General features: G+C 38.9%; 11 protein-coding genes across 13 annotated transcripts; 3 read left to right on the top strand and 8 right to left on the bottom strand.

Annotated features, from left to right (window-relative positions):
• Nucleotides 1-2,467: 2,467 nt before the first annotated feature.
• Nucleotides 2,468-4,474, bottom strand: LOC145889476 (uncharacterized). The gene has a single exon (XM_082980435.1). It carries the CDS (start codon nt 4,309-4,311, stop codon nt 2,797-2,799), a length of 1,515 nt encoding a protein of 504 aa, XP_082836561.1. The 5' UTR covers nt 4,312-4,474; the 3' UTR covers nt 2,468-2,796.
• Nucleotides 4,475-7,294: 2,820 nt separating this feature from the next.
• Nucleotides 7,295-11,105, top strand: LOC145888757 (GPI ethanolamine phosphate transferase 1-like). The gene is made up of 10 exons (XM_082979591.1): nt 7,295-7,579; nt 7,643-7,764; nt 7,934-8,032; nt 8,097-8,325; nt 8,409-8,539; nt 8,605-8,725; nt 8,795-10,167; nt 10,235-10,425; nt 10,486-10,617; nt 10,676-11,105. Exons 1-10 carry the CDS (start codon nt 7,353-7,355, stop codon nt 10,817-10,819), a joined length of 2,769 nt encoding a protein of 922 aa, XP_082835717.1. The 5' UTR covers nt 7,295-7,352; the 3' UTR covers nt 10,820-11,105.
• A 1,359-nt stretch (nt 11,106-12,464) lies between these two features.
• LOC145889363 (GPI ethanolamine phosphate transferase 1-like) lies at nt 12,465-16,887 on the top strand. Its single transcript, XM_082980307.1, has 10 exons — nt 12,465-12,707; nt 12,912-13,033; nt 13,237-13,335; nt 13,590-13,809; nt 14,054-14,184; nt 14,343-14,466; nt 14,644-16,016; nt 16,202-16,389; nt 16,442-16,573; nt 16,696-16,887. The coding sequence occupies exons 1-10, from the start codon at nt 12,481-12,483 to the stop codon at nt 16,837-16,839; spliced, it is 2,760 nt and encodes a 919-aa protein (XP_082836433.1). The 5' UTR covers nt 12,465-12,480; the 3' UTR covers nt 16,840-16,887.
• Nucleotides 16,888-17,683: 796 nt separating this feature from the next.
• Nucleotides 17,684-20,191, bottom strand: LOC145888378 (tryptophan--tRNA ligase, cytoplasmic-like). Its single transcript, XM_082979115.1, has 10 exons — nt 20,039-20,191; nt 19,765-19,882; nt 19,584-19,703; nt 19,341-19,523; nt 19,179-19,279; nt 18,996-19,108; nt 18,671-18,844; nt 18,437-18,577; nt 18,264-18,362; nt 17,684-18,181 (listed from the first exon to the last, which is right to left on the bottom strand). The coding sequence occupies exons 1-10, from the start codon at nt 20,142-20,144 to the stop codon at nt 18,011-18,013; spliced, it is 1,326 nt and encodes a 441-aa protein (XP_082835241.1). The 5' UTR covers nt 20,145-20,191; the 3' UTR covers nt 17,684-18,010.
• A 531-nt stretch (nt 20,192-20,722) lies between these two features.
• LOC145889330 (breast cancer metastasis-suppressor 1-like protein) lies at nt 20,723-23,234 on the bottom strand. Its single transcript, XM_082980269.1, has 8 exons — nt 22,899-23,234; nt 22,609-22,727; nt 22,435-22,555; nt 22,233-22,319; nt 21,902-22,136; nt 21,448-21,552; nt 21,268-21,379; nt 20,723-21,038 (listed from the first exon to the last, which is right to left on the bottom strand). The coding sequence occupies exons 1-8, from the start codon at nt 23,214-23,216 to the stop codon at nt 20,921-20,923; spliced, it is 1,215 nt and encodes a 404-aa protein (XP_082836395.1). The 5' UTR covers nt 23,217-23,234; the 3' UTR covers nt 20,723-20,920.
• Nucleotides 23,235-23,579: 345 nt separating this feature from the next.
• On the bottom strand, nt 23,580-27,214 carry LOC145889190 (ferroptosis suppressor protein 1-like). Of its 2 annotated transcripts, none has more exons than XM_082980090.1 (8): nt 27,021-27,214; nt 26,309-26,424; nt 26,052-26,162; nt 25,573-25,665; nt 25,337-25,445; nt 24,903-25,055; nt 24,173-24,373; nt 23,580-23,909 (listed from the first exon to the last, which is right to left on the bottom strand). In XM_082980090.1, exons 1-8 carry the CDS (start codon nt 27,196-27,198, stop codon nt 23,749-23,751), a joined length of 1,122 nt encoding a protein of 373 aa, XP_082836216.1. In that variant the 5' UTR covers nt 27,199-27,214; the 3' UTR covers nt 23,580-23,748. The 2 variants fall into 2 exon arrangements, with proteins under 2 accessions (XP_082836216.1, XP_082836218.1); XM_082980092.1 differs by having other exon boundaries at nt 23,580-23,906.
• Nucleotides 27,215-28,305: 1,091 nt separating this feature from the next.
• On the bottom strand, nt 28,306-31,835 carry LOC145889997 (ferroptosis suppressor protein 1-like). The gene is made up of 8 exons (XM_082981044.1): nt 31,652-31,835; nt 31,424-31,542; nt 30,701-30,826; nt 30,234-30,326; nt 29,721-29,829; nt 29,269-29,421; nt 28,822-29,025; nt 28,306-28,463 (listed from the first exon to the last, which is right to left on the bottom strand). Exons 1-8 carry the CDS (start codon nt 31,833-31,835, stop codon nt 28,306-28,308), a joined length of 1,146 nt encoding a protein of 381 aa, XP_082837170.1.
• Nucleotides 31,836-32,711: 876 nt separating this feature from the next.
• On the bottom strand, nt 32,712-36,227 carry LOC145889189 (ferroptosis suppressor protein 1-like). The gene is made up of 8 exons (XM_082980089.1): nt 35,990-36,227; nt 35,799-35,917; nt 35,128-35,253; nt 34,523-34,615; nt 34,352-34,460; nt 33,775-33,927; nt 33,350-33,553; nt 32,712-33,033 (listed from the first exon to the last, which is right to left on the bottom strand). The coding sequence occupies exons 1-8, from the start codon at nt 36,171-36,173 to the stop codon at nt 32,876-32,878; spliced, it is 1,146 nt and encodes a 381-aa protein (XP_082836215.1). The 5' UTR covers nt 36,174-36,227; the 3' UTR covers nt 32,712-32,875.
• Nucleotides 36,228-40,031: 3,804 nt separating this feature from the next.
• On the top strand, nt 40,032-49,745 carry LOC145888705 (uncharacterized). 2 transcript variants are annotated; one of them, XM_082979526.1, is made up of 18 exons: nt 40,032-40,150; nt 40,301-40,360; nt 40,532-40,593; nt 40,764-40,822; nt 41,029-41,174; nt 41,378-43,287; nt 43,350-43,422; nt 43,491-43,559; nt 43,922-44,061; nt 44,360-44,510; nt 45,173-45,329; nt 45,684-45,794; nt 46,578-46,743; nt 47,051-47,193; nt 47,410-47,528; nt 48,060-48,211; nt 48,322-48,423; nt 48,773-49,745. In XM_082979526.1, exons 1-18 carry the CDS (start codon nt 40,115-40,117, stop codon nt 48,876-48,878), a joined length of 3,762 nt encoding a protein of 1,253 aa, XP_082835652.1. In that variant the 5' UTR covers nt 40,032-40,114; the 3' UTR covers nt 48,879-49,745. The 2 variants fall into 2 exon arrangements, with proteins under 2 accessions (XP_082835652.1, XP_082835653.1); XM_082979527.1 differs by having other exon boundaries at nt 41,029-41,183.
• A 667-nt stretch (nt 49,746-50,412) lies between these two features.
• On the bottom strand, nt 50,413-57,403 carry LOC145888807 (protein PAT1 homolog 1-like). The gene is made up of 21 exons (XM_082979664.1): nt 57,270-57,403; nt 57,084-57,168; nt 56,916-56,993; nt 56,600-56,834; nt 56,234-56,330; nt 55,996-56,106; nt 55,589-55,683; nt 55,153-55,339; nt 54,583-54,783; nt 54,142-54,344; nt 53,761-53,892; nt 53,311-53,455; nt 53,055-53,172; nt 52,859-52,956; nt 52,734-52,796; nt 52,590-52,663; nt 52,348-52,513; nt 52,209-52,283; nt 51,927-52,046; nt 51,607-51,686; nt 50,413-51,397 (listed from the first exon to the last, which is right to left on the bottom strand). Exons 1-21 carry the CDS (start codon nt 57,306-57,308, stop codon nt 51,178-51,180), a joined length of 2,622 nt encoding a protein of 873 aa, XP_082835790.1. The 5' UTR covers nt 57,309-57,403; the 3' UTR covers nt 50,413-51,177.
• A 423-nt stretch (nt 57,404-57,826) lies between these two features.
• On the bottom strand, nt 57,827-59,144 carry LOC145888532 (serine/threonine-protein phosphatase 6 catalytic subunit). The gene has a single exon (XM_082979302.1). The coding sequence runs from the start codon at nt 59,103-59,105 to the stop codon at nt 58,188-58,190; it is 918 nt and encodes a 305-aa protein (XP_082835428.1). The 5' UTR covers nt 59,106-59,144; the 3' UTR covers nt 57,827-58,187.
• Between the last annotated feature and the right edge of the window lie 1,263 nt (nt 59,145-60,407).

Raw genomic sequence — 60,407 nt, 5'->3', positions numbered from 1 at the left:
AGTTCGCTCGATCGGCGGAGAACCTTCCTAATCCCACTGATGTTTGGCCCAAAGCGTGATTTGTTTGCTTGGCAAGCCGCTAATCCAGGTATAAGTTTACATAACGGCTGTAATATTTGTGCTCTACGATGTTCGTGCGTCTGCGGAGTCTGAGGTTTCGTTTGCCCGACCAAGACAGGATCTTACTGTGCCATTAGCTTCACCCTATAGTCAGGGCGTTGAAGGACGGCCTAACCGCTTATCTCCTCAGGGCATGACCACAAAAATTTCTACCGGTCTGCGCTGCTGCTGATACCTAAAAGGGTAAAAAGCCGGCAGTCTCACCGGAATTGGTGGCAAAACCGGCATGTAGAGAAACTTGTTTCAAAAGTTAGCCGTCATAGGAGTTTCGCATAATTCTAGGTTGACGACGCGGTTGCCTTTTGGATCGTAGAATTTGGTTGAGAACTACCAGATAAGGTTAACAGCCCACAGATTATAGCGTTGGGCGGTTGGGCCATTGTTTATTTGACAAATGTTTTATTAGTAAACTGGTGATTATGGAGTAAGTTAATTTGGGACATTTTGCGTTTGTAACGCAAGGGGATGGAAATTATTATTTATTAGTTAGCAGCATTGTCGTGACGCGTGTGCGCTGGTATTGGATTGTGGTGATAGTCCCTTTTATTCTGCAGCTTTAGAAATGTCACGCAAGTTTAATTGCAGATAGAATGAAATGTCAGACGGGGGTTTTCTTGATCCGTTCGCAACGTTTTCCGGATACATGGCAGTGCACAGAAAATGCCTGCTACTTCTTCTGCTTCTTTCAACTCTAACAAGCGTGAACCGCGCCTTTTACGTCAATGGGAACGGCGTAGACGTCATGCAAGGTCCACATGCCAATTCCAAAGAGTCGACGTCATTGCTGTCGGCAGCCGACAAGGAAACTGCCACGCCTAAGGAAAGACACTCGCCAGATATTTCCCTGCACCATCTGTCGGCAATGTTGGGCCGGGCGAACCGCAAGGACCGTGAAAGAGGGGGCGCTAAATCCTGGACAAGACGCAGGAGGCATTGGCATTGGCGACGGCCTGGTCGCCGTAGAATGTTTGCGGACTTTCCATGACACACGATTTGTATTTTGCAATTCTACACAGTTACAAGTGCATTTTGAGTAGCGAATGTCCCGTGTTTTGCAAGATACTGAAAAGTATGGCATCCCGATAAGTTTTTGTAAGAAGGCTATAAAAAAGCTCAAATTATTTTCAAATCGCATCATTAAACTGTGCTGACGTTTGATCTCAACAGTACATTGAAATAGTTGTGTTCTAGTTGGTTTATTACCTTAGGTGTCATTGCAAAGATATTATTTGGATATATTTCAGTAGTTTTGCCATTTCTCTTGTCCTTTCGTGTTCAGCATATATCGAACTGTTTCGTTTACAATGACGCAGCATAAAATGACTGACAAACCTCCACTGTCTTCTATGTAGGTAGGAAAGGTATCTTTTACGTTTACAACGTCGTTTTACATATGTAAACATATGTTCCCCATTCATCACGAATCTGTGTTTAATCGAAGTCCTGGCGTCGCATGATACGATCGTATACCCACAGGCGAAATGTAAAAACGGATGTGCTTCGCATTGCAATTTCGAATCGTATTTAGTATGTGAAAAGGAAAACAAGTGTGGTTATGTTTACGTGGCTCTGAACTATCTCTATTTTACACACGGGGTTTGCATTGCTCTGTTTACTCGATGTAAGGCTCTTCTTATGATCGATCGTCCAACACTATCAGAGCGGTCATCGAAAACAACTCCATACCAATCGCCGTAAACAACGATCAAACGCCAATCCGTCGCGTTTCGCAGCACCAGCCTGTTTTGCGCGTGTTGCCCAGGTTGCCAAGCAACGGCAACAAGCATCATTGAAATTATGAGATCCCAAAATCGATAAACTGCTCATATCGCCGCAGACTGTGGCCCGCCAGGGACTGGCAATGTGTGCACGCGCGTCGCAATGCCCGCAAAGGCACTTCGGGAAGGTCAAGGACCATCTCGGCCACGGCCAAGTGCGCTTCGATTCACTGAGACGCTGCTTCGACGGCACTTGGACGTAATATTTCTCTGTATCTTATTTGCGCAAGACTTTGCCTCGCATCGCATGAACCTCGTCGACGAAGTTCGTTACATGGAAATCGTAGTTTATGCGATACAGTTTTGCTTCTCTGTTTTCCGACAAGCGCAAGCGTTTGTTTGAAACAAAGTCACCTTGAACACGACACGACCAAAATCGTGGAAAACATTAACAATGGATTTTTTGTCTTCACTTTCAGTCTCAACTTAATAAAGAGCGATATTAGGAATTTCCCTACCAGTGCAAACAATATTAAATATTATATTAAACGCAGTCAGTGTATTGGGTTGAACCGAATCAAAATAAAAGTCAAGGTAGTTGGGCATGTTTGGTTTTCTTGCTGAGTTTCTATCGCCACACAGGATGTGGATTTGGCAAAAAAAGGCACGGCATTCACTAGAAATAAAACGATTCTTGCACGTTTGGCCAATAGAACAAATTTTATTGACTATTTGCACGCAAAATCATGCCAACGATATGGAACCCTGACAATATAAACATACTATAATTTGAACTTTCAAAGTGGACGCTTTGAAACGGAAATTCGCTAAGGATGCTTGTAGGCGTGCCGTTCATCAACTGATAACTGTGACAATGAAAAGTCGAAAATTGTGGATGACATCAAATTTAAAGAGCCAAATACAAACAAACCATGCTATCGTGACACCGTGACATGCCTTATTTTAAATGATTAAGGGACTCTGATAGTGGTGGAAGATATTTATTGTAGGCTCTTCGTCTAGGGGAGACGTTGTGGCCAGTTCCGAAATTCGGTTTTCCACCTAAATCATTTCCGATGCTTCCGAAAACGCATTCGCTCTTGGTCACCGTCTCTGTTCCCCCGCTTGCGAGATACTGCGACGAAGATCGTACATCGTTCTTCAGCTGTGAATCTTGCTGCATCAAATCGAAGTTCTCCACTTGCTGCTGATGCCGCCGACGCGAGCGCTTCTTGTGTCTTTTCGGTGACGTAAAAATGTCGACGCTCACGTCATCGCCGCTCGTTTGTTGGTCATGCCCAGATGCGTGGTTGTGCTGCGGGAAGGCGGCGGCCTTAACTTTCTCCAGATTAGCGTTCCGCAAACCGGCCAAAAGACGCGAGTTGACCTCGGGGCGGGTGGCGCCGGAAAAGGTGGGGTCGTAAGCTTCGGTCGCATCCCCAGATACAGTGCTCATGATGTCGGACGCCGCGTGGTCAGGAGGTTTTTCAAAAACGTCTGTTTGGTTGCGACCTTGGCGTCGCCTCGGTTTCCTTGGTCGTGTGACATCATGTTCGGTATCGTGTGTCTTCAAATTGGATTTCGTGAGTTCGAGTCCATCGCCTATCGGCTGCAGCTTTGATTGCCTTCCCGGTTGTTCTGCTTCTTGGTGGTGTTTGATGTTCTCTTGTGTCGTTTTGGTGCTAAGCTTGCTCTCGCGTCCGTCCAAGATACCGTCGAAGGCGAGGGACCGTTGTCGGACTCTGGCTTTGGGTGAACAACCGTCACGCAGCGTGAGCTTCTCTATCGGTGAAACAACAGCGGGACTGTTTCGGCCACGCCTGCTAATTCTACGCCTCGGTGACGCATTCGAGACAGTCGGCGTTTGTTCTGTGTCCAAGAATATATCCTTTGACGCTCCCGTATCCTCAAGCTTTGATTGTCGGTTACACAACGCCCTTCTGCTATTTCGCCGCCTTGTTCTCCGTTCAAACCCCAGTTCGTCCGAAATATCAGAGAAAATCGACGTGTCATCTCCTAACTTAGGTCTGTTACTGACTTTGACATTTTCCCGTGCTTTTGCCTTACTTTGTCCTACGACTTCTCGCGGGTCCTCGTCCGCAGCTGACTGGCTTTTGGTAAATGTCGGACATCGTTCCAGCTCGTCGAATCGCTTCCTGCGGGACCCGCGTTGCTTTTCCATTCGTCGACTTTGGTTAGTCAGTTCCATTTCCTTCACAGCTTCCGACGAATGGCTGTCAAACAAACCGTTTGCGGGCGCCCTATCGACAGCTGATATTCCTGGAAGCGGCTTTAAAGTGGAGTTTTGGCAAACAACGGGATCGCGCAGCGCAGTCAACAGCTCTTGCGTCGAGCGCTCCAGATCGACGTCGCCAGTAGCCAGCCTTGTCCGGCGCCGCTTTTGTGCTTTCACTCTTAGGTTAGGCGAAAGCAAGCCGGGAGATTTTGCCGATCCGAAAACGTTCTCCGACATTCTATTGTCTCGTTTTCTATCCCCGATGAATTATTCATTCACACTTGACAATCATTTTTCCCGTGCTCGCTCTCGCCCGCCCAAAGCAAATTGACGTTTGGATAAAATGTTAAGTTGTTCAATTAAAAATTCATGGCACGTTTTCCCTACGGAGAAGGTTGATACCTCTCTGCACAAAGAAACTCACATATTGTACAAGGCATAACATAATTTAATTCCTATTTTACATACAGGTTCTATCTGAGCAGATGTTATAACTGACACCCAAGTCCGGTACCAAATGCAATCTATTTTGTTTATGCAAGGATGCTCCAGCCTTTGCGTGCGACTACGTTATTGTGCATTCACTGCATTTTCAAAACACTTGAGCTAAACCATGCAAAAGCACTATATCTAACCTTACTTTTTACAATGTGCAGTCGGTATATTGAAGCACTTTTATACTGCACATGGTCAAGTGCATAATTCATGAACCTGCGTTACATCCGCACCTAACACATATCCCTTTCAACTTTATCGACGATCTCCCAGTAAAGCTCTTACTGCTGCCTGTGCACTGCGCGCTTTGCCCGTGTGGATCAATTACACCCGGGTTGTCACACCCCACTTCAGCAGAGCGTGATTGAAGTGCATCCAGAAGGCCGTGCGCGCGTTCAGTCGTTCGGGCTTCATAGTCATCGGAAAGTAGCAAAGCGCGATTAGACAAAAAGGCAAAACGCTGCCAGTGCTTAGGGCCGCAAATAAAAAGGATCAATTTGCGACGCCGTGGGAGCCAAGGCGACACAGGGCTGCCGTCCGCTCCGTAGTACGCGTTCAAGGGCCCTTGGCGTTTCTCTGTCCCGCTCGAAAACGCGATCCAGCATCGATGCCACAGAACGGCCGCTTCGCTATTGCCAGCAGCAATAGCACAGTGAAACATTGCTCTTCAAACAACCCACATTAAGTTCCATTGAGCAAAGAGGCCCGCGACCCTACGCCAGTAACAACAATCGCCATATTTTGTACTCGGAAAATGTTTTTCCGTCATAAGCGCGTCACAAGCCACGGATTCGTCCTCGAACAAGAGAACCCATCCAAGTGCTCTTTGTGAGGATGGTTGTGCTATCTCGTGTTTGTTTGTCAGCATTCGAAAGTGGTTGCTGATATCGACGCGAGCGCAATTTTGTTTGCTCGATACACGTCGACCGAGCAGAGATTTGACGTCGTATCTTTGATTAATAACATGCCCTGTTTAACCAGGCGATGATTTATCTTTGGCGTGCGTCTAATTACGACCCAGTGCTTTACGGTAACCAAAACGCAGCAGAAAATAACATAAAGAAAAAAAGTTGCAAAATTTCCTACCTATATTCCTTATAGCAGTTTTTTTAACCTGGTTTTATTCCAGTACAATTTTTTACTAAAACGCCATCACCTAAAATGCCTTCAGATCAACAAAAGGATCCAAAAATAGCTCACCTGTCACAAAAAATATACCGGTGTAAAAGAGAAAACTGGACATAGAGCAGCTCGTGTTGTCATAACTAACCGGCAAATCAATTTTCTACATCTAGATTGACGGTTTAAATGGGCGGACATAAGTGACGGGTCGATATTTTCTAAAACCATTTCGGCATTTTGTTTTCAAACAAATCGGCCAAAATTTTGCTAATGCCTATGATACAAAATTGTCTGTTGTAAGTGGGAGTTCGCCTTTTTATGTCTGTGTGTTTTTTTCACAATATATTTTGGTTTAATGAAAACTTTATTCGGTATCTTTTATATCAATATCTTTTAATATATTTTCTAAACTGGATGGAAATGGTAGTTCAAATGCGGCGATAGAATGTAGTTATTGCATAACTTCCAACAACTTTGTTTCATCCAACTTTTCGGCATCTACAGCAAAATCAAGTTTATTATGTATATTATTTATGCGCAGTTTTAACTTCGTGCATTGCGTACCAGCAAAGACATACGAATATTTGTGTCGTTATTATGCGTGTAGTGTTTATACTTGGAAGTCTCTGAACAAATTTTACGCTCATAGAAAAAGTGACACGGGGTTTACAGCCACTCCCAAGCGCCATGATCACGCGTGTACAAGTCTTTAAATACTCCGGTGAGTCCACGTGTAAAACTGAGTGGTTTAAATAACATTTAGGACCAGGGCATATGGGGTTATCAAATCAACTTCAAAAAAACCTAGTTGTAGCACAAGGAACGAATGCGTTACACGCTAATAGTTTATGTTGGAAGTGACAACGTGTGGTTAACAGGCTCCCGGTGATGACGCTAGGCAACGATTTCCTTTAAAGAGTTGGCGAGAGACAACCGCAGTTACATACGGCGACGTAGCCATATGACAAAACAATCCAACAAAAGTATGCCATAACATAACACGTGTTCCTACAACAGCAACGTGAAAAATTACACATGGCCCTGCAGCGTGAAGTCACCTACAGTCCTTTATTTTAAGGCAGAGTTTTTTGTCGAGCCTTTCATTTTTATGTCCTTTATTGAGATATGAAATTAAAGAATTTGTCGTATATTTTGAAATCGTGTTGACCATAGTTGTTTGATGTAAATTTTTTTATATAACTTAATCGTGCATGTAAAAATAGTCACGTAAGTTGGGAAATATACAAAATAGTAATTATACGTAAATGTGAGATTAACCGCAACACAGAAAACAACAAAGTAAGGAGGTGTGGGTGTAATTGGTCGTTTGGGTAGAGGCTCACGATAAGAATTAAAACAAGCACGGCAACGAGGTTTTTCACAAAATTATGTCGTAATTCGTTGTATATACCAGAATCTATGCTCGAAAACTACTGATAAGAACACCAGCATATCCTTTATATGTCCTTCAATTTAGCTTAACAAGCCTGAAGCAATGAAACTTACATGTATGTAAGTTGATTTCTATAGTCCAACCGGCATTTAGTCATGTGTGAACTGGATCGTTACGGTTGAGTAACTCGTATGCAAACATCTCCAACAAACCGACGTTTATCAAATTTCATTGCGAAGTTTTGACCAGTTTGTAAAATAAATGTAACATGGAATTTTGGTCGTTTATTGTGTTAAGCATCGTAGTTCACGTCGTGCTATTTTCATCCATATTCGACATTTACTTCAAGTCGCCATTGGTACACGGAATGAAAGAGTATCCGCCACCTGTAAAGCCCCCTTCTTCTCGGTTAGTGTTGATTGTAGGTGACGGACTTCGAGCTGACAAGTTTTACGAATTGGATGAAAATGGCAATTCAAGAGCACCGTTTTTAAGGTAGATTTTGCATAACTTGCTGTTGCAGGCTAGACCCATATCAATTGTTGTAATATTATGCAGAAATATCATTGAGAATGAGGGGACTTGGGGAGTGTCACACACTCATATGCCAACTGAATCGAGGCCTGGGCATGTTGCACTAATTGCTGGATTTTATGAGGATGTAAGCGCAATTTTAAAAGGTATGACAAATTTTGTTGGGTATGCTAGAAATAATGAACAGTGTCTACTAGTACTATTGGTTTGGAATGTATCAATCTTGTTCAGGTAGTGTAGTATTAGTAAATATGTAGAAAATAAATTTTTTTCTAAAATGCGTACATTTATCACACAATGCATTATGTGGTTCAGGCTGGAAAAAGAACCCTGTCGAGTTTGACAGTGTTTTCAACAAGAGCCGTTCAACATGGTCCTGGGGAAGCCCAGATATCCTTCCAATGTTTGCAGAAGGTTTTTGTTGTGTTTGAACACTTTTCACAATTTTGATTGCATTTTCCTGTTGATGCTTTTACAGGGGCAGGTCCTCATGTTCACATTCACTGCTTTTCAAATAGAATTGTAAATTTTGCTGGCAATGACTCATCACTTCTTGATACTTGGGTGTTTAATGAGGTGGAAAAGTTCTTTTTACAAGCAAAGGACAATGAAACAATGAAGGGAATGTTGATGCAGGACCAAATTGTGTTTTTTCTTCATTTACTAGGCATTGACACAAATGGTCATAGCCATAAACCTTACTCAAAGTATGTTTATACACGTTTTTATTTGTGAGTTTATTTGGCCTTATTTGTAGCATCTAGTCATATATTTTTAAATATCTGAATAGAGAATACCTGGCAAACATTAATCTGGTTGACAAAGGAATTGAAAAGACTGTGGGTATACTTGATAATTTTTATGCAAACGATGGAAGAACGAGTTATGTGTTCACGGCAGATCATGGCATGACAGATTGGGGTAACAAAGTAGGAATGGTATTTAAACATCTAGTCTTAAGGTGAACTTGTTAATCTTCTTTAAAGGTTCTCACGGAGCGGGCCTTCCTTCGGAAACATTAACACCGTTAGTTGTATGGGGGTCTGGTGCATCCAGACATGTGAAATACAATGGCAACTTAGATCAGTCATCACTTGAGTTGACCAGGTAGCCCAACATTTACATATGCATGTCATTTCCAATTGCTATGATACAAATATAGATATTGGAATGCAGGTCTTGGCACTTGGATCCAGCATACCAGGTTGATGTTAACCAAGCAGACCTTACGCCACTTATGTCATCATTGCTTGCTCTCCCAGTACCTGTCAATTCAGTTGGTGTGTTGCCGACACATTACTTATCAGGAGACACTGAAACTAAATGCAAGCTGCTGTTTTCAAATGCACAGCAAGTCGCAGAACAGTTTTTAGTAAAGCTTAAGTTGACAAGACAAAAATCACTGTACTTCTCACCCTTTCCTGATCTTAGTGAAAGCGACGTTGCCGACATCACTCGCAAAATTTCTGACTGTATTTTTGCGAAGACATACCAAGAAGCATTGGACTTATCCCACAAACTTATTAGACTGTCACTGCAGGGTCTGCAGTATTACCACACCTATCACAGGACACTGCTTTCCGCCTGCATTGTTCTCAGTTACTTCGGGTGGATGGTGATTGCCCTGTGCATGATCCTGCAACAGATAAGTTTCATCAAAAGCCAGTTGCTTAAACGATCGCCAACTGTCAGGAAACATCATTTAACCTTGACGTTTTGTTTATTCGTGATGGTTGGAACTTGCTTCTGCATTCATCTGTACACGTCACAAGTGCCGTTGCCAAGTTACATCTATTGTATGTTGCCTTTTCCAATTTGGTATTATATCACAACCAAAAAAGGTGTCTTTAGTGTGACTTTGACGATTCTTCAAGGAAACCCTGATGTAACAAAGGGGATTGTCGTATATGCGCTGGTAGGCTTACTTGGTACGTGGAGTTTGGTAGCCAGCTTTTTTTATCGGTACGTTCTCAGTGTCGAGCTACTAATTTTTGCCATGCTCTTTTTAAACTTGGAAACCTCATCAAAAAAATATTGGGCTTCTTTTATGTGTGTAGTTTTGTCTGTTTTTCCTATGTTACCTGTTGTGGGCCGAAGTCGAGGTGGTGTGCCCGTATTCTTGGCCGGAGCTATCTGTTCCGTTTTATGCATTTTCGCAAATTGGATTTTGAGAAGTAAACGCCTTACGTTACTCTCACCCCTGCCGATTGCATGCGGCATTCTTTCTCCATTGGCGCATCAAATGTCACACATGCACGGTCAAGTTTCCATTTTCATCCACATCTTCAGCTGGACAATGTTATTGTCCAGTTGGTTCTTACCTCTTTTTCAATCAACGAAAGTGTACCACCGCATGTTGAGCATCTACACTCTGCACTGTGCCGCTTATATTCTTATCAGTTTATCCTATGATGCGCTTTTTTGCGTTGCCCTTTGTCTTTTGCTGGCCACCTGGACGTCGGTTGAATTTGAAATCTCAGAAAAGCAATCCGGCAGATCAACAGTCGCTTTTGACGAGCTAGATTTTTCGCAACATCTGTTTAAATTAGGTGAAATGCTTTCTTGGTGTCTTCACCTGACCGTCGTGTTAACAGTGTTTTTGTTTGAATGTCGTAGGTGAGAGTGGCCATCACAAAGAACTTTCGTTCCACACGATACGACGCTGTTACATGCTCTTGTTTTTTACCGTCCTGTCGTTTTTCGGCGTTGGAAATATTGCCAGCATCAACAGCTTTGACAACCGTGTGGTCCTGCCTTTTATTACTGTGTTTAACCACACAGTAATGGGAGGTTTGCTAATGTACAAGGTAGGAACGTACTCAGGCCTTCCTATGCACTGATAACATGCACATTATTTCTTGCTGCAGGTTTTGTTACCCTACTTTCTTGTGGTCTGCACGTTTTGCAGCGTTGCTGTGGCAACGAAAACGCACTTTACTCAATTGTGTTGTTTCGTATTGATAATCAGCGACTTCATGAGTGTTCATTTCTTCTTTTTGGTAAGTCACCTGTAAGTATTACCACAAGCGTTCATCTTTAATTCTGATACTGTTGTAGGTCCAAGACGAAGGTTCGTGGCTTGACATAGGAACTAGCATCAGCCATTTCATTATCAGCATGACTATGATCATATCTGTGCTTTTCTTTTTTGCAGCGGCCAAGTTTTTGACTGGCTTCAAGTTCCCAAAATTGTCCCTTTGATTCGCTACGTGTTTTTCATTGTTGAACGTATCTGTGAAAAACAAGTTGTTATATTGCGTATATTATGGGTGGCCAGCACGTCGTTCGAGGTCGACCACAATCGTTTTTGTCATTGCTGGTCGAACGCGTCAGACATTGTATTGTTTTCACGAAATAGGTAAACAAACGAAATGGTTAAGTTTTTAACAAAGTTTGTTAATATCGTTGAGTTGATACATTGTTAAAAACATGTAAGATTGTTTATAAATATAATGACGCAACTTCGTCCATGTGTCTTTGTCCTTGTACGCGGTTTCTTAAATGTAAAGCAAATATTTTTGGCGCAAAATAAAAGAAAAATATTCTGTTACTGCAGGCATGAGAACTTTTATACTCTATTATAGTATAGGCGACATAATTGTGTTGTAAATGAATGAAATTCGACCCTTTCCTCTGAGCATTTCCGTCACCAGTCGGTATGTGTTAATTAGAAGTTTTCTTGTAATGCTTTGCGTACGTCGGTGTATTTAAGTAGTGCGTTTCTGTTGGTGTTAACGGCGTGAACAAATTAAAGGTGGCTTTTAATACTGTGCGACACATGACCCATTCGTGGACATGTTGCAGATAAACTTTAGTGTCCGTTTGCTGGTATTTTCCACGCCGTGGTAAAGAAGCACACCAAAGCCAGAGGTAGCTGCCAGACGTACTAGTTGCTGTTAATTTCAGAGGTTTTTCTTTGCCTGTACGTACTTTTTGTTTTTAGGTGCATACCATGGTAGGCTACACGCATATACCGAAAAGGAAATACAAAAATTTCGTTTTGAATGTAGTACCATGGTAGGCTATACGAGTGGGACACATGGGTTTGTCGTAATTGTTATTCCACATCAGTGGTTCTCAATAAGGGGTCCGTAGAGCGTTCGTCGCAACCTTTAAGTATAGGCTACACACACCATGTGATTGAAAAACTTATATTTTTGAAAAATGTTTATGCATTAGCCTAAAAACGTGCAGAACTGCGGAAGCACGTTTCAGCCTTATGATATCGCAGGAAAACACGCATTACACGTAAATATAGGTAGAAGCAAAATTTTTTGACAAACCAAATAGGGTCCACCAAGAAAAAAGGTTGGGAACCTCTTCTCTGCATCATCGTCGGCGATTATTTTCGCAGAATTAACGCACTCACGCGCGACGTTTGAAACGGTTTTTGGCCGGCAGTCGTTGGGCTGCGCAAACAATTGGCTTTCAGGACGCATCGCTTCCTTTATTCTTGCGATTGTTTAGTGATTCAGTTTTAGTGTCGCTACAATTGCAATTCAGCTAAACTTTCCCCACCAACAGTCATGTCAACGACAAATAATTCTGTAAAACACTTGTTCACGTGAAATAGTAAACCACTGCCCGAAGGCATTCTAACTTTCTGATCCTTATTGACAGTTTGATAATGTTGGAATTTGCAAATGTAAATGGCATTTCAAAATGTGTAATTAGTCAGTTTGAACCTAGTTTCGGTTTAGTCATACGAAAACATTCAATGCAAACTTTGTATGTTTAGACATGCAGGGCACAGAGTTTTCGAAAGAAGTTTATGCTGCTTAAATATTGATTGGATATTTGATGTAGAATGGAAAAAACACATTTTTCCTTATCATTTTGCAGCAGAACTTTTAAAGGTGGAGATGAAACTATGGACCTTTGTGTGTTTAAGTTTTATAGTGCATTCTTTGCAGTTTGCATGCATATTTGACATATATTTTAAAACACCATTGGTCCATGGAATTAAAGACCATCACCCAAATGTGAATGCCCCTGCCAGTCGACTTGTGTTATTTTCGGCTGACGGTTTACGAGCAGATAAACTGTTGGAGTTAGATGAAAATGGTAGAACAAGAGCTCCATTTTTACGGTAACATTTCGTAAATTAAGCAGTTATGCTGTTCTCTAATATTTAAGTTACTGGTATGTTGTAAAAATAAAGAAAAAAATAGTTTTTAAGCTCTTAGCCTGTTGTATACCTAAGTTATGTAGTCAATAAGTATCGATATTTTTGATTCACGTTTTTAGCTCATTGCATAAGTGCAAAAATACTAATTCCTATCTGTGTCAACAGCAAAATCATTGAAAAGGAAGGTACTTGGGGCATTTCACACAGCAGAGCACCAACAGAAACACGACCATGTCATGTTACCATAATGGCTGGATTCCATGAAGATCCTAGTGGACTTTTTAATGGCATGTTTTGATTTTTAAAAATGAAGCATTTGTATTAATCAAACATTTCTTATCTTATGTTTTAAGATACAATAAACAGTAATCAAAATAAAATACACATTTCAATGATAAATGAACCAAAGGTATTAAATTGATTAATGTTGTTAATAAGAATTGATCAGAAAACCAACCCCTTGTATATTCAATGCAAAAATTGTCCTAAGGTTTTAGCAAGAATCCTGTTAAGTTCGACAGCATATTCAACAAAAGCAAATCAACATGGGCTTGGGGAAGTGATGATGTCATTCCAATGTTAGCTGAAGGTAACATATTACTGTAAAAATACATAGAAGTTGGTTCAAGTCATAATTATTTCAAATATTACAAGCAACATTGTGATGGCCCGAGGTAAGCAAGGCTATCACTTGTTGTTTTGAACGTGGATACCATAAATACTATAATTCCTTTTTTTTCTATTTCGATGTAATGAAAATGTGTATGGTTTAACCGACAAAAATTTTTTTTCTTTTTTTTGTGAGAAAAAATGGTTTTACTTGCCTTTTTGTGTTGTTTTTAGTGGCAGGTCCCCATGTGAAGTATTCGTGCTTTCCTGAGGGTTATGGCTACCACGATCTGTCCATGCGAGATGAATGGGTCTTTGAAAATGTGGAGAAATTTTTTCAAGGAGCGAAACAAGATCAAAATCTCAAGGACAAATTGATGGAAAAGAAAATTGTTTTTTTCTTACATTTGTTGGGAATTGATGAAAATGGCCACCGTCACAACCCATTATCGAAGTGGGTTGTAAAAAAATATTATTTTTTAACAACACATGTACAAACTGTTGTGTTTTTTAATTTAAAAATGGATATTTTTTTGGAAAAATATACAATGGAAAAATTCCTAGGTTTGGGGAATTTGAAATTTATGCTTAAAAACCATTAAAATTTATATTAAGTATAAAAATAAAAAAATTTGAATAAAAAATTGTTGTTCATTTTTTTCTTTTCTGTAAATCCTTGTTTTTCACTTTATGTAAAGGGAATATCTTTCCAACATAAAATCTGTGGATGCTGGAGTGAAAAGGATGGTTGATCTCATAGAAGAATTTTATGACAATGACGGACGTACAAGTTATGTTTTTACTTCTGATCATGGACATCTTGATGTTGGTAAAAACTTATGAGCATAAATTCTCACATAAAACGATAATTTTCAAAATGGCAATTTCATTAGAAAGCTCAATAAAAAGAGTATTATGGCTTTCCTAAAATATATTGTGGTTAATTGTGTTTTGTAACGACAGAAATTTAGATAATCTTTTTTACAGGTGGTCATGGTGGCAACCACTACTCAGAAACAGAATCCCCTTTAATTGTTTGGGGATCAGGAGCAACACAACATGTAAAATACAACGATCAACATCTTGGCTCATTTGAGTATCAAAGAACCAAGTATGATATTTTTTAATGTAACCTGTTTTGTTGGTAAAAGCATCATCATTTAGGGAGATAGTTTCTTTTGTTAAAATAAAATCGTTATGTTATTTTTGTTGCTGTTGTGTTAACAAAACATTCTATTTGTAATATCGATAAAAGATATATTAAACTGGGATAATTATCTTCTAACAGATCTTGGAAACTAGAACCCTCGTACAGGGTTGATGCAAAACAGTCTGACCTACCAGTTCTTATGGCATCTTTGCTTGGTTTGCCAGTTCCGGTTAATTCCAATGGTATTTTACCTTTGCATTACTTGGGTGTTGACATGGCAACAAAATGCAAGCTGTTGCTGTCCAATGCACAGCAAATGGCGGAAAAATTTGTTGTCAAACAAAGACAAATGAGTGAAAATGCATGGTTCTTGTGGCCATTTTGGAGCCTTGGTGAAAACAGTATAACTAAACATGTTTCAGATATTTTAGATTCCATAACAAAAAAGAATTACGAAGATGCAATAAAGTTGTCACATAAGTTAATTGAGCTCTCAAAAAGTGGTTTTAATTACTATCACACATACCACAAAGTTGTTCTGTCTCGGTCAGTTGCTTTGACATACATAGGCTGGATTATATTGGCTTTCATGATTGCTATACAAGAAACAAACAGTGTAAAGAGCCAAATTTTAAAACTTTCAAAGTCAAAAAACATTCACAACCCCTCTCTAATGTTTCTTTTCTATGTGATTTTTGCATTGTGGTTTGTTTTAAATTTACTATTATGCAAAGTCTCTCTTATAAGCTATTTGTATAACTTATTACCTTTACCCATTTTTTATTCTCTCACTTTATATTCAAGTGCCTTTCGAGCTGTCTGGGTTCTTGTAGGACGCAACTACAATTTATTGAAAGAGGTGATGTTGTACACATTGGTTGGAATTGTTGGCGCATGCTCAATAGTGCATGGATTTCTTCACCGATACTTATTAAGTTTCCAGTTGCTGCTCATTGCAGCATATTTTGTCAAACTTAATATATCAAACATTAAATTTTATGCTACAGATTTATGCCTTATTTTAGCCATATTTCCCATTTTACCCTTTCAACAATCTGAGCTAAACTTATACATTGTAGTTTTTACTGTTATTTTGTGCTCTGTAGTGTGTTATGTCACAAACAGAAAGTTGAAGACTAAAACATGGTCTTTTCTACCAATTTTAATTGTAGTTGGTGGCATGATGCCATGGTTTATGATTCACAGAATGTGGGTTCATGGTTTGTTCAGAACAGTTCTGCGCTTTGTTAATTGGTTGATTTTACTTAGCGGGTGGACTGTTCCATTGTTTCAAAGCACTAAAGTTGCACCGCGCATGTTGTGTCTTTATATTTGTCACTGTGCTGCATATCTGTTGTTGTGTTCCACTTGCGAGGCTCTGTTTTGTGTGTTGCTTATTGCCCTTATTGTTTTGTGGGGTTGCATTGAATTCAAGTTGTCCAATATTTCAAGTGGAAGAAAGAAAGCCACTATAGAAGATTTAGATTTTGCTGAAACACACTTCGAGCTGGGTAAGTTTTTAAATTAAAAAATCATTAGGGTGTATGAAAAAATAGTTGTGATATTTGTGGTGTATTATAATAAAATATAATTTATAAATTTGCAATAAAACTATGGTTCTTTCCATAATTTGTGTTTAATTAAATTTGTTGGGGTATGCACCAAAATGATTTCAGAAAATGTAAATATTTAACAGGAAGAACAACTGTTTACAATGAAATCTCATTTGACAATGTTAGAAGATGTTACATGTTGCTTGTTTTTGTTATCCTGGCACTTTTTGGAATGGGAAATGTTGATGTAATAAATACATTTGACAGCAAGCTTTTGATCCCTTTCACTTCTTATGGTCCAATTTTGAAGGAGTTTTTTCGTGCATACAAGGTTGGTATTATTAAGAAATAAAGTGATTATACTAATGTTGATTTTGTTATAGTTAATCTTTCCATCCTTCCTGGTAATGTGTGGTTTCACAGCTATTATGAAAGCAACTGGGGCCAAATTTTTGCAAGTGTTCTGCATTGTGACCATGATTAATGATGTTATGAATCTGACAAGTTTTTACAAGGTAAGAATGTGTTTTTTATCTGTTAAGCCCATTTTTTTAAACCTATTTCATTAATCATAAAAACTGGACAAGGGGGAATTGGATGGACTATTTAGTTTGAAATGATGTGCGATTTATTGTAGATTTTAGAGGCTGATGGATCATGGCTTGATATTGGAACAAGTATCAGAAACTACGCTATTAGTGCCTTTTTGAGTTTTGGATGTGTTTTCTTCTATTTGGCATCGAAACACCTTACAACATACAAGTTCCACAATTCATTGTGAACATGGTTAAATAGCGCACTTTATGCTTGACCGTATTTGTTTTTCATTGTGCAGAAAGTTTCCAAATATAGTTTTGAAAAGAAAGCATTTTGGTTGTCAACAAATTTTACCAGCCAGTGGCAATGGTAAAAACAGTACAGTCAGCTGAGACCATGCAGAGGTTGGCTTTGGCCCAGAGATGTTCAAACACCAGACAATTTTACTCTTTAAGTCAGCTGTAATACGACGTGATATGTGATTGTGAATTCTTACATCTATCGGGGTTACGTCTTTTTTCAAAAACGTCACAAAGTTTGATTAGTTTTAGGCCATAAGGTAACATAAACCAAAAATTGATTATTCACAAACGATGTCATTTTACGACGAAACATCGTATGTCTGCATTTTCCTCATACTCGTACTTGAAGGGATGAAACGTGTTTTTTCTTACGTTTTTGCAGCTCAAAAACTTAGCCTTTAGGAAATTGGTTTGTCCACGAAAAATGTGTTCGGCCTTGAAGCAAACATTTGGCGGTTTTAAAATTTTCTGCAGCAATTTACTTCATGCAGCTTATCTTAATACCCCATCTCACAATTAAACACTAAAAATTGAGTTTTAGAGGTTAATTGGCTTAATGCATCCTGTGACAGTTTCTCTTGTTTGCCAAAAATCATTACTGAGTCTTAAGACTCCAAAGGGGGATAACTGTTGGTCAACAGTAAAAAAAATTGATTCCAAATGCTATTGAATAAAACGTTTGGTTTTCAAGTTTTTGGGCACGAGCCATAACAGTTGCAGAATTTGATTGAACTTGCATTGCACATTGAAATCACCTTGACAAACACCACACAAAATTTAGCTGGCAATCTCTTTCAAGTGCAAATCAGTTGATACACACAGCAATGAAATTGTGCCATTCAAGACATTTTTCCTGGATGTTTTCCACTTGATGAACCATATGTCACAAGTATTTAGTTTACCATGTATGGATGTACCCAAAGTTCAACCAACTCGGCTCGCATATAATAAATTCACAGTTTTCTGCAATGCAACAGGCCGCGGATGAATAGTAACTGAAATAAAGACAAACGATTTTCCCAACCTCTGTAAGTTAATCAACCACCCACCCCTCCATTTAATATATATCTAAAAACAGAAAAAATAGGTTGATTTCGTTTAAAACCCTCGAGGTTATGAAGCATTGTTCTGTGTCTCTTCCACTGTCATGTTTTCAACCGACTTGGCCAGTTTGCTTGATTTAGACTTGGTCTTTTTACTGGTTGGCTTTGTGGGTGCTGGGTAGTTGTCACAACATTTGTATCTGTCTGTTCTTGTAAAATAGTCCAATTTACACTGGTCAATCTGCAATCCCAAGAAATTTTATTAACATATTTTGTCCAAACAATGACTGAGAGTTCTCTTTTTTACTTCTAAGATATATTACCTTTTCTTTTTCCTTTTGGTGTTTAGCAACCAAGGTTTGAAGAACCTCGATAAGTCGTTTCTTTAAATCCCCTGTTAGCATCTGTCCAGATGAGTACTCCTACATTAAATTTTGGTCATTAGTGGAAACCACACCAGCTTAATAGTTTTTATTGATACAAAATAGTTAAAAACCTGTCGTATCCTTTTCAGTTCCTCGTCATCTTCTAGAAAAAACTGCAAATACTGGAATGAAACATCGACGCTACAATCCCCTCCATGCTTTCTGTGTTCTTCGATCGTTTCCCGGCCCCCAGAGAAAGCGTACTTGTTTATCTTCACAAAGACAGTTATTGTTCGTAAGGGTCTAACTGTCACAATATACACACACAATTTATTGCTTTAACCATTCACAAACGTTTTTTCAACCTTTTTCTTGATTTGGGCGGCAGTGTCTGTGAGGTATATGGATGAGTTGGGATCACTGGCACTCATCTTGGTTTGAGCTCCTTGCAAAGCAGGAAAGAAGACTGAATGCAACAAGGCAGGTTTTTTGTAGTTGAGTCGTGGAGCAACATCTCTTGTCATTCTGAAGTACGGATCCTGTGTTTGTTGAAATATGACATGTCAAAGAATGAAATGAACCTGATTAACAATTGTAATAGAAGGAATATTTGAAAAGCATAATTCATTATTTTAATAGGAATTTTTTATCACATAATTCACTCTTTTAGTACTCTTCATATCAATTTACCTGGTCAATAGCACATGGAATCAAACAGGGTATATCGGTTCTCCCATTAAATATGTGTGGAAAGCTGGAAGAAAATGATGGCGCTGCTTGGATTGCAGGAAAACTGATTTTACCTTCAACATTTACAAACAGTTGTGTAAATATCACCAATGTTTAGTATTCCTGTGCCACTTTTTTTCTTACCAATATAATCACTGTCTCCAAACCCAAAAATTCCCTTGACCTGGTTAAATGTTACACACTTCTCCACGCGCTTCATGTTCCAGTAAAACGCCTTACTCGACCTACAATTATCAACCATTTTATAAAAGTTGACACAAGTCTATTCCGTTGCTAAGGCCTTACCCAATGTAATTGAGATCGGAAAAGATGAAAGTTTTTTCTGGGTCAAAACCACATGCAATAATATCTTTCATGTTAAGCCAGGACAAATTTTCGCACTGTTCCAAAGTCAGATCCTTCCATAAAAACTTTTCGTCATCGGTAAGTTGAATTACCAAGGGTACATCAAACGTTTCCTGCAAGTACCTTTAAAAATACAGTTCTTTTTAACCACAAGCTGAAATGACGCCATACAATAACCCATACTTTGTCATAATGAATGGTATCAAATGGCCAAGATGCATCGCTTCTGATGATGGTCCTCTGCCGGTGTACAAATAAAAAGGCTTGTTTTCCTCGTACAAAGTCAAAATTTGGTGAAGTTCTCTAAAAGCCCATACATAATGAAAAATAAGGTAACATGTTTATGCTTAATACGGTCGAAAACCTGTGTGAAAAGAAAATTCCTCTCTTCAAAAATGGATGAACCTTTTTCCCACGGGCTGTGACAATCCTTTCAAAACGCTTTAACAATTCTTCATCTACTTTTGATGACCCAAATCTTTCTGTAAAGAATCCAGTCAAGTTTCAGCACTATCATACCATTTTCTTATATAACAACACCAGGCTTATTCATATGGTTATTAGTGGTATGTGCAATGCCACTTGTAGCGTATTAGTTGTATGCATTTTTTACACAGTAACACATGAAAAAAACTTACTGATGAGCTTGTCATAGTCCACACCCTTTTCACTGGTTCCTTGAACCTCCCAGGGATTTACGACATCTTCCTGCTTCTCATGATTTAACTCTGCACCCTGGCTCATGTTTTTGATTTAAGTTATCAAAAGAGAAAAACCTTAAACTGAACCTTTTACTTTAACCAAGGAAAGAAGAAGTAAAGAGTTAATTTGATTTTATGGAAAGGGCGGTTAGTATTGTTGTACAATGATGTAACGTTCACTAAGCGTGACTGGTCATGAAAAGCAAAATTGCCACAAATGTATTTCTGCTTGCTAAAATTCAATGCTAAAAAAACACAGGTACAAAATGCCAAGTGCCTAATCAGCCCCACAACCACTGTTTATGATACAAATGCCGTATTTTATACAGACTTAGCTAGACGAACAATTTTAAAGAGAAAGTTTTTGTAAAATCTAAAACAGTTGTTTTGGGAAAAGGAAGTTCTGCTGTAAATTAGTATAATTACAACTAAGTGTGACGAAACATCTTGTCAGATCAGATACACGCGCGTATTTAGTCACGCCTGAACAAACACACAAAACTTTGTTTTAGGGGGTTTCCATGAAACCATTTTGTTGAATATTATTTCAGTACAGTCGGAGGATTTAAAAAAAAACATACAACTAATTTCAATGTAAGACACACAACTGAAATTTTTGTCATTTTATTTTTTTGCGACAATAGTAGCGTAGTTATATAGTAGCAAGTCATTACATCAAGGGCAAAATATAAAGAGTAAAAAAGTTTGTTGCGACATAAACGACGAACTGGTGACCCAGGTACACCAACTACCCTTTTCTCAAGACTTCTTCCACAAACAGGAACGAGATATTAAAAAGTTAGCTGGGCACGTACAGCATCACCTGTGCTGTAAGGAATATTTTCCGCGCTGCAACTGGTGGAAATGTAGCTTGGACTTGGTGCCGTTCATCTGTTGAACCAAAACGTCGCTGTGGCTGATGCCAGCGATTGTACCTCTGGAACATAAAAAGGACTTTTGAAAGTATGTCATACATTTAAAGCAGTGCTTCTCAAACTTTTTTTGGCCGTGTGGCCTAAATTCATTGCCATAAAAACTGTCCGGCACAGTATCTAATTAGTTTGGGTACGCTCTTTTCGTTTTTGTGTTCAAACATATTTTGACCCAGAATCGCAGCCTACTCGTTCCGCTGGTTGAGAAACACTGTCACCAGAGCGTCTACTTACCGAGTGGTGTTTTCACCGTTACGAATTGAGACAGGTTGACCTTCCATGAAGTGCTTGCCAGCATAGATTAGCTTTCCATCTTCATAACGACAGGGAAGGCGCTTTTTTAAACCTGGGAAAAGAAATAACCTTGAACAAAAGTAGGAATTTCCTGGGTGGGAACCACAGATTAATTTTTACTTTTGGAAGTGTTTTTGTGTCTCTGGCTCATGTTGAGAGCCATCTTTATGGCTGTCCAATCATCTACAATGTCGGTGTCCTTGAGCATGTATACTATATATGGGCGTAATTTGCAAGTCAGGGAAAAATAACAAAGTTGTAGCCTTTATGTTACCACTGCCACCACTATCATTTCATGTTAAAGCAGAAATTATTCTGTTATAAACTAAGCAACTGGAACAATCAAAAGTAGGAAATATGTGTGCTTAAATCCAGCATATTAGCTTTTGCTTTTCCATTCAAAGTTATGAACACCAAGCCTGTCATACCTATGTATGGTTAAACACAGGCAAACCCCAAATTTGTGACAGAGAATTGTTAAAAACGGGAGTTAACATATGGACACCATTGCCAATCCCTGACAGCCTCCCATACCATACAGGCAAGATCGTAATGAAGCTAATCAAAAGGATATCAGTAACAGTCACTGGTTTCTTCCTTCGCTTGACAGGCCCAAAGCTGAACACTTGCTCAGTCTCTTCCTTGCGTTTGTGTTTCCTCCCAACCTTCACATCAAACTCCTTTTCTCGGTCAATAGCATCTGTCCACAGTTCTGTTGACAGATCAACATTGTTGCGATCTTCCTCAAGGCGATGTATTTTCTCGTCAAACTCAAACTGAATTTGCTCAGTCAGCATTTTCTTTTCATTCTGGAAAATAGAAGAATAATAATATGCATGAAAATCAAAACTGGAGAAAACAACATATCTGTTTGAAGTGTAACATTGCATGATATGAAAACTTACACTTAAGTGTTGTGTGTTGGACTTTTTGTCTGCTTCCAATACAACTTGCAGAGATTCCACCCTTAGTCTTCGAAGAAGGTCAGATACCTAAATATTTGGAGTTAGCAACACAAGAAATAAATGCTGTCCATATTGATGTCATACACAAAATGTAGCCAAAATAAAATGCCACAAAATAAAACATTTATATAATTATCAGTACCTGTAGTCTGACTTGTTTGCCTTTTTCCAATGCTAGAACCTGTTGCAGATATTCTGATGCAGTACCAGAATTGACTTCATTTAGTTTCTTTGTTATTTGGGTGTGTCTTTCTCTGTATAACCTGGAGACAGGATATTTCTTTATTTAAAGTTAACAGTGGTACAAAAAGCCTACTGGTCACGTATATCCATAAACTGCTTCTCAATCATGGTCATTTCATCGATACACTGTGTTCTTCTTCTGTTACACTCTTCATCATCAAGCTCAGAACTCTCTGCCTCTGATTCACCTTCCTGGTGAAAAAAAAAATCATGTTTTATTCAAACATTATGCTAAATATGCCACTCAAAACCATGTGTCAGTCAATTGAGGAACAAAATTATACGTATGTTTGATCACTTTAATGCCTACTCTTTTATTTCGTTGTAAATTCTGATAAAACAAGCAAATTTAGAGTTACTTACATCTTCTTCGGAACCTGATGAGGAAGATGATGAAATAGGAGGTGACGAGTGTTCATGACAACCCTGATCGTGAGGATCGTTCACCAACATACTATCAGTATGCGAATCTATGATATCACCCTTGTTGTTTCCTGATAGTTCAAACGACTTGGATGCAGTCCCAAAGTCAGACACTGAGTTGGAAAACGTTGTCAGTATTTGTGATACTTCCTCAGTAGCCGACTTCTCTTTGCTTGCCTCTGACTCAGTTTGGTAATGATCTGTCGATGGTTTAGTTTCATCGCCATCTAAACGGCCTTCAGATCTTTCGACCTCCATTTTACTGCAAACGCAATAGACCGAAAACTCAAAAACTACTCTGGTGCAGAAAATGTAAATAATTTTAATTTTAGCCACTTTTACAGTGCCACTAGGGTATTTTCGTTTCAACAATCGACCCGAAGGCATTTGTTTGATTTTACATAACTACGTTTAAATCCTGAGAAAATATGAGTTTAAAAAATGAATGTCTTTTTCTTTATAATAAATTATCTTTCAGAAGGCATCAAATCGTACCTTCACTCTGGCGAAATTACCTTTTTTCGGTGATCTTGAACAAGCCAGCAGACAATGTTAAATTCTTTTAATTTGTTTAAGCCTTGTGAACACCATAGACCAAGCTGAAAATAACCTTTCTTTCTGCTATTAATCATTGTCCCCACTTTATACACCAGACAATATCGCAACGGTTATAACAAAGCAAAGAAAGTGCTTCTTATCACTTAAAAGGCGAGGCAACATATTTAAACAATAATAAAGCATACAAAAACGAAAAGAGAAATAAGTGCGTAAATCACAAATTAAAAGTTTCTTATTTGGGCATTTCTAGGCCCCTTTTGGAAAATACTTCTTTCGTGTAGAGGTCTTCGCTTTTATGTTCTCGACACTCGTCATCGTCCAGAAGTTTTCCATTTCCCATTGTTCCTACGCCATCGTAGCAACCAATGGTGATAATAAGGTGAAGTTCATCTACTTGGTAACAAAACAAGAAACATTCAAGTGGTAAAAAAAAAAAATTTAAGCCTAAGATAGCCCAGAATAGCCTAATAGCCTATAACATGCATATAGCCTACTTATGTGCAAACTTTATACAGTAGAAAATTCATGGAAATGCATTATGCTTTCGGCAACGACGTGCGTTTATTATTACTCTGACGAGCATTGTACTCATGATTAGTCATAACTTATAAACAAGGTTACCAAATAGCCTAAACAACAGTATCGTATCGAATTACCTGGAGTGTAAGGTTTCAGTTCACCTCCTTGTATGGCTGCGGCAATATTTTCAGCCACAACTTCTGCTTGCTTGTGGCCGGTGTGAAAGGTTTTTTCTTCGTCCACGTTGTTAGTGCGTCCGATGGCAAATATGTTGCTGCAGCCTTCTACCTTTAGAGTGGGCTGAACTTTGATTTCGCCACTGCCCGTCGTGACCCCTCCTGAATATGGTATAAGGATGTATTCAGGATTAGTTACGGGAAATAGGCAACACTGGTCCAGCGCCCGACCCAATTTACCACAAAAAAACTGTTTTCTGGCCAGGATATGCTGGGTTCGAATCCCGGTGTGGTAAAAAAAATACAATTAAAACATAGTTACACAAAAATGTTTTGTTTTTTTCCCGCGTATGACACAAAGTCACGATAGTGCATGGGCGTGCGGAGAGGGACTATAGAAAACGAAAACTAAAACATAGCTATCAGGGCATAAAGTAGGAAACCCAAAAACAACATACAAAAAATGTGTCCCTCCTGATTTATGTTTTTCTGTGGACGCCTATGCGACCGTGAAAACACTTCATAAAATAATGTGTTAAATTAATGTTCGTGTATACATTACATATTTCCTGTGTTCTTAAATTTGAAAATATTTGAAACTTGTTCAACCGCGACATGAAACGTTTATAAGAATATATGCGTCTTTGCCGTACAGCGATAGAATGCACATTTTAACTGCGTTGTAACATACCCAAGGCAGATTTGCAGAATGATGTTGACGGGGAATGATCGCTGCAAGTTATAATCAAATCCACTTCGACCTCTTTCTCATCGGATGTTTTAATCACTTGGTTCGGAGCATGCTCGTTTAAAGTTAACGTGTCTGCATTCGTCGGGTTCTGACCTATATGGTATGAAAGTCTGTAATGTTTTTTACTTTGCTTTAAACTTCCTTACAATCACCAAATGTTGCTATATGGTGATTATGCAGACAGGCTCATCTGGCCAACATGGCAGCAAGAGTTCTCGCTGGAGGAGCCTTCATGCATTATCACAGTATCCAAGTAGAATCAGTAACAGTAACTTTTGATTGTAACAGATACAGGTTTTTAGGGCAAATGAAAAATTCAAAACTACTTTCCATATAATTTTGTTCATAAAACAGGAAAAGAAAACAGCAGGTACCCAGAATAAGATCAATATCTTTTCGGTTCAACTTTTGCTGCAGTTCGTTTTGCAGTTCCTCGTTCATTCTGTTAGACGCCAGTTGTTTGTTTGAGTGAATGATAATGACCTGTTGAAATACCCGTTTTTTATGAAATATCTGTCGTTTTTACATAAAAATAAAGTTTTTTGTGCCAGAAAAACAGCTTATTTTTACAATTACGATGTCTGTATAACGTGGTAGTGTCCGTTTTTACCTGTTTGTCGGGGTAGTCAGTTTTAATCTCTCCAGCCAACTCGCAAGCAAATACGTTGCCTCCAATGCAAGCAATGCGATGGGCCTTTTTCATCTGATGGTAAAAGCCAAGGTTGTATTATTCCTTAGCCTATATTCTATGTGTTTTTAACAACATAACGATAGCAACGCTGAAGGACAGAAAATCTTTTTTTATTTCTTACAAATGATGAAGTAATAAATTTCACCGACTTTTTATTCAAGCTTATCGTCAATTTTCGTTGGTCGATCAATTCAAATGCGATAATTCGCAGTTTTGAAATCCTGCGCAAAGTATTGCAACATATGCACACAATTGTGTATAAGCTGCAGACAGATGGCCACTGTTTCGACCTAAAAGATCTCATCAGTGCAGCTGGTGTGACTATAAGACGACTTTGCTGACCAAACGGCCAAGACGACTTCCACATTGCTTATCATATGCACATAGTTTTAACTTACTGCTTCTGTAATCTTTTTGTAGGAAGAAATCGCTTCGTCAATGTTACCCTCAAGTTTGTATGGAAATGGTTCTAAAGATCCGGTCGCTATCACTAGATAGTCATATGATACCTAAAATTTTTGTGACGTTTAAGTCGAAGTTGAAGACACCACACGCCATTCCAACACGCACACAGAATACTAAAAACTATAGACAAATGAGAACAAACTAATTTAGAGATAAATTTCCTATACATCACGATGCAAGGCGCGAATACCTTTTTGCCGCTTTGCAAAATAACGACATTCTTTTCTTTCCGTATTGAAGCAACTCTCTGTTTCAAGTGATTGGAGATGAACTTGTCGTAAGGCAGGAAAAGTTTGTTGACGAATCCTAAGACAAAAAATCGCACAAGATTGGCAAATGTTTTTAAAGCATATGATATCACCGGTTTTAAGGTTAACTGCAAAAATAATATTCAAGTAAAACCTCATGAGGTTTGCAGGCTTGGCAGCCAAGGCAATGCAGCCTAGCTGGATCAGCCACTTTTTCCTGACAAGTCGGAGCAAGATTAAAAAAATCAAAAATAAGTAAACCCTTTCATAATTTGAACACAATCACATCTAAAGACGATATACGTTATATGGAACAATGCATAGCTGAATCGTTACATTAGGGGTGAGACTATATTATTTAAAGTTTTATGTATGTATTGTATTTATCATTAGGCTTACAGACTTTGTCATTGCAACCGAGCTGGATCAGCCACTTTTTCCCGACAAATAAACATAATGAGCTCGATACGATAGCTGTGATCGCCAAGTAAGGACCTGCGTTGTGGGGCGATCCTGCCAACCATGCCATTGCATGAAAAATCACTGCTGCGTTGTATTGTATTTATTTAGCTTTAAATTGCTGTAGTATCAAAATACTGTATGGACGGAGGATAATTTTTAAGCTAAAGAAAAGTTTGGAAGGAAAAAACCCACCGGGTTCAACTATGGTGCGGGCCGATGCCAAATTGTGATGTAAAGCCTCCATGGGGTCGATTAGCGTTGTTTTACAGAACGGCTTCTTTTGGAGGATGCAGGCTAGTGCGGTGCCGGAGTAGCCTCCGCCTATTATCACAACATGAGGTATCTTTGGTTTCGACAGACCGAAACCCATTATTTCTTATTTACAGTAGTCTGGGAGAGATAGAGAGGGTAAAAAGCGTAAGTAATGCTTGTATATGTGCTGGTGTTAGCTTGCACTTACACGTTTACCCATATTGCATGCTTCACGAGATTATAACATTGTTTCTTTACAAATATGAAAATATAGATTTGATTTTTACTTAATTAAGGATTTCTTACGGTAGCTACTGTTTACATTCCAGTAGCATGATGACTGGACTTTTGCATAAAATTGAGTTTTTCTTCATGCTTAAACTTTGCACTGGACTTGATTGCAAATAGTTGGAGAACATGTACCAGTCTTAAACTGCGGTCTAGGTTGAAGCAACTGCACTTAAAACTAAAGCTGAAACAACACAGCAGCTTCACATGCTCAGGCAAGTACCTCGCTATTAAAACTTTGCCGTCTCTTTTCCTCACAGCCTTACGATTCTACATGCAGCTGACTTTAAGTCTTGGCAGTGCGTGCGATCACTTGGCAGTCAACATTGGACGTACCGCAGTAATAGCCAATACACTCAAGCTAAGAGGGTCGACGCATTTAAACAGTTCGTATCAAGATTACACAGCAGCTACGTCGTTTCTGTCGACACTTGAGTTCAGGTTGCCCGGGTCCCACTCAAACGACCGCAGAGGACCAACGATCTCGCACAATAGCGACCATGAAAACAGACGCCGGCGTCGAGCTGACACCAAACAAAAACACGGAACACGATACTCTTATGACGAGTATATATCGCGATGGCGATAAAAGGGCTGGAAATTACTACAAACCATGTTTTCTCGCTTGTCGAAATGGCGGAGATCGATGGTCAGGGCAATGTGCACGAAAGCAAGATGTGCAAATTTCCGCAATCCAGCGTAATAGCGGCCTTCATATGTTCCTCATTACAATAAATAAGCAAAATTGTCAAATCATGAATATTATTATAACTCCTTGTTGATCGAAAGTCACGTTAATTCGCATCACAAAAATGTTAATAACGAAACAAAAACGTTGTTTAAGTACCATGTAACAGCCACGTACGAAGTTTCTAAGCACATTAAGTGGCATATATATATACGAAATATCGGTCACTACAAGCTTTATCGTTGAAATCTAAATCTTCGGGGGTTTCACGCCCATGTCGCCCCATATTTTGGCTGAGAACAGGTCGGAACTCTTGAGAGTTTTGGTCACGAATCCACCGACTTTGATTCCCTTCAATTCTCCGATTCCACCACTTCGACCCAAGGGTAGCAACATTGTGAAAGCACCTGTGTGTATAGCAAACTTATAAAATGTGCAGCGGGTTTTTGTGGAAAATAACAATGAGGGTCCTTACACGCCACTAGTGTATTGAGCAGTGCCCAAATGTGTTTGTTACTCGACGCTTTGAATTTTTATCTGTCAAATTTGTTCGGCTTATGGCCGCGAAGCCAGTTTGACGTGCGGTACAAATAATGGTTTGAAAAAGGTTGATTTTTAATGGCAACAGCGAATGCTTTGATGGTTATAATAACGAATATTCATGGCCTACATTTTTGCTAAGTTTCTGGTGAAAATTTAATCAAATGCATAAAACGTCACATATTATTTTAAAAGAACAAAGTCTGTGACAACATATATACGTACTTTCCGGTTTATACGTTTTTTTCTGTGATCCGGTTGCTTCGGCGATCCAGTTATCGACCAACAACTCCGCATGTAGCTTTGCCACGTAAGCCAACTTTTCCTCGTCGCTGTTGGTGATGTCACCGATTGCGTAAAGATTTTCTTCTCCTTTGATTTGAAAAAACTGGTCGACTTTTAAATACCCGGAATCAGTTAACGACGAACCTGAGATAAATATATTTGTTAACAAGGAACACAATAAATGTTGACCACAAACAATCACAGTATATCGAGATGCTCTAAAATGTCAAACACCTTGATTTGGCAGAGAGGCAAATATATGTTTACGCGAAAGTTGAGAAACAGCAGAACACTAAATACCGGATGTGATTTTTTGTGCAATCATTTATCGCAGCAAATATCGGTATGTTTTGTTTATTAGGCCAATAAATTATTAAAAATACCAACCTAAATCGTCTTTAAAGAACTCATTGTTTGGTTTATTTCCTGTGCAAGGGATAACCAGATCAGCTATAATGCCTTTCCCACTTTCGGTCTTAACCTCTTGACCCTCAATTGATTTGTTCAAGGTCAACTCGTCGATATTTTGAACTCGTTCACCTGTCGTGTCGTAAGAGTACAAACATTACGTCACAATGAGGTTTCAAAAAAAAAATTTCCATACATGGCAAAAAAATATAAATGAAAATGATAAGTTTGATTTAACAGTTAAGCATTGACTGCGACCAAACTTCGACGTGAGCACAAAAAATGTTTTTGCCAAAGCTACCCAGCAATAGTCGCAGCTGGAATAATAAGAACATTTGCCGCACGGGAAGCCACAAAAATTAACTGAATTTTAAAAAACACAATTTTGACGTAAGTACAATATTTCCAAAAGTCAAAACCTTCGATCTTACCAAGCATAAGTTTAACTCCTAATTTCTGGATTTTTTCGGTAAGCTCACTTAGTACCTCGTCCCTCAACCTTCTGGAAGCCAACATCTGCTTTGGGTGGACGAGAGTCACCTTTAAAGCGTTCGAGGTTATTTTTACTGACCACACCGGAATTTGAACCCAGGATGTCCTGGGCACGAATCCTGATCAGGTTTTTCTTCTTGGTTATGCTGGGTCGGGCATTATATTTGGTTCGTCGTAAGGTAGGTGAAACTTTCCAACTGCGTCGCACGTGAAACTGTATCGGGTGCTTGATAGCGTGTATTTTAAATGACTGCGCGTCGTTGCAAGAACACGCTTAATTTCGAGAGGCGCGCAGAAAAAAGCAAAACACAAAAAGCAAAACGCATCACGCTTCAGTAAGTTCAAGGGTGGCATCCTCCAGAAAACGTTTATAAGAACCCTAGTTATATTAAAACACGTAAAACTGAAAATATACGTGCATATGACAACAGATTGCGTGATATTTTTCTTACTTCTTTATCGGGAAATTCAACTTTTATTTCAGCTGCCATCTCGACTCCGACCGCTCCACCACCCACACAAACCACGTGATTCGATTTTTCAATCTGGAATTTTCAACAGTAAAATAAATTCTTCATCAGGCGTCGTGTTTTCCTTGGTTCGTTGAAGTAAGAACAAGTATTTTTCGCTAAACTAAAGTGCCAAATTGATCGGAATCATACTTTCTACGCTTATTGATCCAAAATGTTATTAGACGGTTCATCCAAAAATACCAAATTCACGAATTCAACAAATTTAAAACGTACCGATTCGGGAGAGGACACTGGGGCTGTGACCCGCTCCAATGTTTGCAATTTTAACATTCCTACAAGTTTAACATTTATAATTAAAGAGAGGCCTACCTCTGGTTGAGTCATTTATAAGACCTAAAAAATGAAAGACCTCTCCTACAACGTATGTATACGATTCGTTTACATACCTCCAATGCATATTCGTCGTAAACTTTAATACCATCCTCTGCCGACACGTTGGGATGGGTTGAAACAATTTTTCCAGGAAATGGAGAAGTTGAACCCGTTGCTATGACCAGGTGAGTGTATGTTATCTATGGTGCGCGAAGAATCATAAACGAGTTTCAAACTCTACTTATTGTTGAAACTGTAGCTGGTAAACAACTGACAATTTCTCAAATAAAACAGTATGTCAAACCATAAATGCATAACAAGGCACAAGAAGGAGGTAATTATTCGGAATTTAGCTGTGGCAAGGAATGTTTTTGAAGCGCACATTGACGCTATTGGAGCTAATGGCGCTATTGGAGCTATTGTACATTATGGGAAATGTAATCGAAGTTGTGGTCTTCCTAATACACACCCATCAGGTCCGAAAAATACACTGGCAACGGTGCCAAATGCACATCAATGGTGGCAGTGTGCGTTTTAGAAACCCTTGGGATGGCACCCATTCTAAAAAGCAATTTGATGTTCTAAAATGTTTGCCGGAGTGGATTGGTAAAAATGAATTGAAGTCCTAATATAAAGATGGATAAAGTATACTCGCATTTTGGCGAAATTTACCCAATGATAACAGCAACTGATGGTAAATACAATAGCTTCCTTCGCACCGCAAAAACTAAAGTTTCGAATGGAAAAACAGAGTAACTAATCAATAGATTAATTTTGAAAGTTAAATCATTTTAAACCTTTGTTCCGATTTCAAGAATAACTGTTTTGTTTTCTTTGTCGATTTTCACCACCCGGCCTCGGATGAACGAATCGCCCGCTACTTGTTGCAAAGGTACGAACACCTTTTTAGCGTATCCTGTATTCAATTGTATAATACTCGTTTAACGGTTGAGGGTCTTTCAAAATACCACAAACGCAAACAAAACTGTATGCTACATTTTAATTATTATTCAACACATGCTAACCTTTTTGGACACACGCCCGCAGCGCAGCAACGCAATGAACCATGCAATCTTTTGGGTCGATCAACGTCAGTTTGCAAAAATTTTTCTTTTTTAATAAAGCTGCCAGGTATGCACCGCCGTATCCACCTCCCACTATCACAACGTGCATCTCGTCTTGATAGGGAACTGACAACAGGCTTCCCATATTGTCGAAGGATTTCAGATATTTTCACGTCGTATAAAATCTCAATGTGACTTACTTGTAAAAAAGCGTATCTTTTAAGCAAATTATTTCAGAAGAACGAACAAGAATTTTGGTTTTAAAACGGTGGCATACTGCCTGACAGGCTCACTGCTAGTCCACCTCTATTTGGTTCACATCTCGAATAAATTAAGATTTTATACAAAAGCTGGTTCACATCTTTATTGCATTGTCAGTGGGGATAAGAAATCACTGGCACGCAGCTATTCATTCGCATGTTACGCATAATAAGTATTGGCTGATTTGACAACGCTAATCTCTTTTAAACTCTTCTGCTCTATGGTCTCAGGACTCTCGACCACCGCATCAAACGAGTAAGCGAGGTTGACGCACATCAACTTATGCCACTTCAACTGTGCAATATTCTGACCAGCTATGTCTTGGAAATGCTAAATGACCCGGGGCGCCGTGATGACCCCTTCTCGCTAAGTATGGCGACCTCGCTAACGCAACTTTTGACAAGCTGTGTTGTTGGTATTCGCTTAACCAGACAGGGTGTCAGACCACTCGCTGAAATCAAAATTTTGCTAAAATTGTACATCACGGTTTCCAGCCAGAAAGGCTTTCCATTTCACACTTTTGACGTATTGCAGGAACAGTCAATACAAAAGGACAGACGCATTTAAACAGTTCGCATTACGATTAACGAAATACGTCTTTCATAAAGCGGCAACACCTGAGTTTAGATGGACAGAGTCACATTAACTCGACCGCAGAGGACTATGAAAAAAAGTGGAATTTGCTCAAACCTTGAGTGTTATCGCTTGCTGAAAAATAGTCAAGCTCAGACAAAAATGCACGCAAATGATAAGTGCGAGTTATTGTAATCCGTTACAGTGCATGATGGTGTGAACGCTGTTGTTTATTACTCTCATAGCATTAACAACAAATATACGAAAATGAAATATATCACGTGACATCAGTAATACTTGGCATAATGTTGAATCCGCAATATCGGTCACAACAAGCTTTATCGTTGGAATCTAAACCTTCGGGGGTTTCACGCCCATGTCGCCCCATATTTTGGCTGAGAACAGGTCGGAACTCTTGAGTGTTTTCGTCACAAATCCACCGACTTTGATTCCCTTCAATTCCCCGATTCCACCATTTCGACCCAGGGGTATCAACATTGTGAAGGAGCCTGTGTGATGTACAACAACCACGTAATAGGCTAAGGGTTTCGCGAAAACGCACAACAAGTGCTTTTGTACTTATGATCTTTCATTCTTTCAGGTTACGGTGAGTGTAAAAGGTGTCAGTTTGACGTAATGAAAATCGTAAAAATTTTCGTTCCCTAAAAATTCTTATGTTATATTAGGTTTATATATCCCAATTTTAACTGATGCAGGGTATTCAAAAAGAAAAATAGGTTGTGCGACCACCTGTTTCCCATGCAACGAACGTTTTATCACTTTGACGAAGAAATCTTAAAGTTCTCATGACGCCCATATACGTACTTTCCGGTTTATACGTTTTTTTCTGTGATCCGGTTGCTTCGGCGATCCAGTTATCCACCAGCAACTCTGCATGTAGCTTTGCCACGTAAGCCAACTTTTCCTCGTTACTGTTGGTGACGTCACCAATTGCGTAGAGATTCGCTTCGCCCTCGATTTGAAAAAAATCGTCGACTTTTAGAAATCCGGTTTCAGTTAACGACGAAACTGTGATGAATTATTTTTTAGATTTCAAAAGAAGGACATGTTTGCACCGGAGATTGTGAAAAGATACTTTAAAAGACAAACACAAATATATGGCTATTAACAAGTGAAAGTTTGTGTGCAGGAATTTAAATAAACGTAACATCCCTTATTATCGAAGCAAAATTCTGTTGTCCCTAGCGTTTAAAACGTGCTATAGCACATAGTTTATGTAAAATACCAACCCAAATCGTCTTTAAAGAACTCATTGTTTGGTTTATTTCCAGTGCATGGGATAACCAGATCAGCTATAATGCCTTTCCCACTCTTAGTCTTCACCACTTGACCCTTAATTGATTTGTTCAAGGTCAACTCGTCGATATTTTGAACTCGTTCACCTGCCGTATCGTAAGAGTACAAAGGTTTAAATCTGAAATATTTCTTGTGTTAAACCGGTCCGCAGTGCCAAAATTTTGGGGTACACCTTATTAAGGTTTTGCAAATAGATTGCGCTTTAAAATATAGCTTTGAATTAATTAATCTTGCGAAAGCAACTGTAGGAACACAAACTGTAGCCAAACGTATCGGGTGCGTCAAAAACTATATTTGAGCACAAAATTACTTGGTTGGACACAACTACCTTAGCTAGCTGCAGCGTGTACTATAAGAATTTAGCATTTGTCACACTCAAATAATAATTCAATTAAAAAAATAGATGAATGTAAAACGTCTCTGGAAGCTAACGGTTGTGAAACAATTAAAATACTTTTCTTTAAAGTGTTTTATTGGTAGCAATTACACTTAGTATAACATCAGTATTACCCAGCATAAGTTTAATTCCTAATTTCTCAATTTCTTCCTTAAGCTCACTTTGGACGTCGTCCCTTAACCTTCCGGAGGCCAAACCTTTGTTTGAGTGGATCAAGGTCACCTTGAAAAACACGCGTATGTATAATGACTGCATGACAACAGATTGCGTGATATTTTTCTTACTTCTTTATCGGGAAATTCAACTTTTATTTCAGCTGCCATCTCGACTCCGACCGCTCCACCACCGACACAAACCACCTGATTCGATTTTTCAATCTGGAACCGATGAATACGACCGTTAACTTAAATAATTCAACAACCACCAAAGCATTTCCCGTATACGCTGTGTAAAGTGTATTACTATATTTATTTTGCACAAGCAATATAACCAATACTGTTTTTAAAGTGAGCTGCAGACAGGGCCACTGTTTGGACCTAAAACGTCGTTGTAAATCACACTATATACTTGCACTGATGGGTCGAAATTTCGTAAAGGTCGAAACAGTGGCTCATCTGCAGCTCACCACATATTTTTTTGATTTAAACCAGTGGTTCAAAATTTTGTCCCATATACAGAAGCCCAGTCTAAGCTTGAACTCGGTTGAAAAGCTTCGATTTAAACCTTTTCCCAAATGTTTAATTCTGCCAGCACCCACCCGTTAGAGTCCCATTTTTTTGCATACAAACTAAACTCGCGAAAACGTGAATACTGTCTTTACGTAGAAGCAACTCAGCAGTTGTATTTAAAATAATTGCAAATATCTGTGTGTTCAGTCTTGTATACATACCTCCAACGCATATTCGTCGTAAACTTTAATACCATCCTCTGCCGACACGTTGGGATGGGTTGAAACAATTTTTCCAGGAAATGGAGAAGTTGAACCTGTTGCTATGACCAGGTGAGTGTATGTTATCTGTGGTGAAGGAAATAAAACCGCAAGCATATTAGCGAATACTGTTGACAAAACACATATTTGAATTTTCTTTCTGCGATAAACACAAGTTCACAAGAAAGTTTGACCAAATATTATCAATTAACAAGACAGCGACCTCACACTGATGGTTGTGGAGTCAGAGTCGAGGGTTTTTGTGTGAAGCTGGAGTAGCTTAAATAACACGACTCAAATCCTTAGTTCTACAAATAACTGTTGCATACTACATATAAAGGATAACCTATACGATTAGCGACTACAGAAACGTCAAATTTGTACCGATGTTGCGAAACAAGATTAGTCGAATTCGAACAATCGCACTCAAGGATTTTCGTGACGTCACAATCGCGACTTTATTGCGTAAGTTAACCACAGTTTTAACGAAGGAAGTCGTAGTCAACTAGAATATTAAAACAAATTTAGCCATGTAGGTCGTGTGTAGAGGTCGTTTACCTAGTGCAAAACCAAAGTTTTGTATTGAAAAACAGACCGATTGGTCAATATATTAATTTACAAACATTTTAAACCTTAACACCGCTTTCAAGAATGACTGTTTTGTTTTCCTTGTCGATTTTTACCACCCGGCCTCGAACGAACGAATCGCCCGCTACTTGTTCCAAAGGCACGAACACCTTTTTAGCATAACCTACAAATGAAAAAAAATTGTTTTTGAATTAAATATGGGCAAACGAACTGAATGCTACATTTTGGTTTACACCTTTTTGGACACTCGCCCGCAGCGCAGCAACGCAATGAATCATGCAATCTTTTGGGTCGATCAACGTCAGTTTGCAAAAATCTTTCTTTTTCAATAAAGCTGCCAGGTATGCACCGCCGTATCCACCTCCCACTATCACAACATGCATGTCGTGTTGATAGGGAACTGACATCAGGCTCCCCATATTGACGAAGGGTCACAAATATTTTCACACCCTATTAGACGAAGTGCGAGTGCGTTATCACTGTAAATCAAAAGCGTGGAATTTACCAACCCGAGGGGTGGTCAAAAAATTCCAAGCTACAACTGAATTGTTAGTACATTAAGGGGGCACCAGGATTAGTAGGCTACTTCAATGTCTGAATCTGTGGAAGTTGTCGTTTAATACACAAACTGGTATAACACACTCACACAACGGCATAAAAACGGTATGATTTGACGTGGGTTGCAAAACTAAAACACAAGTACCAACCTTTAGTTTTAACAAGCAGCTTTCCTTCCAAAACGCATCGTTCACTAAATAAACTCAACTTTAGCCACAGAAAGTCCGATTTAGCCAAGTCTCTTCCAAATAACAAGTTTCGAAAATACGCGGCAAAACATAAAAATGTTATGCGAATACATACTTTTTTCTTTTCTTTGTATACAATCTTCGTTTGCGTAACGTAATGCTTGTTAAACAACGATACAATGCCTAATTTATTATTATTTTTAAACTCTCATTGCAAAACTGAACGTTAATTCAAAATTTTTAATTAATCTGGTGAAATCGGTCGAATATACATTGATTGGTAGATTGCAAAAAAAGCTACATGTAGGCCGTATCTCACAATTAAATCTTGAAAAATTTAGCTTTAGAGGTCATTCGCCTTCATACACCTGGTGACAGTTTCTCTTGTTTGCCAAACACAATTTCCGGGTCTGATGACTCACGAAGGGGGACTATACTATTGCTTAATAATTGATTGCAGCTGCATTAAGGCAGCACATGGGGTGTTTGCAAAGGCTTACCACCAAACCGCCAATCTTACGGGGGGTGCAAACAGCCCTGAGGGGAACATAAACAGTTATTTGACATCTAATTCTGAATGCATTGTGTGGAGAAAGGTTAGTGACTTTACTTTGTTGCAAATGGAGGGTAGCCTACTTGCTGTGATTTATTTTTTCACAAAACAAACCTACACATGTTTTTGCTTTTTTAGCCAAAATAATGTCCAACAGGGGGGCAAAATGCCCATGGGGAGCGGTTAAAGTAGTTATCTCGAATGTAATTTTGACCAGAATTCCTAGACAAGGGTCGGGACTAACAGAAAATCACAAATTGAGCATACTTTCTGTGATTCATTTTTCCACAAAATCCACCTCAATAGTTTGGTAGATTTTCAGCTACGTGTTTAACATCACCCTCTACCAATTTACTGTCTTACTAATAACCCTGAAAACCACAGGAAAACTGCCCCAAGCTCGCTGAAAATCGCTCTGGCAACAGCCTGTTCATTTCCGCTCATTCAACCAAAACACTGGCACCCATGCATGACCCATTGCACACAACTGACTCTGTTACGCAGGAGTTCGAGAATGGCATTTCCAGACCAAGAAATTCATTTCCACAGGCCTTCAGAAGGCAAATTTAGTTAGTTCTACCCATAAGCCATTCTCCATCAATGGAAAACACTTTACAATTGCAATGATCACTGAGCCTACAAGGGTGGAACTGCAACAACCGCATGGGTGTAACTTTCCACCGAAAATTTCAAAAATTGTCGAGGTGGAAAAATACAACAAAGGGGTTGATTTTCACAAGTAAAGGTGGTATAATTCCACTTCGGGGTGGAAAAGTCAAACATAGGTTGGAAAATTCCTAGCTATGTTCGTAATTACTACCTTTTTTTTACCCTAAAAATTTACAGTGGGAAACGGCGCATCCGTTTCTTTCTATAGAAGGACAGAACAAAAACAAGTTTTGTTTAAAAGTGGATTATACAAGTTCAAATCTTCGGTTACAACGTATTGCCTGTTTTTTGAGACGTGAGATAGTTCCTATATAGGATCCAAGAAAGATTGTTACAATTTCTGCATCACATTTGCAGGCTATAATTGCCGACAATACACACAATTTATTAATTATAACCTCACTAATTACATTATATGAACTGAAAACTTCTCCGACTACTGGTCATCGCTTCTACTGGTCATCTTGTCAATAACGATCCAAAGAACAACTACGATTTTTTGCATGCGTATTTTCTGGTGAGTGTTTGGCTGATGCCCAAACAAAAAAGCTTTGTTCCAGGCCTGCTGTGCACCTATACACGACAAATTCACAGTTTTTTTGCCTTCATCTAAGCATATAGGCTAGGCTGCCGAAGTAAACCATATATTCATGATTGCTTTAACTTCCGAATAAGTTCTGCTAACTCTACATCATATGTAATAAACCGATCGGTTAATTATTAACTCGCTACAGGAACGAGCAAAAATCTCCAAGCCCGCCGGTTTACGATTGTGGTCTGGTCTGCACACAAGTTTCCTTGTGACGTTTGCGTGGAATCTCGTGTGGTTAGTGCGTGACGAACCACATTGCCAAGCACATATAATTACGTCGCGATCGACACGAGATATGGGGTTAATCTGGGCGGGACCCAAAAAATTTAGCAACATTGATCTTTGAGAGAAACTGTGTTGTGCTTACGAGTTAGCATATTATACTCCAAAATTATATTTCGTGCAAAACCCAAGAGCAATCACTACCTTGAAATTGTAGGCTACATTCAGTGGACACGCCTTTTTTCAGAAAACAATTTTTTTTTTACTTTTTTAACTGCTACTTAAGAAAAACGAATTAAAAAAACGTGCTTTACCTGAAGTAACTTCAAAAGTTGAAATATTGGGATCTACCCAAAACTGCGGCTGTAGGCCTACCGATCACTGTAACTTATTTATTAATACTAAAAAAATTCCTTATTATAAGCCTGGCTGATCCTGTAATAAAAAGCTACTGCTGCTACTTTTTATAGTACTACCTGAAGTAAATCTTAAGCTAATTTTCACAATTAAAACATAACTTTAACATTCGTTTAAAAGTCTTTGGCCATCGGTTCGAGCAAGTTAACATTTTGACCAATTTTTTTTGTCAGCAGTCGAAACGTTAACGATTTTAGTGCTCGGAAAAAAACATCACCAAAGCTTGTGGTTTACGCCAATACCTGTTCGCTTTTAAATTAGAAAACTACCACATTAAATAAAACCTTTTGGATTGGTGTGTTGACCAGATACCTAAAATACCAAATCTTACAAAAAGCTTTGTCAATGACTACTTGGTTGTGTTGGACAACTAAGTACAGTTTAGTCAGAAACTAAACCCCAGATTTTGGTTAATAAATCGTTCGTTAAGTGCCATCAGATAAAAGCGGGAATTTTTGTCAGAAAACTTCTCCTTGCTCACAACGATTGGTGCAAAATTATGGAAAATGTTATTTATATTCCTTTTGACATCTCCCAAAACGATGCAAAAAGTGTTTGTAAGTTGAGGTTCTTTATGGTAAAATTTACTTAATAAATTATTTTCAACTTTTATTAGTGTCTTGGGCACGTCATTTTGAAATACTCTGGTGTTCGCGGAACTGAAAGCATGACATAACAACGACTCCGTTTCGTTTGTAAATAAAGCGCCATTGCGGGGTTTGGATTGTTCGGATTTTTGTGATGTTGTACCATTTCCATTCGTTTAGTTACTGCAAATATTGCTTTGAAGCGCGGTTCTGAATTTCATCTAATCTTTATTTATTTTAGCTTTAAAGTATACCTAAAACAAAATTGCACATATATTGTGTTTACAAATTGTATTTCTGAAGCAAGGCAGGTTGTAACGTGTATAAAATGTAACAAGCCAATGCAACACATTCATTTGAATTTCGTTTGACTTTAAAAATGAAGCAGAAACTTTGCAATAATGACTTTGTTATTTTGATTACAATTACTAAAAAGCTAAAACAAGTGTGAATTTTTGTTCAAGTTGCAATTACTTTTTTGTTGTAGGTCAGTAATTTTTTTTTTGCATGTAATACAAGTTTCAGAGCTACCTCTGTGGAGTTTGTCTTGTATGTCGTGGATGTTTGTTGGAGTATGGAAGCAAGACAGAAAAAGAAACGCAGATCATCGGTAGATATGGTTTTGGACATGCAAATGTTTATTAATCTTTGCTACATTTAATATGTTATCTTGTCTTGTAAGACGTTTTATAATTCCACTAATTTTGCCGCTTGCACAGTCTAGTTCTTCCAAAATCATCAGGTTTATTTGTTTAAACAGATATTGAAGAACCGAAAATCTTTAGCTGATGTCGACTCCAATGCTTTTGATGTAACTATGGTAATACACATATGACCATCATATGCTTTTGCTTGTGTATCTGTTAAAGCATTGATGTGCATTAGATCAGTCACCTTAACTTGTGCCAAAAGGATAGTTACTCAAAAACTATCATATATGCCTTCACTAAGACATTGGTAAAAAAATCTTTACGTACTTTTTATTTGCAAGACTGAAGAAGATCGCAAAGGACTGAAACGAAGAGTTAGTTTTGCCAACACTTACCAAGTGAAGTAAGAAAGTTATTTATAATACATTTTTTACCACAGTTTGTTAAAACTGCCATTTTAAATGTTCATTCTATACTTTCTTTTTTGTCCATGTTTTTTGTCTTGAAAATCAATTTAAAGTTTAACAGTTTGTGCATGGTTATAGTGTATTGTAATGAGCATACAATCAACAGGGAAATTACACGAGTTGCGGATATTGCCGAAAAATGGCCGGACCCCACGTTACATGTTGGTAAGTATTAACATTTAATGAGTTTTAAATGTTTACTAAAATTATAAATGTGATATTATACATAAATTGTTGGTCTATAATAGGTATATATATTACCACTAAGAAATTATTTACCATCACATAATGTCAGTTGTGGACATTTGCCTGATGAAATATGGACACCACACACCAACACAAATGTAGATTAAAATGTGTGTTTTCACCAGACACAACTAACATCAGTGATGCATCTCGGTTAAGTTGTGCTGTTCCGACCAAAAAACCATCCTCTGACATGGATGTAAGCAGTTTGTCATCTCTTCTACTTGCCCCACTTGCATCAAACCAGTGCCCAACTACAAGTTCTGATGCAGTAAGAGATGTGTTTAAGTCTGATGTGTCTTCAGTAAATTTAGGTTCATGATAAAAGGAAGTTAACATTAAAATGACTATGCTTTAAAAAATTTCAAGTAATTTGTTTATTCCTGAACACAGTTTGGTCATCTGGGGTTTTAACATGTCAAATGCAGTGATGTGCAATAAAACTTTCACAAATATTTCTTGTATTTCATGCAGTTTAATGATTCCAACATGGAATTGACCACTATCTGTTCCACTGCCTTCCAACGAGCATCTCATGACAAGCAACAGTCGACAGGAAAGCAGGTTCCTTTCAATGGTGAAGCCATGCTGCCATTGAAGCAGACTCCGCTGGAGCCAATGTTCATGATTAAGGAAGAAACCAGTGAAGATGAACCTGGTTTTCCTCTTTACAACATGAACGAGGACGAAGAGGACACTGCTGTAGTTGATTCATTGAAAAATGTCCCAGTGCCTTCGTTCCTTCTTTCTAGCTCTAAATCAAGCACAGTTGACAGGATGGAAAAAGCGCCTTTAGCCTCGCCCTCCGGGGTGTCCGTGGAAATAATATGTGAAAATAATGCCTACAACACACTTCACTCCAGTGTGATATTGACCGATGCCATCCCGAATAAGTCGCTGCCACCCCTGGCTGCGAGGAACTACAGTGCTCGGCCGCCAACCTCAATTCGTCCCGATTCCACAGCAGACTCAGATAATCCAATGGATGGCAATGATGGGGACAATACTGTTTTCCTCAATGAAACAGTGGAAATGACAGTGCATGTGCCCGACCAAGTATCGGTCAGTTCTGGCTATGATGCCCCAATACCTGAACCAAGCCCTCCATTATCAATGCCTTCATGGATAATCAAAAACAAGGTCTCTGCTCTACAGATGACAGAAGCTAATAGCGATGTCACAAATGAATCAATAGCACCAGATCTCAATCAACAGGATATGGAGGTGACATGCAAACTGACATCTGTAATACAACATCATGTAACCTCACCATTTCTGACACCCCAAAAGAAGGCAGTTTTGCCATCATCCGAAAGTGTCCTCTCACCAATTCGAACCATGCAGTCTGACGAGAGAAATGAATTGGAATTCACATGCATTGTGTCCAATAATCAGGGGCCTGGTGGCGGCAGTGGTAATATGTCCGAGACAAATGACCATACGAACATGGGCCTCAATGACAGTGTTGAGTTGACATGCATGCCTAAGGTATTTGATAAAGAGGTCTCTACTGAAGGAATGGAGTTTACCATGGTGCAACCTGTACCTGAAGCCAATAGCCCCAGCGGTGGTGGTAAAATAAATGAGTTTTTAACTCTATACCCTAAAGATTACGCTGAACCCAGCATGGTGGAAACATCACCTGAAAATAGGGTTGTCGCTACTAGTGCCCTATATGTGACCACACCGAAGGGCCATCATAGTGAAAACATGTTGATCAAGAACGATGTGATGGACCAAGCAAATGGGGGTAATGCCCAAGGGGTCTCCTCTGATTTCACCAAACTGTCCAAGGCAAGAAACTCAATAAGTTTGTATACTCGACATATTATTCATTCGTCGCAGTCGCTTCGTACTGATGAAGAATTTGATCGACTCGGCCTTAGCGATACCATTACCCAGTCGCCAAAGAGTCCACAGTACCCTCATTCACCTCTCGAAAACGACGTTACCTCCATACAGTCACCAGAAAAGTACACTGACAGAATGCTGTCTTCCAGTATGGTAGCAGAGGACGAGATAAATGACCTTGTATCTCCGGAGCAAGTTCTCGGTGAGGAGTGTTTTTCTGATGAGCAGGACTGCACGCCACGGGCAATGCTTGAAGGCAAGTCAGACGACAATATGTTCAAGTTCTCACCCCTCGAAAACTGTGAAGAGGAGAAATGTGACTTATTTGAGGGCAGTCCGGTACTGGATCCTTCCAGAGGTGGCAAGAGGCACAGTGAAGAAATGGAGGCTTCACCAGAAACACAAGAAGAGAAAGAAGTGAGTGCGGAAAAGAAAATATGCTTGGATGTACCTGACCATGTTGAGTCATTGGATGACAGCTCTAGCAAGGCAGGTCTTGCAGAAAAAACAGACTTGCAGAACAAGGAGGATAGGTATCAATATAATGTAAAGTTTGCTATCAAGTGTTATTCCACCGACATATATATATTTTTAGGATAACCGAACTACCTTCAACTCAAGATGCGTTGTTGATGTTGACCTCGATGACAGAAATTCAGAAAGTCCTGGTACGTTTTCCTGTTGTCTCAAAAATAGGTTTATTCACTGTTTCACTGAACATTTTTTTGTTTGTTAGCCTGATAGCATTGGAATACAGGACTTCCTGCAAAACTATACTGATGTGCGATTGGGATCCTACATAAAGGTTACTAATTGTATATATAAACTGTACATTCTTGCTGTTCTGCGTTTTTTGCATTTGTGTTGGTCTTAACAACAGATTAACTTAGTTTGGGTTGGTTAGAGCAGTGTTTCCCAAACTTTTTTATCTGATTTAACAGGAAACCTCAAAAGCAGCAAACATTTTTTTTACCTGAATTGTTGTTACCCAAAGGTTTAACAAAGATTTTTTTAAACTGAATTTTTGCCTAAAACTATTGTAGATAGTAGCTCATGGCACCCATCACATTTTGTTGTGTAATGCACTTTCAAAATTGCAGCAGCAAATTGTAGTTCATAACCATAATAAGTATATACCTAAAATGTGCATTATTTTTTTTATTTTAGACAATGAAGCGTGGACAGAGCTTAGTACCGCACAAGAAACCAGAAAATATTGGTGAAAGAGCGGAAGCAGTGTTTGTATATGCTCGAAGCAACCCAATTTGTAACAAGTTTCTTCAATCAGTGCAACAGAAAATGGAAAGGTGTGATATGTGCCATTGATAGGTGTCAATCAAAATGTACTATAGCTACAGGCCACATATTTTAGTAAAAGATTTGACATGCATGCCAGTGGGCTATGTGAGTATTTTCATGGCAGTTTATGAACCTATATATGATAATCAATGTGTAAAAGCCATATATAGCCGAAATGCCATAAAAGCAACATAAATTTTCCAACATTTGGCAGGCCAGATTAAATGAACCAACAGGCTGGATTTGACCCAAGGGCTTCTATTAAAGCTTGTCTGTTAGCATGCATGCATGTTTTATATGTTGCAGCCTCTCTGAAGAGGTGGAGGGTTTGGAACAACAGATTCATGCAAACAACACTGAGGTGATGAGGAGGATCAGGTTCGGATCGGAGGAGGAAAGTGAACATCTGAGAGCTGAGGTTGAAAGTCTCGCCTCCCGCTGCAGGCAGGTGGCTAAAGTAAGTGTTGCTTTTTTTATATGCTGTACGCTGTGTTTGTTGAAATTTGGTCTCGTAGACCTGTGGCTTTCAATCTTTTCTAGTTTGGTACACAAATTTAATGGCATGGCCATGCAATGACGTAAAGGAAAATTTTGTTTCGCCTATTATGAGATTTGTTGTCTAATGGTTTTTAAAATGAGCTACTTTAGGAGATATGGCAATAAACCACTATTAAAAAAAACTACTTATCGCCCTTTTCTCGTATAGTTTTATGTGGGTTCAATACAATGACAAGAAATGCGAATCCCTTGCCCAATTAGTGTGGTGACAGGCAATAATAAATATTGGAAAGCTCTGGACAAAAATACAAACATAAGAAAATTGATTTTCACCATTCAATTGTTGACTTTGTGTCTCATTTTGAAAATTCAATTCAGGTAGCAATGCAAACAATCACCAAATAGTGGTCATATTTGTACAAATCTACCCCAACGTTAAACACTTGTAGTTGTTTAGTTAGACTTCCTGAACACAAAGTGGAAGTCTTTGCTTGGCCATTTGGTCAGCAAAGTCGTCTTACAGTCACACCAGCTGCACTGATGAGACCTTTTAGGTCAAAACAGTGGCCATCTGTCTGCAGCTTATACACAATTCCTGAACATTGTTTATCTGCAATGCAGGCAGAATGGAAGAGAGACAAAGGAAAGTTGAATAAAGCTCTGGCAAAACTGAAAGAAGACACATACAAAAATGACCTTGAGCCCATAGGCAACTGCCTTAACCAGTTTGGAAAAATCGAAGAGCTTATGCAAGCGGCGGTTGAAGACCTTGAACGAGGTACTACATCTGTGGCCCTAAGTAGTGACAACACACAATGGATTCTCCACTGTGACGTCATACACATTTTTCCTGTGCATTTTGGCCAGGTTACTTCCTGCCAATAGCTGACCGAAATCGACGGTATGGGCGCAAGTATTGACACTGCTAAGATGTGAAAGGTTTAACTCCAAAATAGAAAATGCACATACGCGGGATATACTGCACAGTTTAATACTAACAATACCATGTGCGTAGAAAACACAGAACGTTTTCAACAACGTTAGTGCCTGTGTTAAACGGCAACATGTTTTTTCTAGCGGCTGTAAAAAAACGTAACAACGCTGGCTCTTTTACATTAGCTGATTTTCGCAGCGAATGCGGTCGCGGTTGAACAGCTACAAGCCCTCCCGGATGACCCCCCGACAGACGAGCAGATCGACTGTTACAAAGAACAAAGCGAAGAAATCTCGAATCTCTCAAAGAGTGAGTTATTGCGACGCCTACGGTATTAGCACAAAAAACTGTGCAAATGTACAATTCAGGCATGAACGCCCTATTGTCACTTGTTGTGATGCGCGTTCGGTTTGCTGAGTTAGGTTCTGTTTTCGAGGCGAACCGTGAGTTTGTACGTTAGGGGGTTTAGAAGAATAAAAACGACGGCGGGCTTTAGCAACGGGGAGTCCCCTTAACCGTCGTGGCTCCCGACCGGTGGTACACGAGTCATACGTGGTACGCGAACATTCAAGTTTGGTGCGGAGAAACTATAACCTATACATTGAAAAGCTGACTTTATTTAGAAATTACACATTCACAAAGGGCCTGGTCCACAAATAATGCGAAAAAGTGGCTTTTCACTCATTAGTGGCATAGGTTTCGTAATGAATCGTATATCTGCGTTAGAATACAGGTTGGAAGCCACTGCCTTAACCAAAGTAAAAAGGGGAGTCGTACCTAAGGGTGAGGATAAAGGGACTGGTCGAAACTTTGAAAACATTGACATGTTTTATTTATGTAAAACGTTTCGGCAAGAGCTTATATCATCATATGTTGAAAATAATGCGGTTCGTCTATTTCCACGATTACAAAGCTGACATGACTATACGTTCTTATTCTAAGAATTATGAGTAGATCCGTAACTTGTGTTTCTAAGTACCTAAGGGTGTTTTATGAAAAATTTCATCAATGTCAGCCTGACAGTGCTTTACTTTGCGTACAACGATTTCTTGCCCTTAGCAAAGTTTTTGCATTTGAAATTCTCGTTTCCAGACCTTAAATATGCTGAGGAGTCGAGAGCGAAAGCCACTGGACGACGGGCGGAGATGAAGAGCAAACTGGAGCATCTCTGGAGCATGGTTGAGGAGAAGGAGTGCTCGGAGCGGGAGCAGGAGGAGAGGAGGAAAAAAGCCGCAGAAGACTTGGAGCTTCAGAAACAGTAACAAAATCTTACCCACCTCTCATGTGATTCTCGTTTATTCCGATGTTTGGAATATTCATTTAAAAGTGCCTGTAAAACGATCTTTTTTGACTGGAGAATCACAGACCTAACAAACAAAACGTTTAAAGGACATTGGAATTCTTGTCACGTCAAAACGCTGGCCAAATGACAAGTTGCTGCACATTAAACTTTAAAAATAGGGCGGATATTTGGCAGACAACACTGGCTACAGATCAAGTCGCATTTGTCTCGTAATTGAGGGATGTTTTGATTCTCTTGTGCTTGATAGAAAATTATGTTGTAGGCATTGTTTTTGGAAGCTTGTGAAAGACGACGAGCGGTCGACCGACTTCAGTTTTTTGAACAATTCTTTGATCGTTCGTGCGATTTACGCAAAAACTGACAAACAAGAAGTCGACTGTTATAATGTTGACGACAATCTGCAACGTAAGTAACTTTTTGCGTTTCTCGGCACCTTTTTCTTCCTAACTATCACAAGAAACGTTAGTTGAATTTCAAGCAGTAATTAGATGCTTATTTTGACGAAGTCACTGCTGTGTTATTGTATAAACTCCATGACCAATCCACGGCAAACGCCCTCCAGAGTTACCATACCAGCTACAGTTTGATTTAAAATGAGCTGAAAGTACGTTTTACGCGCAGATGCAAAACTAACGAGACGGCAAAAGATGAATTCTAAATTCGTCATCGGGTTACTTCAGCGGAACCTTACATCCACGGTGCTTCTCGAAAAAGGTCCCAACAAAGATTCAATCCATCGAGTAAGTAATGACGATAAAACCCCGATATGAACTAAATTGTACCCCGCCTGACATTTTCAATACTATGGGTAAAAACGGTAATTGAAGGTTTTACCCCTCAGTAGAGTCTTGTCTTTATTCGATTGAAAGAATATAATCAAAAGTGCAACAATCGTAGGCTACTTAGTGTATTGTGATGTCTGTTGTCATATTTAAGTATTACCGGATACCAGAGGTTCCTCAATGGTGCGTCACGACGCACTGGTACGTCATTCTAATGTTGTTGGTGCGTTGCAAGCCTATACTTTGAGACTTCAGTATAATTTTGGTTCCATAACAGACTGCATAACTATTCAGCTGCTCTAGTGATTAAAAAACTAATTATCGTATTACGCAAGCGAATTCGTCCTAAAAAACGGGTCAACACTTTTTAGTTGCTTCGTCATGGTACGTTGTTAGAGTTAATGTGTCAACGGTTCATCAAAGTTGGAAAGCCTACCTTATATACTGTACCGCGTGTGTCTACTGATGTGACCACGAGTTTTTTCGCAGGCAATCAATTTCGCATCAATCCATGTATCGAAGGCCAGGCGCCTCCTAAAGCAAATAAGTTCGGTGCAGTCTTTTTATTCCAACGTCGGTATTTTCCTGAAGGAAAAGTCGGTGGTCGCCGATTTTGATGGGGATTCACCTAACTTGTGCAGGTTAGTCTTTGACGGCGTAAATTTTTTAATTTTTTCTTGTACTTTTTAGTCGTTTTTGAAAGCGAACAATATATTTGGCAAAATTAGCATTTTAGAACCTTATTTTCAAGCTTCCAAGTCCGGTTCGACTTTGTCCGGGACGACGATTCCACCGCGTTTAAACCGGTTTGCTACACCTTCCTCGAATCAGAAACCTCATTTGGCAAATACGAGTAAGTGTACAGACTGCTTTGTTGACGTTGCCATACAAACAAGCCTACATTCGCTATCAAGCAAACTGCTACGACTGCTGCTTCGTAAAAATTTAAATTTTTTATGTAATTTTTTGTGTGCGAATGGATAACACTTACAAAAAATACAAATTCGTGTAAAATATTTCTGACAACTAACAATTCATCAGCAAAAGACAGTACACGCTACACATCTTGTATGACATTTTAGTACATTGTTCAAAGTTCATACACAAGTGTAATCAAGCCTTTAGAAACTTGCAACGACAATGCTTTCCCTATCATCTTGTTGCAGTCATGCCTAATTTTGCCACTTTACGTTCATTTTCAGCAAATCCGCCATTGAAAAGGCCCTCGGAGAAGTGTCACCGACGTCAATCTTTTATTTCCGCGACTTGGCCGACGCCGTTCTTAACCTAATAAGGAATAAAAGATGAACCCAAGTGGATTTGCAAAATCCGCAAGTCAACTGCTAAAAGATTCCGCTTTTTAAAAGATTGGACATAAGATTTGCTTTGAGTCGCTTTTTCTTTTGCTCAATTTTTTGTACTTTTCTTTCTGCTTGGGGAATGCGTCTTGCCAAATTGTCGGCCGTCAGTTTTTTATGTCTTTTCTATGACATTTCCCCCATCTTAAATTTGCCAGCAACGTGCACGCTTTTGTACATACATATTTTATATACGCGCGTTTTGCATTGGAGGTCGGTTTGCGTAAAATCCGGCTCAGCAAATTTAAACCTAAATAAGTGTGGGCATGATGTACCAGAAAGGCTCGCGCGTTTACACATATATTTATCTATGTTGCCGGGTCTATGGCGGGCCCAGGGTGTGACGACTGATAAACAGCGGTGTTCGCGGGCCGTGTCGCTTTTTTTCTGTGAAAAGGGCAATAAAAACTCTTTGACTATTATTTCGCGTTTTTAACAAAAACAAAACAAAACATGCAGCTATACGTATTAAAAAATGACATTTCAAGTTCCAAACCTCTTGTTTTCTTTGTTAGGTATAAATAAGCGTTATGACGTCACACGTACATTATCTTATTGCCTTCAGGCACGCAAGATTAAGTTTCAATCCCTGAAAAATTGATGATAAGCTGCAGCCGCATGATTAAACAACAAATATAACTGTGTGCGTTGTTGCCTCGTTTGCAGTTTTGCCCAGCATTCTTCTGTTTCACTTTTTCTCCGTTTAACCACCGGCATTTGCACGCAACCTAACAAATTATATGAGGTGTCAGCGGGCCATCTATCGATGCTGTTGTCGCTTTGATTTATTGTTGAGAAATTTAGTGCGTCGTTTGCAGAAAACAAGTTGCAGCACGTTAATGTTTTGTGTGTTGATGAAGTGCAGATATAAGAATCAAGCTTGTACTTCGTATTGGTATTAAATGCAAAATTTAGCATACAAACAGTCCGTTTAACTCTTTTGCAAGCTAAAACACCCTATTTCAAATTAATAGAACAAATTTTGGGCCTTGAAATTTCCAAGTGTTGAAATGGTTCCAAATAAAATGTTAATTTTTTTTCTGAACCACACAACCTGTCATATCTGCGCTGTCACAGAAAAGGAAAATTTCCCGAATTTTGAACCAGTTAGATTCTGCTTGATCCCAACCACGCCAACAAGTTTGGCCGACATTATCAGATGTAGCAAAGCCTCTCGATACGTTCTGCTTCTTATAGCGAAAATTTGTAACTCAAAACCCCTTTCTGTCACAATAAGAAAAGTAAATTCCTCTCATAAGCGCCAGACTCGGTAATGTCATTTTAACTTTTGCACGTCTAGTTCGATTACATCAGGAATCGAGTTCAATTACGGTGTATTGTTTTGCTAAAAATAAACAAGATTTTTTTCTCAACAAACCTTCGAACCCTTTTAGTGGAAACCTTTCCGGTTAAGTAATCCTGTTTCAATCATTCACACAATTCTACATAGCAGTTTGATCCCAATGACAAGACATGCGTGCAGGTTTAAGATTTTATTATTAAAGTGACGTCACGTCCCATAGAATTTTGGGGTCGGATGAGCTCAAGAGGCATAACCTATTTCACCTCCGCGGTATAGATTAACCGCAATGAGCCCAGCGCCAACCCGGCGCCTGCTCTTACAAAATCGAAAAGAAAGGTGTGAGTTTTTGGCTTAAAACAACAAATATGTAGTTAAAGCACGTGACATATTGGGAACCGCATTTGTACAAGAGCAATCAATGCTACGTAGATTACCAATCGCATTTATGGGGAAAAGTTGCACCAAAGCAAACTTAACTGAGATATTGCGCCTTATACGCGCGCAGGCATATTCACGTGCCATAGTAATGAACTTGTGATGTGATTGGCCTTGTACAAATGCTGTTGCAGTTCGAACAGTAAAAAGAATTGATTATATTATAGCAATTTGCCACAAGGAACGTGACACACTAACAAACCAATGGCGCGATATTATTAAGTTTGCCTATATATGCGTATAAAATTACATCATATCGTGGTTTAAGACTAATGTGCGAATATACGCTTGTCTTATTGCTAATGTGGATTGCTTATGTACATGAGGAGTTCGTTTTTAAGTCGTATTATAAGATGGCAAATTTTCAATTTTTGTCACAGTTTCAACAGCACATTTTTTACAAGGTAGGTTTCAGCTGTACGAGTAACTTTACGTTTAAAATCAAGTATCGCCCCCTAGCGACAAGCACTAGCTACATGGATAGATTTCTCTACGAGCGAAAATAAGCTCTTTAACTGAAGGTGGCACTTTTTGCTGCCACCAACTGGTCGAAGGACGTGCGCAGTTTATCGGTGGGCGTGGCAGGGGGCGTTTCTCCGGCCAGAATGTCGAACACGTCGATGGGAAATTCCTCCAACAAAGGGGAAGGGACGCTCGGACGGGCCTGGCGTCCTCCTTTCGGGTTAGTGACGGCCAACATGGCGTCCGATACGTCGACAACGAATTTTTGCCTGAGAAAAAAATTATTAGTTACGCAACGAGGTTTGTAAAGTGAAGGTGAACACGAGAATTTTTAGTGATGGAGATAAAAAAAACTCTCCAGTTTTGTAATAAAGCCGAATCGGCTAAAAAAAACAATTGAATTTACACGGAAAAGGTAAACCATTGTGATGCTGTATTTACGTTCATGAATAATCCTTATATCGCTGGGTACACTTACCATTGCTCGTGTTTAGTAGTCTCATTTCCCTGAGCTTGTTTACCGCAGCAGAGCAACTTGCATATCAACGATATCCCAACCTGCAATGCAACAATACCTTACTGTCACGGCTTGATATAGATAATGTGGGGAATGGGTCCTCTTGTAAACTGCAGGGCCCTGAAGAGTGGGGGCTCATTTTGGGGGTGCTCAAAGCCCCAGGGCCCGATTTGGCAAAAATGCCAAGTACTGACCCTGGGGTTGTTGTTTAAGTACACTTTATACATAAACAAGTGATACAAAAAATATTAATTCTACACAAAAATACACATGGTATGAACCTGGTCTTTGACAGCAGCAGTAAGTGCAAAGGTGGACAACACAGAGCAAAGGGGGACAAGTTGCTCCATGTCCAGGGATGACAACACTTCGCTTATAGGGCCATACATTTCATGCAGGACCTAACACATACTGGGTAAATCTTCAGCAACCATAAATCACTTTTGGACAGTTTCACCAAACAATTTGCTATATCAGACTAGTTGTTAACTGTTATCTAATTTTAAATTTTTGGGTTTGGTAAAATGTTAAGGATTTTCAAACACTAGGAGTATGGTACTTACCCCATCACGAGAATCACGTTTGATCAGAATGGCAAGATGTGAGAGGACAGACTGCACCACAAGGATTGCATGGGCCTGAACATATAGAGCAAAATAAGTACATCTCTAAAATGGCTGAAAGTTGAAGTGAAAGACATACTTGTTTTAGGTAGCCGAGAGACCTCATGATAAGTTTCTTTCCCTTTCTAATTTTAAGAACTTGGAAGATTGGATCGTCGTGTACACTGAAGCGACTGTTGTCATTCAGTCCAAGAACTTCTTCAAGATTCTCCGTCTTCGATTTTAGTTCAAGTTCAATTTGTTCTCTGCAGCAGAATTGCAAAAATATAACTATGACGTAACAAAACAACTTGCCAGATTGTGTAGTTGTTTTCGAATTACCTTCCGACATCATCCATTGCAGTAAACATAAGCTGGGCTTCTATTTCTTCCAGGGATATCACCAGCACATAAGCCTATATTCAATTAACATGTCACGTTGTGAAGTTTAATTTGTTCATAACAAAAGAAAAAGCAATCACCAACCTTTTCTATTGTTTTGTAGATTTTCAGCCGTTTACTAAGGGTTTGTTTGCTTTCGTCTTGACTCTGAAACAAAAATGGTTTGCATAAATTTTTCCGACGGACATTTCAACTCAACACCATCTTACTACGGTTTCTTCATCCTGACTCGGTGCAATGTCGATAATTTGCCTCGGGTTGTAAACGCTTGATGCTGTCAGCTTTCCAAGCGAGTTGGTGAATTGCACTAAAGTACAAAATATTGATGGTTAGCTGCATACAGTTGGCCACTGTTTTGATTTACAAGGTTCCATGTTGATTTTTTACATGTTAATTTTAGTTCACCTGGTACATATTTTTTGTTGTCCAAATTGGGCTTTGTTGGTGTTATGAGACGCTGTGTTGCTTTACCAGAATCGTCCATGTTTAATTTGCCATCTCGGAGCCTCCTCTCTATGTAGTTCTGTAAATACAAGAAGATTATTTCATTTTTTTACAATACACACATTTGTGCGCACATTAAAGACCACAGACATGGTGGTGGAGGATGGGATAGTTTAACGTTATACACACCCAACTTCCTGGAATGGTGTTTACAGACCTGATAATAGTAGTCGTCAATTTCAGGTCGATCACTTTGCAGAGCCATCATTTGTATTTTGATCACCCAGTCCTTGTCCCTTTGTAACATGATGTTGGCATAGGGATCGCCTGGAATTCCAATCATACCTTCTCGGTGCCGCATTCTGTGATGGTATGTATAATTAAGTCATAGGTAATGAAGTCTTAACCCCTATTATCTATATTTGTTCAAACGAAAGTTTGGGATGTAGATTTAGCAGGCAACAAAAACGCCCATTTAAGGAGCTAAACCCATGGCAAGGAAAGTTGGGATTGCAAAAATCAACTAAAAACCTTTTTTGTTACATTATATTTTTTCTTATCTTACTGGTTTCTTACTAGAGCGGTTTTCGACCTATTTGCACAACTACAACAACCCAGTGATTAAAATAATTAACATGCAACGACGGCAGTCGAAAAACACACAAACCTCTGTTGGTGATTATTGTTGTATCCTCTTCTGTCCATTCTTCCCCTTCTCTGTTCCCTTAACCTCACATATTTACTATGCTCTGGATGCAAGTGTCCAGGGCCAAGACGAACTGCATTCATTCCTGGCATTCTAGAAAAAAACAGCACGATAACACAAATTTGCTAAGATGACTTGCATTGGGGATGTATAAACACAAAATCATAACCTTTTTCAATAAAACCATGACCCAAAACATAGTTAAATTTGATACAAACAAGTAGTGAAATTACAGATAAAATCGGGAATGAACATGCCTTATACAAAACCAAACCACAGTGCCCTCTGTTGTGAGCTGTGTAATAATCATGAACATATCTGTAGTGATTAGTGTGTTTCTACCTTGGCATGTTGCCAGCGAACCCAACAATTGGACCTCGCATTCCCGGTCGTATTAAACCTGCTGGGGGCATTCTTACAGGAGAACCAAGGCCAGGAGGCCCTGGGCCCATCACTGGGCCCGATGGTGAAGGAAAACGCCTTGGAGAACCAACTGGGCTGTGAAATGGACTTGGAGGTCTTAATCCCAAGCGATGCATGATATCCTAAAAATGTCAAAAAGTATCAGTCAGTTCTGCTTGCCTTTAAATAAAAAGTTTAACAGTATACAGCTTGTTTTAAATGCAAACAAAAATGTAAAATTACAAGATATAATCTTTGTTTATTGAAATAAAAAACAAATGACATAATAAGTACATTATATTCCAATAACAGGTTTTACACATATAAAAAACAACTAGCTGGTTTTGCGTGTGACAACTATGACATACATTACAATCATACCGGTGACAAAAATGCCATTCGTGGAGGCATCATCCTGATCCCAGGATGTCCCATGTGAACAGGAAGTCTTGGCGGAGGAGGGGGAGCTTGCATGAAGAATGGGAGTTGATGGGGAGAGATGCCTGGTGGTAGAGGAGGACGCTGAAGAGAACCTGAACCTCCCGCCACATGTGGACTTGAACCAGGGGAGTTTGTTTGTTGCTGTTGATTGATATTTTTGGTCTTGTTTTAAATGTCTTGTTGTCAGAAGATATGCATTTTAGGTTTGTTACCGTTGTAAGATAAATATGGCGAAATCTGTAAAGTTTGACAAGAAAATCATGTTATGAAGCTTGGCTTCTGTTGTTATGAGATGGATGTAACAATATTACATACTTCGAGTTTATAAAGACTTGGAATGTATGTAGATATTTTAACCACAAATTTAGAAACTTCAAGATAGAATGCAAGCCCTTTAGTGTAATATGATAAATACATTCCACAAATTTACAGACAGGCATTAATCATATAACAAATCACTTCGAAATTTATCAGTTTTAAAATCAACCAAATAAAGCAAACCAAGCCAACCTGTTCTAATTGGTGCATCATATCCATTATGATGTGCTTGGGTGGTGTTCCTATCGGCAAGTTTGAGGGTTTAGGGCTTCCAAAAACAGGTGACACTGATCTGGCTGGAAGTGAGCGGTCATGTTCATCATTCAAATTTGAGTTATTTCGCTCAGGAATGCTTACTCCATACAGAGGGGAAGGTGACCTAAAAACAGGGTTTTGAATGCCCAACTTGCTTTAGTGCATCCTAAAATAGGAATCAACGGCTGTCAATTACCTCAATAATATAATATGTGTAGGTATTTTCTGAAATAAAATGTGGTTTACTTTTACCTGTTAACATAGAATATTTTTACTGTGTTATGTGATGGCTTTGCAAGTCTTACACAAACCACAAAGAGCACTTTTTTGTGAGTTACAGAACATCATTAGTGTGTAATTAAGTGATGTTTACCTGGGTGGTGAAGCCTGCATTTCCCTTTCCAGATCCTCTGCTTTTAAAATTATTGGCTTGGACATGCTGTTTTCAACTTTATGTGGGGAGTATAGCTGCAAGATTGAAACAAAAAAGTTTAACTTTCTGGACAGCGACTTATTTTTCTTATGAATGGCCAAGCACTTGCAACACTATGACCATGTTTAGTAGCATTTATAACAAGTACATTCCAGTGGTTTAGGTTATCTGTGGAAACCAACTAAAGTACAAAAATTGACTGTATTTGTAATGCTTTTAAAGGGTGTTTTCCATCAAGGAAGACAGATCTGCGATTGGTTAAAACACAATTGTAAACAACATTATTACTTTGTATTTACAACGTCCTGCAAAATGTAAATGAAAAAATCCAAAAGCACAACATTTACCTGGTCACTGAATGGTTTTCTAAGGTTTTGAAATTGTGGAAAAAGTTTCTGTATCTGGGATTGCTGATGCTGCTGGGTCTTCTGATGAAAATCTTCATGCCAAATGTTTTGCTATAAAATAATAATTATGTATATACAAGTTTTTTGTCCACTGGATAATATTTTCTCACAAATTTTCATCATGTAAATATTGAAGTATGAACCGTTCAAAACTGTCTTGTGTATATTTAGGTCATACCATATTATCTGAGTCAAAAACAGGTGAAGGATTTCCAAACAGAGCAGTAACATTGGCATTGGCAAATCTATTAGGTAAACCAGCAAATCCAATGGGTCTGAATAAAAAATATTAACATTTGGATTTATTTATGGTTCTGAAAATGTTCTATGCAATAGTTTGTATGTTTTTTTGGCACTGTGTTACATGTTTACATTTACAAGCTTCAGCATATATTTTACTGCATGGATAGCAAACAGAGAAATTTTGTAAACATGAAACAAAGTGATAGTCTTACTATCACCATTAACAAAACTTAAGGAATTTACATACAGAAGCATGCAATATGATATATATATATACAATTCCAATAAATAATAGACTCACTGTGGGGTCCCGGACAAACCCCCCGGAGATGGCAACGATTGTTTCCTCAAGCTCACAATTGCCGGGTCAATTGCATCTTGATCTTGGTCACTGTTTAAAACCAGTTCCTCCACAGCGGCAGCTAATTGCTGATTAGATATTTCTAATTCATCATCATTAAGTTGTGAGGGAGACAGTAATGGACCACCAACAAAAGAGTCAAGGTCATTTACATGGCCATTATGGACTGGACTGTCTGTAAACATATGCAAACCTTGTAGTATGTTTTTACATTGACGGGCATTTAGTTATATTACACAGGGATGAGGGATTCTACCTGCATTTTGCTTGGGGAGATTTAGTTTTGGAAAATCCAACTGGACAAGCTGGTTGTGATCGCACTCCCAATCCTCCTCTGGAAAAAAGATATGAAAACCATTTACCTTAGTTTGGTGCAGTCGCAATATTCTGTAATTAACAAGATTGATAAAACAAATATACGTACCTACTGCTCCTGAACCAAACGTATCTTCATTGCGAAGATCAATATCACTCTTTGCGTCTTCCTTATGGGTTCGGGTACGTTGGCCCTACGTGAAAATAAGATTTGTGAAACAAAACAACATAGAAAATAAACCAAACTTTGCAACCTAAAGGTGGAAACACATTACAAAAAGCACACAAGCTTAACCTGCAAAGATGAGTCTAGGTGAAGGTAAACATTGTTCATTTCTGTGTAGCACCTGGAAACGAGGTTTCATTTCTCAAAAAAAGGGTAACGGAAATGTCAAGAATAACCTACGCACTATTGAACAGACCTGCATTTATATATAAAAGCAACTATTTTAACGCTTAACTGCAAAAAAAACCATAGGCTCCTTTATTTTCAAGCCTGTCCAACAACGAACGCGCTGACACCACCAAACTTGCAAAAAAGTTCCTCCCGCCTTTCTCTCATCCAAAATAATTTGCCTGAACTTTTAGTTCGACGGTCGTTGCTTTGCTTCGACAAATAGTTTGTGAGTAGAGTTTAGAATCTCGAAATGCCTTTTTAACCGTTTTTAAATTCACTTCTCACTCATAATAATTCCCCAAACTAGTCCAACACGCTTTATACGCATCTATTATTTCACCGACTGCTCAGTGCAAAATTTGTCAACGTGCCCACGTACCAACAAGACCTGTCATTACGCCCACGGGCAAACTGAATAAACTCACAACAACTCAATGCTTCCATTTGCTCTGGATTAATTCTTAAAAGCGTAAGGAACGAAATTGAAGTTTTGCAAATCTATCAAATGATACCGTCACCAAGTCAGCAATACTAAATTTTTGTTGGTCATTTCAAACTAAATAATTTTATAATTTTTAAAATTAATGGGAAGTTAATGTCATGAAAAACATACCATATTTGCATCTAACCAGTTGGAAAACAAGGGCAGGAAATGGCTACAAAATGTTTCATATGGATAAGGCTACACATCATAACGCATCAACACAGTTGAAAAAGGTAAAATAATAAAACAAGCGTTTCCATGAATGGAACATCAAAACACATTTAAACACAGTTACACAGTGGAACACAATTTGTTTGACCCTGGTAATAAAATCAAAGAAAATAAGGAGTGGTGTTTCTCTCTGGTATCACACGCATATTATCAGGCACTGCATGAAACAGCTTTGCCTCTTTATCACCCTTTTCTTTGATAACAAGGATTGCAGCAATGTTGCCACACCTATAGCAGTAGTTTGGTGCAGACCATACCGTTACCAATTTTTCATCGAACATATACTTATAACCCTCATGTACCAACTGGTGGGCCCTGCAAATCAACGACAGGTTGTTGAGGTGCACAAACTCATTTGTAACTTTGGCGCCAAATAGCCAGCCGGCACCCCTTGGTGAAACTGCCCAAGTGTCGACATCTTCAGGGTCAGACCACACTAGATCACAAAATGCTCCTTTGTGTGGAATCTCTTGTTGTCTGTCTATGGTTCTAACTTGATCCAAGGTTTTTATGTCCGGCGACAAGCCTCCATGAACACAGAGTATGGTTGAGTCAATGATTGCAGCAATTGTCAGCAGGTCGAACACCTTTGTACAATACCTCCAAGCATTTGCGTTCCCATACTTTGTTTGACATTCATCATAGAAGCCATACACTTGGGTAATTTGCCTGCTTTCATGGTTTCCACGCAGCAGTGTGATTTTATTGGACCACTTGGCCTTCAAGGCAAGAAGATAGGTAAAAGTTTCCAAACTGTAATACCCACGATCCACAAAGTCTCCCATAAATACATAGTTTGTTTCCGGTATCTCCCCACCATTTTTAAAGAGCTCAAGCAGATCATAAAATTGCCCATGAATGTCACCACACACTGTCACTGGTGTGCTAACAGGTTGCACATTTGATTCTTCCAGTAACAAGTCACACACATAATCACACAGTCGTTTCAGGTCATATTCAGGGAGGTACTTGCACTCTTTTGCAATCTCTATCATTTTATCAAGGTCAAATGGAACCATTATTCACTTTTACAGGTAAAATATTTGTGCAGAGATTCCGTTGCTGCAAATAATAATGGTTTGCTAGTTGTAAATCTGAACAAAATTAAAATTACACCATTGTTTCACAGTAGCTACAGTTAAAAGCATAAACCTTTTTGAAAACTCCGCTTTGCAAACTTAAGAACGCCGCCACAATCGTCTTCTAACTGAACGTAAGAAAATTTGCAAAACCCAAATCTGCAAATGTTCATCTGTAGCAACTGAAGCGTAACAGGAGTTAAATTTACGAAACCCTTGAAGAAATTGTTCCTCGTAATAAAATATAGAGAAATGCTCGTTGCGGTATGAAAATCCAAAAGCAAAACCACACGTCGAAATTACAAGTAATCTCAGCAACACCATAAATTGGTAACTATAGCAATTTAATCGTTTTGTTCAGTATGCATACCATGGAACCGTTTGACAAGCGATTTATACCACCAACATGGTGATGTTCCGTGAGTAAATATCACTTATTCATTGTTCATGCGCGTGGTACATATTTGTACAAAATACAAGCGATTTTGTTTTGTGTAATGCAAGAGAACATTCACAACTGCAGAGAAAACGTTATTTGCAAAGGGTTTTCTATTGCAACACTGTGAGGTCGCAACAGCGAAAATACAAACAGTACGTGTACGTTTTTACAAGGGATGCACCCAACTTTCGGTTTGCCGAATTTATCCGGCCGAAACCAAGGTTTTTATAATTATTCTTAGTTTTTATAACTAACTTTTTACTGCACCCAGCGCTAATACGCAAAGTTTAGTGTAGATTAGAATCATTGTCCAAACTGCACGAATGTGTTCGTTTTATTTGTTTATTGTCCCCGAAATGATTAAAATCAACTTTAAGCATTTGGTACAGCAGTTGAGGTTATTCTTTCAGTGCCAATAAAAGGCTGTATGATAGGATTAGATCCAATCCAGCACATGATTTAAATTTATTGAGGGCGCTATGATTTATTGCATTTAAAGATATGTACCTATTCCAAAATTAGTTTCGATTTATTGGGCCGAATTTATTCGAGAACTTTTGCCGAATGTTTGGTTTTGGCCGAAAAAAAAATGCTGTTTCGGTGCATCACTAATTTTTACCACCATTATTGAAATTTATGACGTCATTAAAACACTTGGATTCGGTACGGATCTCGCCGAAAAGGCTAATCGCCGCAGTTATTTAAATCATGCAAGTTCGTCGATCTATTCGTTAAATAGGAATATAGAAAAAATTTTTTGGTGTAAGTATAAATGAATGTCCTTCACATGAAAGTAAGTTTAA

Source organism: Ascidia mentula, chromosome 2, assembly GCF_947561715.1.
Source record: "Ascidia mentula chromosome 2, kaAscMent1.1, whole genome shotgun sequence".
NCBI classification, from domain to species: Eukaryota; Metazoa; Chordata; class Ascidiacea; order Phlebobranchia; family Ascidiidae; genus Ascidia; species Ascidia mentula.
The sequence above is the reverse complement of the archived record's forward strand: the minus strand, read 5'-3'. Positions and strand labels throughout refer to the sequence as shown.

Bases quoted from the DNA above. Each gene is read 5' to 3' on its own strand.
- LOC145889997 (XM_082981044.1), bottom strand. From the start codon at position 31,835: ATGGGAAGCCTGTTGTCAGTTCCCTATCAAGACGAGATGCACGTTGTG. The intron at 31,543-31,651 runs GTTAGCATGTGT...AATTGAATACAG, and splicing joins GCGGGCGTGTGTCCAAAAAG to GATACGCTAAAAAGGTGTTC. The intron at 28,464-28,821 runs GTACGTATATAT...CTATACACACAG, and splicing joins AAAAACGTATAAACCGGAAA to GTGCTTTCACAATGTTGCTA.
- LOC145888807 (XM_082979664.1), bottom strand. From the start codon at position 57,308: ATGAACAATGTTTACCTTCACCTAGACTCATCTTTGCAG. The intron at 55,340-55,588 runs GTAAACATCACT...CCCTGTTTTTAG, and splicing joins ATGCAGGCTTCACCACCCAG to GTCACCTTCCCCTCTGTATG. The intron at 53,456-53,760 runs GTTTGTGTGTTT...ATACCATCACAG, and splicing joins AACAATAATCACCAACAGAG to AATGCGGCACCGAGAAGGTA.
- LOC145889189 (XM_082980089.1), bottom strand. From the start codon at position 36,173: ATGGGGAGCCTGATGTCAGTTCCCTATCAACACGACATGCATGTTGTG. The intron at 33,928-34,351 runs GTAATACTGATG...ACGATACGGCAG, and splicing joins AGGAATTAAACTTATGCTGG to GTGAACGAGTTCAAAATATC. The intron at 33,034-33,349 runs GTACGTATATGG...TACATCACACAG, and splicing joins AAAAACGTATAAACCGGAAA to GCTCCTTCACAATGTTGATA.
- LOC145889330 (XM_082980269.1), bottom strand. From the start codon at position 23,216: ATGGAGGTCGAAAGATCTGAAGGCCGTTTAGATGGCGATGAAACTAAA. The intron at 21,553-21,901 runs ATATCCTTTTGA...CTTGCAAATTAC, and splicing joins GAAACCAGTGACTGTTACTG to GCCCATATATAGTATACATG. The intron at 21,039-21,267 runs GTAAGTAGACGC...TTTATGTTCCAG, and splicing joins AACGGTGAAAACACCACTCG to AGGTACAATCGCTGGCATCA.
- LOC145888532 (XM_082979302.1), bottom strand. From the start codon at position 59,105: ATGGTTCCATTTGACCTTGATAAAATGATAGAGATTGCAAAAGAGTGC.
- LOC145889363 (XM_082980307.1), top strand. From the start codon at position 12,481: ATGAAACTATGGACCTTTGTGTGTTTAAGTTTTATAGTGCATTCTTTG. The intron at 13,810-14,053 runs GTGGGTTGTAAA...CTTTATGTAAAG, and splicing joins CGTCACAACCCATTATCGAA to GGAATATCTTTCCAACATAA. The intron at 14,185-14,342 runs GTAAAAACTTAT...TCTTTTTTACAG, and splicing joins TCATGGACATCTTGATGTTG to GTGGTCATGGTGGCAACCAC.
- LOC145888378 (XM_082979115.1), bottom strand. From the start codon at position 20,144: ATGAGCCAGGGTGCAGAGTTAAATCATGAGAAGCAGGAAGATGTCGTA. The intron at 19,524-19,583 runs GTATGGGTTATT...GTATTTTTAAAG, and splicing joins ATACCATTCATTATGACAAA to GTACTTGCAGGAAACGTTTG. The intron at 18,182-18,263 runs GTAATATATCTT...TTGGGATTGCAG, and splicing joins ACCAAAAGGAAAAAGAAAAG to ATTGACCAGTGTAAATTGGA.
- LOC145889476 (XM_082980435.1), bottom strand. From the start codon at position 4,311: ATGTCGGAGAACGTTTTCGGATCGGCAAAATCTCCCGGCTTGCTTTCG.
- LOC145888757 (XM_082979591.1), top strand. From the start codon at position 7,353: ATGGAATTTTGGTCGTTTATTGTGTTAAGCATCGTAGTTCACGTCGTG. The intron at 8,326-8,408 runs GTATGTTTATAC...ATATCTGAATAG, and splicing joins AGCCATAAACCTTACTCAAA to AGAATACCTGGCAAACATTA. The intron at 8,726-8,794 runs GTAGCCCAACAT...ATTGGAATGCAG, and splicing joins TCATCACTTGAGTTGACCAG to GTCTTGGCACTTGGATCCAG.
- LOC145889190 (XM_082980090.1), bottom strand. From the start codon at position 27,198: ATGGGTTTCGGTCTGTCGAAACCAAAGATACCTCATGTTGTGATAATA. The intron at 26,163-26,308 runs GTATTCGCGCCT...CAAAAATTTTAG, and splicing joins TTTTGCAAAGCGGCAAAAAG to GTATCATATGACTATCTAGT. The intron at 23,910-24,172 runs GTAATTCGATAC...TTTGTTACCAAG, and splicing joins ACTGAAACCTTACACTCCAG to TAGATGAACTTCACCTTATT.
- LOC145888705 (XM_082979527.1), top strand. From the start codon at position 40,115: ATGGAAGCAAGACAGAAAAAGAAACGCAGATCATCG. The intron at 44,062-44,359 runs GTGTGATATGTG...TATATGTTGCAG, and splicing joins GTGCAACAGAAAATGGAAAG to CCTCTCTGAAGAGGTGGAGG. The intron at 45,330-45,683 runs GTACTACATCTG...TGATTTTCGCAG, and splicing joins GGTTGAAGACCTTGAACGAG to CGAATGCGGTCGCGGTTGAA.